At 37.1% G+C, this 60,948-nt stretch overlaps 2 protein-coding genes across 2 annotated transcripts; one reads left to right on the top strand and one right to left on the bottom strand.

Annotated features, from left to right (window-relative positions):
* Positions 1–378: 378 nt before the first annotated feature.
* LOC137710839 (respiratory burst oxidase homolog protein A-like) lies at positions 379–8,884 on the bottom strand. The gene is made up of 14 exons (XM_068449976.1): positions 7,881–8,884; positions 7,515–7,674; positions 7,242–7,290; positions 6,450–6,563; positions 4,545–4,967; positions 2,735–3,121; positions 2,536–2,631; positions 2,297–2,412; positions 2,001–2,168; positions 1,765–1,924; positions 1,422–1,619; positions 1,194–1,322; positions 731–809; positions 379–641 (listed from the first exon to the last, which is right to left on the bottom strand). The coding sequence occupies exons 1-14, from the start codon at positions 8,575–8,577 to the stop codon at positions 532–534; spliced, it is 2,886 nt and encodes a 961-aa protein (XP_068306077.1). The 5' UTR covers positions 8,578–8,884; the 3' UTR covers positions 379–531.
* Positions 8,885–16,390: 7,506 nt separating this feature from the next.
* Positions 16,391–17,011, top strand: LOC137710078 (uncharacterized). The gene has a single exon (XM_068449034.1). The coding sequence runs from the start codon at positions 16,391–16,393 to the stop codon at positions 17,009–17,011; it is 621 nt and encodes a 206-aa protein (XP_068305135.1).
* The last annotated feature ends 43,937 nt before the right edge of the window (positions 17,012–60,948 follow it).

Genomic DNA, 60,948 nt, shown 5'->3' with positions numbered 1-60,948 from the left:
CTAGCCACCTATGAATGTCTTCTTCCATTAACCCCTCATCCAAGTCAAATCATTAGCAATTTGGTCAACTTCTCCATTAGCTGTATCGCACTCTAGCTTTACTAGCTCCCCAATAATGACATTTTAGGTCAACTTCTACATCTCATCACCAATATCTTGCCGTGTGTACAACGCAGGCGCAAAGCAGCATCCAAATTTTTCATAGACCCCTCACTAACCAGAATATTTCTTCTAGTTGTGCTTCTTTACTTTAATTTATATGGCTAAATACTAAACAGAGATTATTTTGTATACATACATACATACATACATACATACATATATATATATATATATGCACTTCAATTGTCTTTCTTTTCTTTTTTTCTACCAAGACTGTACAAAATTCAGTTTCTTATTTTTATTGATCTAAGATTATTGCAAAATTTCTTACTCTGAAAGTGAACGAAGGTGTTAGGAAGGGATATGGATTTGAAAGGAGAAGCTAAAGGGCGTGGAAGTTTATATATAGAAGTATTGCCCAAGAGTGTTCTAAAAGTGTTCCTTGTGGAATTCGAATTTGGTTGAACCTTTTTGATTGAAATCATAGCAAAGCTGGCTGAGTTCTTTAGCCAAAACTGGTGCTCCACAATAGAATACCCCTGCTCAAATATTTCAACACGGTTAATTAGTAACAGTATTTGGAGAAAGCAAGCGAATTCTGCTCATAGGTTTAAGAATATTGACTTACCTATCCTTGCATTACAGTGTTTGGAGGAAGTTTTTGAGAAAACTTTCTTCCAATTAGGCCTTGCAAAATGGGTCCGCACCTAAGTATAAGAATGAAGAGTAGTAACTTAAGTTATTGTCACGATCAACAAGTCCGACCCAAGGAAGTGCTCGCCACCTCGAGGCTATACCCAAAAAGGAGTAATGATAAAGTGCCACGGATATAACTGGTATCTTATTTATGAAAGGAAGAGAGAAGCACAATGGACCATTTGTCCACTCAGTTTCGGTGGCTCAACAACATCCCGAGTGAATCATATGTAAAGAAAAAATTCCCAAGTTTATGTATTGGAAGAAAAAGAAAATGACAAATTAAGGCATTGGTTGCAGATTCAGTGCCACAAAAATTCTGTGGTGGAAAAACCAATGCTTGAAAGGTTAACATGCATGAGATGCTATAGAATAAAAGAGATAAAATATCTTACCCTAGTTCCAGACACAATGTCCACCCCATTCTTCGCATGGTTGAGAGCTTGAACCATGGTGATGAGTGTTGATCGAGCATCGCCTTCCTCATACACACTAGTCAAGTAGTTGTGCATCTCAATGACACCCTAAAAGTAAATAAAAAAGTCATGACAAAGTTATAAGTAACTTAACTATGGTCATCTATCTATATACGTAATCAATTCCACAGGAACATGTCTAATTACCCTTTGATCAAGCTCTGCAACTTCATTCATCACTCCTTTGAACCAATCAAACGACCCTTGCTCCCTCGTTACCCAATAAAAGTAGGCATTGGTGGTCTTCAGAGGCTTTTTCCGTTTCGGATCAACCTTGTTGGGATTGGGAGAACCTATACTTCCAGAACTTAGGTCTGATGTTCGACTGAAATCTGAAATGGAATCCTGAAAAGAAGAAAGCAGATTTGTGAGTCCTCATTGATGCAAAGGACTTGGTGACCAAGAAACACATATTTAGATGATAACATTGGGATAGTGAGGTAGCAGTCACAATAAACAGAATGGCTGCAGAAGTTATATATATACTTACTGCCTGCTCTTCCATCTTGACAATATTGTTGAGCAAATCTTTCAAAATACTGATGAATGGCGTTGCACCGATTCCAAGACCAACAAGCAGCAGGACATCATATTTCCGGTAGTCTTGTGCTGGGGCACCGTAAGGCCCATCTATTAAAAGCTTGGGCAAACTGGTGTCCAGAAAACTTGTGTTTAAATATCTTACTAAAATTGAGACCAAAATAATAATAATTTCATGATATACACCTTGTCTTGGTTGTTTCATCAGCCCTTAGAAGGCCACTCTTCCCAGCTAAGGGAGGCTCGCAAGCTTCTGAGAAGACCCTCTTAAGTTCTTGTGTCCAGTCACCAAGCTGACGAATGTGAACACTAAGGTAGTCATCATCTGGAGCAGATGTAATCGAAAATGGATGCCTGACATAAATATTTTAACAAATTAACACTCGGGATGAGCAAATCAGAAACAACATCCCTACACTAATTATAGGCAGGGGACTAAAATTGAGTGTTTTTCATAAATTGGTATCACCATAGTGACTTACCACTCAAACGGAGAAACTGCTGGGCACTGTACAAACATGTACTGACCACTCTTGTACTTAAATTGTTGTGGCTTAGACATTTGCAATGTGAGAACGTTTCCAGGATAAATAGCAACCTGCAAGTTCAGAATTAATATCTAATCAAATAACTCATAATTGCAACTTACTAGCAAGCAGCCTTCTATATATTCTAGTTTCCTAACAACAGAAGTTGTATTAATGCGCTAGTACATGTTCACCTTCAGAAGACGGACAGTATATGAGCCGGACCGAAAGATTCTCAAGATCCTTTCTCCAGCATATAGTAAAACAGGAACAGAAAGATACATCCAAGTCTGAAAGCATGAATATAACACTCTTTATTAAGAAACTTAAACATTATTAACAACCCAAATTAAAGATATATTTCTAATCAATACAGGGATATCAAATAATTACCGTCTTTAGGTACCATGTGTGCACGAGATAGAGGAAAACGCCATGGATAATGAGCAAGATATAGACAATAACAAACAAGTGATGTGAATACCAGAAGGCATTGAAGCCGGTGAGCCTATTGAAGGGCTTGGGAAGCTTAATGAGGCTCCGCCTGAACCACCGTGTAGCGAGTGTGAAAGCAATAATCATGCATATCACCATTATAATTCCAGTCACCCCCTCTGCCCCTTTAACCAAATCTAGGTAGGTGGGTTTATGCTTTCCAAAGTCATGATGCAAATATTTCTCGTAGTCTGATTCGGGAACCTTTATAAGCCTCGGAAAATCACAAGCAAGATGGTTCCCAGCATGGAGAATGACACCAACTACGATGGCTGCAGCAATTGTCTGCAAAGGTTCTCAAAGGAAAGCACATTTTAGCGGATGTCACATAGTATTATCCGTTTCATAAGGCGAGAATTGAGTTTAATCAGCCGGGGATTCAGTTAACAAGATTAATTAATAAATTCAGGACCTCTACAAATCAAGTAATCTGGCACTCTAGCATTGAACAATCTCACTTGGATGTGTCATGTGATGCTACTTCAAGACTCTTTGCCAAGCCTTTATACATAAAAAAAAGTTTCCAAGTCACAATGAGGCACATTGCATTTACGATTATATTGTAGAGAAAACAAAGTGCACAGAGGAAATTATCTATAATTACGTCAACCAGATGTAGTCAAGTGAGTTCCCCTCACCTAAACCCCAAACATAGAACCCAGAAGGATTCTCTCCGGATCCTTTTTGTGAGGATTCTAAAGATCCTTAAATCGTGTTCATTCATCGTATATTATGCGGTCAGTTTTCATCAAGTACTATTCATATTTAATTTAAAATAAAAATATTTAAAATGATTTCTGACCTTACAATGTACGATAAAAAAACACGATTTAAAAATCCTCACAAAGAGGATCCGGCCCGGAGAGGATCCTCATGCACATAGAACTATGTTAACCTACGAACAAATTCAAATTAATATTTCTACTATATTAGTTTTGGCACATCAACAGCAATTGGGACCTACCAGTGCTCATAGGACGGTGATACCTCTTTATATTTCTTTTTCGGTGACATGTGATTTGATACCTATTCCCTTTATTTTTATTAAAGGAAGATATCTACGAATCAAGTATAAATACAGCTGTAATACTTTAACCTTATTTTTCAAGAAAAGAAAAGAAAAAACTTTAACCTTATATATCCTAAACATGTGGGTTGCCTGGTTACTTTTCCCAAATTAAGTCAATGCGTTTCTGGTTCCCACTATATGGTTTTCTCCTTTCCTTTGCCCTAACAAAAGAACTATATAGAATGCTATTTATTTCGTCAACTTCTGCTGCCTATAGTCTCTAGATGAAACTAGTGCTTTCCAAGGGCTAACGTAAACCCTTGCGTTGGCACTAAATATTATAAAGTTTGCCCTAGACGCAGGGGGAAGATACACATAGACCGGCGGCTGTCCATGTGAGATCATGTCATCACTGGCTTACAAAATTCCGAACTTTCGTATAACTATACTAAAGAAATGGTTAACAAATGTGTTATTGGCCCCAAAATTCTAAATTTCCGTATAATTATACTAAAAAAATTTGCTAATTAATATTTTCTAAATGTGTCCAAAGATAAGTGGGACCAAGGTAGCTCATATTTTGGAAACTTTAACAAAAGTTTCCGGTACTGTTCATTTTAACAAAAAATCATATTTTTAAGCTATTTTCATAGTCTTCCTTAATATTTTCGTATAATGAGTGTGTCATGCACGTAGTACCTTGTGGAAGTTGATGTTGTCGTCAAAAGGCACAAAGAAGCCAAGCCTGGTGGACCTGAGCCAAGTGATGGTGTTTCTACAAACAGGCAGCAGCACAAGAGCCATGTTGAATTTCAAGGTCTCGCCAGCACCTTTGGCCGTGAGAACGCAATAACGCATTATCTGAAAGGCACTTTTCCTCTTGTACTGGATGAATTTCCATGTGAAGAGCGCAATCATAATGCTAACCCACAATGTCAAAACCCAGATTCTCTTCCAGTTTTCCTGCAAGTAATAGAGTAATTTGGTGCTCATTCTGCGTATTGGGCTCCTACTTCTCAGCCCTTGGAGGTTCTGGCTTAGGGCTTGGCTAGTGTAACTCAGTGCTTGGCTGTAGTTTAAGTACGTGTCTTTTTGTAGTAGAAGCGTCTCCAATTGCCACAACTGCATCAACATTTTATCGTCGTCCTCATCATCCACATTATTAACAACAAAATCTTCAGAGTTTTATTTATTTATTTTTTTCATAGACTAAAAAAAAAGTTTGAATCCAAAACGCAGCTCAAGAGTAAAATCATATTCAACTACACCAGTAACACCCACTCTGGACAAACTCGTCAGAGAATGAAGATGACTACCATGCAATGCAGGAAAGATTTCAAGAAATCTGCATGATGTCAACTAATAACCCTGCACGCGTGCCTCGTGTTTGAGTGAGAATTAAGCGTAGAAGTAGAAGGTCCACGTGGGAGAGTGAGGTGAGAATCTTGGGATCCTTTAATTCTGTCCATTTATTGCATATAGTGCGATTAAAAATCATTATAAAAATTTTATTTAAAATAAAATATAAATAGTATCTGACAAAAACTAACTGCACAATTCACGATAAATGGATATAATTAAAGGACCATCTGGATCCTCACAAAGATAATCTGAAGATGATCCTCACAAAACTATGTGTACGTCAGAATTAGCACTCGCCAAGTGTATGGTAGGTGAAGATAATTTTCCGTATGTACGATTAAATTACGATAGTACCCTCTCAAGATATGATGTGTAATAGTTAGTCACATCTCTTCCAATAGTTCGAACATCTCCACTAAGTTTGGTTTAATTAATATTTCTCTGCACTTAGATGTAAATAAAAATCAAACACTGTTTTTATATATAGATAGAAGAAAATTGTTTGAAACTGTCATGAAAGGCTTTTGAGAATGGAAAAGATGCAAGGGTGATGACCTATATAACTACCAGCTTAAGAAAAAATTTCACTAGCTTTTCCTTTGGAATAATTCATCCACTATTTTTCGACCTTATTGTTGCAACATTTTCCATAGAAAAAAGACCATGTCTCAAAACACTAAGTAGCAGGCACATAATTAAATTCAGGCAAGATAAGTAAGGAATGAGAAAAAAAGGAAATCTGATAATTAAGTCAACAGTAACGAAAAAAATGGTTCAACCATTCCAGATGGTTGTCGATAAGTTTGTCAACAAAACAAGGAAATCTGATAATTAAGTGGAATTCTGGTCGGTGAAATTTAAGCATGCATCTTGCCTTTAACTGTGTCAATATCAAACTGGTCAATGCCTTATTTGACATGTAAACCCAAGTAATTAGTTGGGAAAACTAATTTGCAAATTAAATTATAAAAGTCCATGCCTCAAGAATGTGTAGTTGGATTGCCCAAGACTATTTGACCAAAATTTCCTAGCAGTTCTAGCTGTCTTTATCATTAATAAATCATTTTTCATTAAAAGTAAAAGTCTACTACAAATAATGACGGACTCCAAGATTTGGATATTTAACCATCCATATGCTTATCTTATGGCCAGCTAGAAATATATAAAAAGGTGGTGTATATATAAATACATGTATACAAGAAAAAGAAAATCCAACTAGAAGTTGTGGCAATTGGGACCTACCTCGATGTAGCCAAGCCTTTCAGGATCCAACTCTTCCATGATCAGAGCTGCATATTCCTCTGCTTGTTCCTTCAATCTTGATAGCTTGTTTGCAGAAGCACTCAACATGATGATCTAAAACATTCGAGATCAAATAAATAAAATAATAATTCTTTTTTACAAGAAATAAAATAAGAATTTAATTATAATTTTTCCAGCAAACACTGAGTTTATAGTTCACATTAATTAAAACTATCCAAACAAAAAAGGAAATTTCCAAACAACGACCGGAATACTTACTACCATATATTGACTACAAAGCCCTCACCAACCCCACTGGAAACGATTGGACCATTCGGAAAAATTTGGTAAAACCCGAGAATTTGAGATGCCATATGTCCAACTAAAAATGAATAAAGATGCTTACGAACCAAGAAAAAAAGAGACGTTTTAATTAACTCCATTATTAAGTTTTTTTTTATTTTTTTAATTTAAGTGTGGTAGTTAGTTTTGGAATTTTTCATTGATTTATGGTCACCCAATCCTGCCTAACATGAATTATAATAAAGCAAATGACACCATGTAGGCCATGAAAATATGAAACCCGCCAAGAAGCTTGTGCATTACTTGTACGATTAGATTAGGGAGATCAAATTTCATGAACGATTGAGTTTGGTCGGCGCAGAGTTAGGCAAGTTCATGAACAGCATTTATATTATTAATTTAACGCGGCTGCTTAAGCATGTTCAAAGTTGATTAGAAAAAATATAATAAAATAAAAATAAAATCCTTTGATCAATATAATTAAAATACCTCTTTAACTTCTTCTTCGGTAATTCGACCATCATCATTCTTGTCCACCCTGTTGGAATATATAAATTATGAATTAAAATATTTCCATATAAGTTTAAATATTTCAAAAAAAGTGAAATACGACATGACGATTTGGCATTATTTGTCCACGTGTTTGCTTTATATGAATATACAATTAAGGTTGAGCAAACAATTAATGAGCAATGATTGTAATTAGATAATTGGTTTTTTTTTGGTCAAAGGTAATTAGATAATTTATTAATTACTGCGTACATGTCGAAGAAGATCTGAAGTCTCGAATCGAAACTTTGATCGGAAATTTGGGACCAAAACTCATAGAGCTCGTCCTTGCTGATTTTCTCAACCTTCATTCGTCGTCTACGACCCAACGCATCGAACAACTCCAACGCAAACTCCTTGGAATCTCTCATTCCTTCAAAAACAAAATCAAACAAAACAACAAACACACAAAAATCAATAGTGTATGAAAATAAACATAATAATATTGAGTCATTGACTGCAGCAAACTGCGCGAGCATTTTTTATCGTTTATCATTTGAAACCCGAAAAATCATTTTACAAAAATCTTTCTTGCATGCATAATGTGAAGATAAATTGTAGTTTTAGTAGTAGTAGTACCGATGCATTGACCGAAATCGGCGCGATGGAGGTGGCCATCCTTGGCGAGCTTGTTGAAATTGACCTCCACTTCGTTCCAAGCATCGACGCCATTGGTCTTCGTACTCTTGCAGTTACTAATGAACCTTAACCCCCGAAGCGCTTTCTGAGCGCTGGAGTGAGTGCGATCAAGCTGCGCTCGCTGCCGCCTGAGAGCTCGAGCTGCCAGCGCCGAGTCAAATGCACCGCCTCCGCCACCACCGACTGATGCATTCTGAGAAGTCGAAGCGGAGAGAACTCTCGAGCCGTGGCTTTGGTTCCACGAAAACCTCCTCAGCTCGGCTTTGAGCTCTTGAGAAAATTGCTTCGCTTTCGCTACGGCCTCGGCTTTGAGCTCCTGAGAGAACTGCCGTATCCGATTGTTGGACGAGCTTCGCCGTATCGTGGATGGCGACTGAGAAGCCGAAGCCAACGCCGACGTCGGAGTTTCATTTCCGGCGGTGGCGAGTTCGTCGATGTGAATGACGGTGGCCGGCTCGACGCTGCGGAGGACAATCGTGTTGTCATCTTGTAAGTCGAGAGTTACCTCGACGAACTCCTGATCCCCAGAGTTGGAGTCATCGGTCATTGCCGGAGATGATGATCCGGTGCTGACCGTCGATCTCATGGGGATGGAGTCCGAGGCCCATCGGCGCTCGTGCCTCGGAAGAGCCCTCATTGATGAATAAAACAGAATGATAATTAACAAACAGAAACAGTTGTATATAATTTTAAAATGAGGGGGGGAGGTGGTGGTGTTTATAAGAGTTGTAAAAATGCAGAGGTGAGGAGAGTGATGAGTGAGTTTTGTTTTCTTCTATTCTTTTTGTGAAAAGAGAGTGAATTGGTCGTGGAACGCGGTTTGTTCGGAATCTCAGGGAAAAGACATGTACGCGGAACGCAGCATTAGACAGAGAAAAAAGAGAGAAGCAGACAAAGCTTTGTAGCAGAGAAGCAAGAAAGCTAAAAGTACTCAATTATCTCACGGGGAGCATACAATAAAACCACCACAAGTATATTATACATGTACATATTTATGTGCTATATATGTACGTTTATTTATTTATTTTCTGTAAATTGATATTTGTTATGAAATTATATGCGGATGTGGTTACGGTTTGTTTGAATGTGTTACACGCAAGGATTCAAAAGGTGCTAGGCACTGGTTGGGCGACGGATATGTGTCTAGGCGGGAGTTTAGGCGGAGCCTAGGTGGGGGTTTAGGCAGTTTTTTTTTTTTAATTTTAATTGAATTTATTATATAACATATAAATAAACTGTCTACTTGTACTTAAAAAAATACATCATTGTATTAAAACGCTTGAATTGCAAAATAGAATGATATATTGATTATAAAATATTCGAACATATTGAAAATATGAGGAACAACATACAATGAGTGTTCATCCAAACATTCAAGAAATCTCGTACAATTTAATGAAAAAATAAAATGCAAGATGGAAGTTATCTTTCTTAAGTAAGAATTTCGACCTAGGTGGGTGGACAGGTCTAGGTGGGTGCCTAGGTAGGCTAGGTGCCCTTTCTTAATTTTAAATGCTTAGGGACTAATCATGTCGGTAACCAGCCGCCTAGCGCTAGGCTGAGATTTTTAGAACACTAGTTACATGCATTATTTGTAATGGTGACTTATTATTTGAATGTCAAGCTTTTATGCATTATCAATTGTGTTTTTATATCCCGCAAACTGAGAATTTAGCTTGAGTAGTTATTTTATTTTTATTCGTCATCTAACAGTGTTGAGAAATTTCGAAAAATAACTAAATTTTAAATCCCGTATAGAATGTTAACAATCATTTTAATTTTATGTAATTATAATCAATACTTGATGTAAAAGTATTAATATACCCTTAATATTAGGATTTCTGAAAACAACCAAAATACAACCTTTAAACTACCTTAAAATGAGGAAATAATCTCTATCACTTTTTTGTTTTCATTATTCTCTTCAACTTTTGAACTACTTTCTGCAACCTTCCGGATTTTTGCAAAACGATACAACAGCCTTATTGTCACCTTTGACTGCACTTTCATTCTTCAATCACATCAATTTTAAAATCTTATTGGAAGTACCGAGATACCTAACAATTTAATCTCGAAGACTTTGTTTTTTTTATTCTTTTTTGTTTCAATTCAGGCTTTCATTATGGTTTAAAGGTTGCAAACATCCAAATGTGTAGTTAAAGGTTGCAGACATCCGAATGGAATTTAAAGATTAAATACAATAACGAAAACAAAAAAGTGATAAAGATTAATTTCTTAAGCTGGTGCCAATTGCCAAAAATAATGTGGGAATTCAGATAACTCTCTTCATCTATATTCAAATATGCAGTGTTATAGGTTGTGTTTAGGTTATTGTGAGAAATCGTAATATTAAGGGTATATTAGTACTTTTACATCAAGTTTGGTTAGGCTTTTTAGCCAAAATGGTCCATGAGATTTGTACAATTCCTCACTTTGGTCTCTGAGATCTGAAATCAATAGAAGTGGTCCCTAGGATTGTCCACCATCAATCATTTTTGTCATTCTGTGAAAACTTATGTTAAATAAGGAACAAAATGAAAAAACTACCATTTAATAAACAATAGGCCAAAATGATTTGTTAAAAATGAGGGTATTTTTGTCACTTTATCCTTATTTAATGGATATTTTCCATGGAATGACCAAAATGATTGATGGTGAACAAACTCAGAGACCAATTTTATCGATTTCAAATCTCAGAGACCAAATTGAGGAGTTATGCAAATCTCAGGGACCATTTTGGCTAAAAAAACCTTTTGGTTATAATTATCATAAAATTAAAATGGTGACTATAAACCTATATAAGGTCTAAAATTTGATTATTTTTCCAAATATCCCAACAGTGTTGTCATATAGTGATATTCAAGTAGTCTCAACTCATTCATTTTTTTTTGTCACATTCTTTTATTTAATTGATCGAGCATGCTAATGATTTGAATTCTCAAGGTTCTAAAAGAGTCTAAGCGCTAGTCAGGTGGTGGGCTGGGACCTCGCGCCTAAGCGGTCTACGCGGGGCCTAGGTGGCCTAAGCTGATTTAAGTAAATTTATTATATATCATATAAAGAAAGTGTTTGCTTATATTTAAAAAAATACATAATTTCAATCGGATACATAAATTGCAAAATAAAATGACATATAGATTATGAAGTATTAGAACATAATGTAAACATGGGAAACAAGGATATAATATGTGTTCATTGAAGTATTTACAAGTCTCTTACAACTTAATAAAAAAAATTGCAATATAAAAGTTATCCATTTTCTATCTAATTGAGAGTTGCAACCTTGCAGATGCCTAGGCGGGTCTGGGCAGACTAGGCGAGCGCCTAAGCAAGTCTAGGCACCCTTTCTTAATTGGGACGATGTCCAGCAGCCTAGTGGCTAGGCAGCACGAGGCGAGGATTTTTAAAATAATAGAATTTTTAGTGATCTTGAAGATGTCATGTGAAAAGATCTTAATAGTGGTAACAATTTTTTTTAAAATTTAAATTACATTAATTGTGCTTGACTCATATATTAATTAAAAACGACTTTCAATAGTTTTGTCAAGCAAGACTACACACAAGCGCTCCTATTTTTTACTCCTCACAAGTGTATTTTGTTTTTAAATATAAAAAATTTGAGTGCAAATGACAATTCTCCTTCTTTATAAGCACTACAAATGTAAAAACGCCATGTGACCACTAGCAGAAAAAGCTTCTTTTTGTTGGGGTCAAGACAAGAAAATCCATGTAAAGAATTGGGTGAGGTGGAAATAAAATGGGTAAGGGAGAATGTCTTTATTATTTTGGTCAAAGATGAAAATGTAGCTTCAAAAATCCTTGAGCAGGTTCCCTGGGCAGTGATGAAAAAGGTGTTCTCTGTCGTGAAATGGCCTCCGGAGCTCGCTTTAGAGGAGATGGAGCTGGATGCTTTCCATTTTGGGTTCAAATAAGGGGAATTCCGCTGGGCTTAGCCTCTATCGAGAACGTGCAGCGTGTAACCAAAGAGGCTGGGAAATTTATAGCCATGGAGGATCCTGGACACGTTCGTGGATTTGTGCGAATCAGAATCTTAGTTGATACGGAGAAACCATTATTCAAGGGATGCTGGATTCGAAGGGATTCAAATAAGGAAACCTGGGTAGAATTTCGGTATGAACGGCTTCAAGATTTTTGCTACAGGTGTGGACGGATTGGGCATATCAATACTGAATGTTCCGTTGAGATGTCTGGAGATGGGGAGGTGGCGTATGGAGAGTGGATGAAGGCACCGCCGGTAAGGGAGGTGGCGACATCGACGAGAGTGGAGTATGTGGGCAGGGGGGAACGCCGGCAGGCCGGGGCGGTGCGCGGACCGGGCATCACGGCTGCACAGAATCAAGGTAGTTTACGGATGTCGAAGGCTCAAGGAATGGAGCGTAATCAAACCATGGAGGCAGGGGGAGCATCAAAGAGTCGGGGCACAGGTAAAAAAAAATGGCGTAGAAGAATGAAGGGGGAGGCAGAGGATACGTCTTCCTGCTCTGAAATGGAATGCATTAAAACAGTGGGTGAAGGAAGGTCGGGCGAGGTCCAGGGGGGCAATAACATTCTGTCCGCCCAAGATGATGAACCATTATGGGGTAGTAAAAGAAGTGGGGAAACACAGGATATGATGCTAACTCAAGCTCCACAGAAGAAATTCAAGGGCCCGGATACGTAAGAGAATTACCAAGGAAGGGTGGCAGAGACAGGGAGGAGGTTAAATTGCAAGGAAGGAGACCTATCGGTGGAACGAGCGGTCTATACGACGGGTGAAGATAAGGAAGAAATAAGTGAGAATCTTGGAGGACAGGAAGTACTGGAAGGGGGGTCGGATATTGCTAAAGGAAGGATGGTGACAAGGAAGGCGGGCAAGTTGGCTCGGGGCCGTGGCGGCTGGCCTTCAACAGCCGTAGGCCAGCCATGAGTTATATATTCTGGAACTGTCGTGGGCTAGGGTCGGACACGACAGTCAGGGCTCTCCATGGGCTTATTCGCAAAAAGAGACCCTCTATGATCTTCTTATCAGAGACTAAGATGAAAGATCATAGAATTCTAGGTGTGAGGAGGCGATTGGGTTACTTACATGGCTTTGATGTTTCGCTAATTGGAATTTCTGGAGGGTTGAGTTTATGGTGGGAGGACAATCTGGAGGTTAATATTATCTTTTCGTCCAAGCATGTTATTGATGCTGTGATGAGAATTAAAGGGCAAACGCAATGGAGTAGGATTACGGGTGTGTACGGAACGTCGTATAGAGTTGAGAAAAATCTGTTTTGGGAATGGATGGTTAACCACTTTACCCCCACAGACATACCTTGGATTTGTGGTGGGGATTTCAACGAATTCCTGTGGGATTATGAGAAGTCTGGAGGAGTTGAGGTCTTGTACAACAGACCAAGATTCTTAGAAGAGTTTCTGTCTTCCTCTCAGTTGATGGATTTGGGTTTCAATGGGCCAACATTCACGTGGAGAGGGCTGAGAAAAGGGGATTGGGTGGAAGAGCGATTAGACAGGGTCATGGCGAATGAAAAGTGGCAGCAACTCTGGCCGAACTCCCATGTTATGCATGAAACGGTTTTAGCCTCGGATCACTGCCCAATTGTTCTTAGTTCTATATCTGATGGGTAGAAAGGAAGGAAGATGTTCAGGTTTGAGGCGTTTTGGGTCTCGGAGGAAGAGTGCAAGAATTTGGTGGAAATGTGCTGGGACTGGCGGCATCATGGTAGCCCTGTGAATAGGTGGGTGAGATCTTTAAACGAATGTCGTTATCGCTTGAGCAGGTGGAATCGTACCAAATTTAAGGGGCGGGGTAGCAGGATCCATGATCTCCTTTCCCAGTTAGACTCACTCCAGCGAGACTGGGGTCCAAACTATGATGAGATAAGGGAGATATCTCGGCAGATTGATGAGTTAAGACTCCAAGATGAGAGTTATTGGTGTCAGCGATCGAGGGTAAAATGGTTGAGGGAGGGGGATGCAAACACTCAGTTTTTTCACTCTTCAACCCTTCAGAGGCGTAGGAGAAATAAGATTGTGAAGCTTAGGGCTGAGAATGGGAACTGGGTGGAAAACCCGTCTCAGGTGCGCCATTTAGTGGATAATCATTTCTCTTCAGTTTTTAGCTCAGCAGGGGCTCGTAACTGGGGGTCGCTGCTAGATTGCATTAATCCCTCGGTCTCGACAGAAATGAATGAGGCGCTAACTGCACCGGTAACGGAGGAGGAGATAAAGGAGGCTGCTGGGAATATGGGAGGTCTTAAGGCTCCTGGCCCCGATGGTTTTCAGGGGATCTTCTATCAGACATACTGGGAGATTGTGAAGGAAGATGTTTCGGCTCTGGTCAGAGAGTTGCTTCAGGACGTTGCGGGTTCGAGATTGATAAATCAGACTAATATAGTACTGATTCCCAAAGTCCCTAATCCGGAATTTGTGTCGCAGTTCAGGCCTATCAGCCTGTGTAACTATTCGTACAAAATACTGTCAAAGATTCTTGCTAACCGGTTGAAGGTATTATTGCCTAAAATCATATCTCCATCTCAGAATGCTTTTGTGGAGGGTAGACAAATTCAGGATTGCATTGGCATAGTCCATGAGATGTTTCATTATCTGAAGGGAAGGAAAGGAAAGCCAGGAACAGATTTGAAATGGGGATTAAACTGGATATGCAGAAGGCGTATGATAGGGTTGAATGGGACTTTTTGGATGCGGTAATGGAAAGAATGGGGTTTAGCAGTAGTTGGAGATCGTTAATTAATGGATGTATTTCGTCTGTGAAGTTCGCTGTTCTCCTAAATGGGCAGGCTGGAGAGTCTTTTGCTCCCTCGCGGGGTCTCCGTCATGGGGATCCTCTTTCTCCTTATTTATTTATCTTGGTGGGGGATGTTCTTTCCAAACTGATTCAAGGTGCGGTGGACCAAGGTAGGTTGGAGGGTGTTAAGATGGGTGGATCCGGACCCGTGATTTCTCACCTCTTCTTTGCGGATGATACCCTTCTGTTTTTGCAGGCAGATGTGAAAAACTGCAGGAATTTGAAACATATGCTGGACAATTTTTGTGTGGCGTCTGGGCAGAAGGATAATCTGGAGAAATCCAGTGTTTTCTTTGGGGCAAATGTTCCGAAAGTGAACGCAGATTAGATGGGGAATGCCCTTGGTATGGCGGTGGTTAGCAATCCGGGGACCTATTTGGGGGTCCCTGCTATTTGGGGCCGGTCGAAAAAGCGTGGTCTTGCTTATGTGAAAGGAAGAGTAATGGAAAAGCTACAAGGGTGGAAACAAAGTACTCTATCCCGTGCCGGTAAAGAGGTTTTAATTAAGGCGGTTATCTAAGCTATCCCGGCGTATCCAATGTGCATTTTTAAATTCCCCGCCGCCGTTTGTCAGGAATTGGATGCGTTGGTGACTGGATTTTGGTGGGGTTACAAGGAGGGAGCCCAAAAGATTCATTGGGTTTCAAAGGAGGTTTTAGGTTTGCCAAAAGACTTAGGTGGTTTAGGTTTTAGAAACTTTATGGAATTTAATGATGCTCTGCTCGCTAAACAGTGCTGGCGTTTAATCACGGAACCGGACTCGCTGTGGGCTAGGGTGATTAAAGCCCGGTATTTTCCCCATTGCTCGATATGGGATGCGAAGAAAGGTGGTCGGGCTTCTTGGGCATGGAGCAGCCTCATCTGTGGCAGGGACGTGATCAAGGAGGGTTCCCATTGGCAGATTTTGGGCGGTCAGGAGGTGCGGGTGTGGCAGGATAGGTGGCTTCCATCCTTGCCCCTTGGACATCCGGTGCCGGTTGGCCAGGTTGCGGTTACTCCCAGTTTAAGGGTCAGTGCGCTTATCTGTTCGGAGTCGGGGCGGTGGAATCTTAGCTTTTTACAGCCTTTCATATCGGGGGAGGCTTTGCAGGCTATTGAGGAGATGCCTCTGGGGGATCTAAGTCGTAATGATAGGCTTATCTGGGATTTGAGTAAGAACGGTACTTATTCGGTCAAGTCGGGTTATAGATGGCTGCAAGGTAGATCACTGGCCAGGAGGGACAAGCATCGGCCTTCTGTTCGTGGGGTGCCTAAGGCGTTTTGGAAGGGGATTTGGAAGCTGGAGGTGCCCCCCAAGTTGCGACACTTCCTGTGGCTTACGATGCATAATTGTCTTCCTACTCGGGAAGCCCTGTACCGACGTCGGTCCTCTCTGACCTCTACTTGTCCTATTTGTTGCTGCCATGATGAAACCATTGAGCACATTTTCCTTTCTTGCTCTTGGGTTGAGCCAATTTGGTTTGGTGGGGCTTTGGGGTATAAATTGGATCGTCTTTCTCTTCCGTCTTGGCTGGAATGGATTTAGAAGGTATTCTCTCCGAATTTATGCAACTCTGGAGATACAATGTGGAGACAATCTTATATTGTTTTTACCTGTTGGTGTATTTGGAAAGCTCGTTGTGATCTTGTTTTCAAAGGGATGTCTGTTAACCCTTTAAAAGTCTTGGCGGATGTTTCTGCGGCTATGAGCTCGTTTTTTGGTGCTAAGGCAATGGCTGGGGTGAGGGGAGGGGGTGACGGGAGGAGGGGTACCCAGGTGGCGCGGTGGTGTTCTCCGGCCTCTCCTTTTGTGAAGATTAATGTGGATGCTAGTTGGTCCAAGGCCTCAAAGATGGGATTTGTTGGATTGATTGCGCGGGACATGGAGAGAAAATTCGTGGCTGCAGCGCGATATGCTATATCTGCTCCTTCTGCTGCTGCAGCGGAGGCTTATGCGTTGTTGCACGGGTGCCAGCTCGGTGAAGAATTGGGTGTAAGGTATGTAATTCTTGAGTCGGACTCCCTTGAAGCGATTAATTGTTTATCTAGCTCGCTGTCTAGGGGTAGTTGGGAGGCATTCCTGGTGCTGGCTCGGGTTAAACAGCTGGGGGGGAAGTTCCTTGTTTGCCGATGGTCTTGGGTGCCCCGTTCTGCTAATGGCGTGGCTCACAAGATTGCATCGGGTGGTTTTACGGAGATGAGTGATGTCGTTTGGGTCGTTAGGCCCCCATCTTCGTTGGTCTTTGTATTGAATAATGACGGGCTACCTTGTCCTCATTAATTTGCTTTGGTGGTGCCGGGGGTGACGCCTCTACTTGGTGGAGGGGTCTTTGTGGTTTACCCCTTGTCACTGCTTGTTAATTGTTTGTATGGTTGCCTCTCTGTAGGCCTTTTATGTTATGATATGGTATCTGGTGTTCAAAAAAAAAAAAAAAAAAGACAAGAAAATCCATGTTTGTGGGTTTCTTCCTTTCTATTCTCTTCACTCTGCTTTTTTAGGTGGCCACTTAAGAACAAGAGAAGAATTCCATGGTGTTTTTTAATTTATGATTTTATTTAATGAGGAAATGATTCACAAATTGCAGGCAAGAAACTGGTGGGGATACTAGAATTAATTTTTATTTTTATTTCTTTGGGGGTGAGTTCGTTCTGAATCTTTCACATTTTGTGTGTTGGTGGAGTTGAGAAAATGCAATAGTAACAAGTGTTTCTATTACAGTCATTACTTGCGAGCTTCTAAGGGCTGAGGTAGGTGGATTTGTATACCGATGCTAATAGATCTAGAGAATGCTTTCGATTTTCAACACATCCAAATCTAACCTTACATTTGTTACTGCTATTAGATACTGGGTACTTGTAGCTAGTATCGAAGGGCTTACTTACGTCGCAGTAAAAGGAACAAACAAAGGAAAAAGAATGTGATGGTATTATATTAAATAATAAGTGCTTAAACAATGATATCCTCTTTTCTGTACCTGAGTAGGTAAAAGAAACCAAAAGATTAGAAAATAAAAAATTAAAATTGACTAAGATGTTAGATTCCAACAACGAAGTATTGCGTGTGATATACATAGCCTTATTGTGAAAAAACTTAGATTAGATTTTTCTTTTGTACACATTAGATCTTAAGAATACGACCTTGCACCAACCCTAATGTTGTTTTACCTTAATTGGCTGAAAACTAATTACGCAACTTATAATCTCAATTCACCTGGAAAAGCATCTTTCTCTATTTAGCATTCATCATGAGTTACACTTCTGTTAAGAATGGATCCCAAATTAAAGGAAAGAAGGGTCTTGCATAGGCTTTATAAGTAAAGTTAGGCTACTTTCATATTGCCAACTGATTTTATGGTAGAACTCCAACTTTCTTCAAACTCATGCCTCAACACTTTTCTTTATCAATCAGAGCCTGTCTCAAACCTAGCTACCACACATTTAATTAGGATATATGTTAAGGATCCAAATATGAACAATTCTTAGATAATTGAACTGAACATTTAATTAGGATATGTTGCAAGATGTAACCTACAAAAACACATTCATTGGAACGAGGTTCCAATTTGTTAGTAGTATAAGTCCCTATGTGTGGGTAATACGGACAACTAAACGTACGGAGAAAGGACAAATTTGGGTGACGACCAAAAAGACGAAAATAAGGACTAGACCAACCAATGATAGAAGACGGAAGAAGGTTAATGATAAAGTTGGCACGGAGAGCAGCTTCAACCCAAAAAGAGGACAGGGCATGACCAGTGTTTAAGAGGAGGCGAATGACAGTAGATATATTATGATGTTTGTGTCCAGCAATACCATTTTGTTCGGATACGTGTGGACAAGAGACACGATGAACAAGCCCAATTTTATGGAAAAAGGTTTTAAAGGAATTATTTATGTATTCCGCACCACCATCGGTTTGAATGAATTCAATGGAGGAATTAATATAGGCTGATTTTAAGAATGATTTATGTGTTACGTACCACCATCAGTTTTTCACCATATTGTATAAAGATTCAAAGTGCATAAAAACCTCGAATTTAGTATGCATAGGGAAACCCAAGAATAACAACAATAATCATCCGTGAACAAGACACAATATCGAAAACTAGAGAGAGGGGGTAAAAGACATCTAAATATCTGAATGAATTAAAGAAAAAAGTAACGGACCAATAATTATATCAGAATTAAAAGATAGTTTGTGCAACTGAGAAAGTGCACAAGGCTTACAAAACGCCTTATTTAATTAAGACATAAACCTAAAGACAATTTAGATAAAACTTTGAAAGTTGGATGACCAAGATGGGAGTGCCACAAGGAAGACGAGACGACATGGAAGGTAGACGAACATGACAAAGACATAGGATAGAGATGACCTTTACAACACCCTTGAAACAACAGAGAACCAATGAAAAGTCAGAAATAACTTGACCAAAATGATGAATAGTATGAACAATGAAATTATCTTTAATAAATTGAAAAGCAAAGAAAACATTTTTCTTTAGAGAATGAACATGTAAGCCATTATTTAAGTTGAACTAACGAGACCCCAAGGTAGGATGAAGAGAACTAGTGTGAGTGATAGAAAGAGCATCCTCATTACCAACGAGGACAAAATCCTTACCAGTATATGGAGAGGAGTCTTGGAGGGCAGCCCCGTTATTAGCCATGTGGTAAGTAGCTTACGTATCAAAGTACTAGGTGAGATCATTGGCAACATCATGAGGAATATCATGATAGCTTGCAAAAGAAGGTGTAGGGCGATGAGGACAAGCAAAGATGTGATGGTTGAAAGAGTTGCCAAAACTACACAAACAACAAAGAGGATCACCAAGAATACCTTGTTGGTTATTGGTGTTGAAGGCCCAATTGTTGGATTGCTAATTGCTACGACCAACACCACCACCACCACCACTACTACTACAATATTAGCTTTAGGTGGCGGATGATGGTGGTAGATATTAGAAAAATCCTATTAGATAAATTATATCCAACTCATCATTTAATTAGTGACGGATATTAGAAAAATCTTGTCGGTTATATCCGACATAAAGTCCTGGCGAAAATTTAGTAGCGGATTCTGGCTTAACGATGGCGGTTATAACCAACAGAAATTGACTATTTTATTATTTTACTTTCTGGCGGTTATTATTTTAGTATTCTGGCGGTTATAACCGACAGAAATGAAAATTTTATTATTTTAAAATGTTATATTGATTATAAATAAATAAATAAATGCATAATTAAAATTTTTTTTTTCACTCATGACCCTAAAGTCTAATGAACCCAATTCCCATGAGCCATAAATTTTCTGAGAGAATAATAACAACAGATTACAATCTAAAGCTCTATCATTTTTGTAATAAGGATTATGCTCCTTCACAGGCAAGCAACAAGATACAAAGAAATTCAAACAATTTTTTTCAATGCGTCACAAAGCACATTGTCTGGCACATAAACACACATGAACATCTAGCGTACTCTATCATGTTTGATTTTGTTATTTTAAAATGTTATATTGATTAAAAATAAATAAATAAACACATGTTTTAAATATTTTTTTTTTCACTCATGGCTCGGCTGGATATAACCGACACGAACAAAGCAAAATTTTGGACAGCCGCCAGAATAATCTTTGAATGTTTTTTTTTAGTGATTTTTTACACATGCTATCTTGGAGTATATACAAACATATTTGACAGTTAGATCGTTGAAACTAATTTCGTAGAATGCATATCCTATCAAATTGATAGATTTAACAAACACTTAAGAGTTAATGTTATACTTCCATTAAGTATAAAATAAGATTTATCCACTAGTGTAAATATTTTAAATTGAAGATCGAATTCATTCATTGCATTCTTATAAGATCGAGGAGTGTAGCTGCAAAAAATCATCAAAATCGGAGCTAAAATAATTGTTAAATTGTGATTTTTCGTTTATAACCATCGAAAACTTTTGTTCCGTTACCTAATCTCTGAATGTTTGTTTTTGCGATTTTTTACGTATGCGATCTTGGAGTGTGTACAAATAAGTTTGATGGTTGAATTGTTGAAAAACATTTCGTAGAAAGCGTATTGCATCAAAATGGTAGATTAAACCAACACTTAGAGTTAATGTTATACTTCCCCATCAAGTTTAAGATAAGATTTTGTGGTATCCACTAATCTAAATATTTTAAATTGAAGATCGAATTCATTCAGTGAATTCTTATAGGGTCGAGGAGTGTAGCTGTAAAAAATCATCAAAATCGAAACTAAAATAACCGTTAAATTGTGATTTTTCGTTTATAACTGTCGAAAACTTTTGTTCCGTTACGTAATCTCTGAATGTTTATTTTTTACGATTTTTTAAGTATGCAATCTCGAAGTGTGTACAAATAAGTTTGACGATTGGATCATTGAAAAGAGTTTCATAGAATGCATATTGCGTCAAAACGGTAGATTAAACAAACACTTAGAGTTAATATTACACTTCTATTAAGTATAAAATAAGATTTTGTGATATCTACTAGTGTAAATATTTTAAATTAAAGATCAAATTTATTCATTACATTCTTATAAGGTCGAGGAGTGTAGCTGTAAAAAATCATCAAAATCGGAGCTAAAATAACCGTTAAATTGTGATTTTTCGTTTATCACCGTCGAAATTTTTTGTTCCGTTACGTAATCTCTGAATGTTTGTTTTTTAGGATTTTTTAATTATGCAATCTCGGAGTGTGTAAAGATAAGTTTGACAGTTGGATCGTTGAAAAAAGTTTCGTAGAATGCATATTGCGTCAAAACGGTAGATTAAACGAACACTTAGAGTTAATAATATACTTCTATTAAGTATAAAATAAGATTTTGTAGTATCTAACAGTGTAAATATTTTAAATTAAAGATCAAATTTATTCATTACATTCATATAAGGTCGAGGAGTGTAGCTGTAAAAAATCATCAAAATCAGAGCTAAAGTAACCGTTAAATTGTGATTTTTCGTTTATAACTGTCGAAATTTTTTGTTCCGTTATGTAATCTCTGAATGTTTGTTTTTATGATCTTTTATGTATGCAATCTCGGAGTGTGTACAAATAAGTTTGATGGTTGGATCGTTGAAAAAAGTTTCATAGAATGCATATTGCGTCAAAACGGCAGATTAAACAAACACTTAAAGTTATTATTATACTTCTATTAAGTATTGGTTAGACAATATTTAGTTTGTGTGATGACATTTTCATTGTAAAATTATCTTTTTGTTTCTTTATCGCATATTTTGCATGGGTTATTATCTATTAAATCAAACAATTATTTATTTAATTTTTAAAAACATATTCTATTTAAATAAATATTATTTATTTATTTATTAAACCAAACAATTATTATTTTATTTTTTAAAATCGTAACAAAATTTTGGGAGGAATTTAAAATTTTAGGAGGGAATTTAAAATTTTGGGAGGGAATTTTGGGGGTATTTTTTAGGCCATTTTTTTTCTGTCGATTATAACTGATAGCAATGAAAATTTTCTATCGTTTAAAAAAAAAAAATGTTTCTATTTGTCTTAACCGACAAGAATGAAAATTTTCCAATATAAAACCTATGAAGTAGCAGAAAAAAGAAATGGAAGCTGAGCCGTCCAGAAGAAGACTGAGAGCCCTAAACCGTCTCTCCGATTGCACCAACACCATTTCCTCCACCATCGCCTTAGCCACTGCCGCCTCTTCGCATCCTTGTCCTCCTACACCGTCAAGCTCAAACGCCAGAATCCCAAGCTCGCCTCCATCACCGATAACCTCATCTCCGCTTTAGACCCTAAGCCTTCGGTAGTTCCGCCTCCGATACCCTCCACTCATCCTCGCCCTCATCTCGTCTTATCCTCCGCTTCTGGTAATTTCTCTACTCCGTTTTTTATTTCTCCGTTTCTTGCTTTGGGTTCGGGTGTTATTTCTGCTTTGTTCTGGTTTTAATTTCAATTTAGGAATCTAGGGTTTTCGGATTTTTCTAAAAGAACATGATGTCGCTTGGAATTTGTCCGTTTCGATCCTCAATCGTACCTTAAATCTATTGATATTAGTTGAAATGTGTTACTTTGTGTTTTCATTTGAATGCTTTGTTTGTATACTTGAATTGAATTTGATGCTATGCTTTAATAGTGGGAACTTTAATGAATTACTGTTCAATTTCATCAGATGGTCAATTCATGGTGGTCACGGAACCTGTAGATTTTGTGCATATATATAGCACAAAGGCAGATTACAAAGTGTGGCGAGATATTGATTTCTTTGGGGAGATATTCGATGTATCAATGAGTCCCAATGACAAGTCTCTGTATATAGAACTCTGGGACCGAATCATCTGGAGAGAAAAACCTGCAAGATGAGGAAGTAATCTTAACTCTTGGTTTCGCCTGTTTTAGGGTTGATTTTTGTTTCTGTTTTCCTTTGTTTTTGTCCATTGTATGAAAGGTTTTGTTTCCTAGTGGAAGATGTGGGTTTTCTCTTTTGTTTTTCTCAGATGGATTGTTGTGTTTTGTGTTTGGGAAAAAGGTTGGTGGAGTTGGGTTTTGGATCTTTTGAATTTAAGCTTCAAATTCCATCGTGCATGGGGGTTGAAGCATGTTTTTCTGGTTGTATATTAGCTGCAGATTCTGATTTCGAGCAGAAGGGGAGAAGAATGCTCAACGAGAGGAAGGGAGAATGCTCTCTTGTCCTTTTTATTTTTTTTATTATTAATATATTTGTTGTCAGATTTATCCGACAGAAAATGCTTTACTTATTCATTATTAATATTTCCCATCGATTATAGCCGACACAATTTCTGTCAGTTATTTGTATTTTTTGTCAGTTTTATCCGACAGAAAATGTTCTTTTTTATTCATTATTAATATATTTTCTGTCGGTTATATCTGACACAAGTTCTGTCAATTTTAGAGTATTTTCTGTTGGAAAATTGATTTCCTGATGCTGGCAAATCTGTCGCTTATTATATCCGCCACTGCATCCATTTTCTGTCGGATTTTGCATAATATTCGACAATAATATATGTTTCTTGTCGGTTTTTGGACCGCCAGCAATAGATAATTTTGTAGTAATGCACAAAAACTACTGCAACCCCATATGCCGCTAGACCTCTAATTGTAGTCACCACGTGGCCTATTATAGACCCCACGAGGGCTGGAATTGCAGTTGTGGCAGGTTTGGGCCGTGAGCTTAGCAAGCTGCTGTTGCGGCATGCCTTGCTGTGGTATTAGGATGGGATAAGGCGGCTGGGCCACGTGCTGCATAATAGTGACAAAGGCGGGAGCACCAAGGACACTAGCAAAAAGTGCATGGCTTGGCCATATTCTCAAGGTGAGTTTGCGTCTCAAAGCTGAGAAGACATGGACGAAGATAAGGAAATTCTAGCAAAGGAGAAAAAAATGAGAACATCAGTGACAAACATCAAATAATCAGGATCAAGACCCTTAAGCATAGAGGTCACCAAATCATTATTAGAAACGGGTTGATTATAGAATTGACAATAAATTTAGCATGTTGAAGGTAGTCAGAGATGAAGCTAAAGACTTTTATGAAAAGTAGTAATTGAAACTAGAGATTGGTGGCATTGGCTAAAAAAGCCTGATAAAAGTGCACATGGTGACACTTCCATATTTTTTTAGAAGAATTTGCTAATAGTAAGACAAAATTAGTCCAAAGAAGGTGGAAGTCAAATAATGACAACTAATTGATTCGTTTGAAACCACGTAGCGAAAGTCGAATCCAGTTAAGTAAGCTTCTTGTCAGCAATAGGAGGGGTGGCGGCAGGACCAAAATAGAGTTATCCATATAGCCAAATAAATTGTAATCCAGAAGAAACAACTACATCTGACTAAACCAGAGAAGGTAATGGGAATCGGTGTATTTCAAAAAGTGAGCAACATCAGGACCCGAGAGAGGGACCTGAGGTGGAGAAGGAAGAAGAAGCTTGAAAGACCATGAAAGATAACGAATGGGAAGGGGTCACAACAAGTTTATGAAAAAAATGAGGGATGGGTACGACAGGTTTTGAGAAAGGAGAAGGACAACAATTTTTGGGGAAAAAATGGAGAAATTTAGGCTTCGGTTTGACCAGGAAAGGGAAAACCTAAACAAGTGATATCATGTAGTGTTGATGCACAAAATCGGTGAAGACTTTGGTACAACAGAAAGTGTGAAGTTTATGACCTTCGCTAGATTGCTCTGGTCATTAGTGTGGATAAGTATGTAAATGAATAGAGACAGGGAAGCAAATAACACAAGATGTACATGGTTCAGCCAGATTGGCTATATCCACGGAGTAGAGGAGTTCTCATTAGTTGTGAAGGGTTTACACAAATACATAGGTTTAAGCTCTCTTTTAGTGAGTTCTAGTGAATAATTTAGTACAAATGACATTAGGGGTTATTGTGGGAGAATGATCCCCTTTTATAGAAGAGAGTTTCTAGCTTTGTTCTGACATCGACATATGTCGTGATGTGATTGGCCTCTGATATCAACACGTGTTGCGCTGTGATTGGCCTCTGATACCGACATGTGTCGCGTTGTGATTGGCCTCATGGTTGGAGGAAAAGTCTTGTGGGTCCTTGACGGTATACTGTTGACTAGTGTTTAGTAGTTTCGGAATTGGTTAAGTATGGTACAAACAGTGCTCCCCTAAGTTCCCGAGTGAGGGAAGCTCCTTAGTTGGGGACTTGCAAGATCCAAGCCATTGAGTAATCACGAAACTTCCAACTACCGAAGTGTGGTGTCGCCTTCACTTACCTTCTCTGTCTTGTAAGTAGATGTGGCATCTTCTCTTGGAAGTACTTTTCCTTTATCCAGGAGTGGTATCTTTAGTTGGCGTTGACGTACAAGGTAATGTATGTATTTCATTTGAAGCTTATTTGTAGTTTCGGGTTTGGTCAAGTGCGATACAAACCATATAGTAGGAGTCCCCAAAGTCTTTAAGCGAGGAGATCTGCCGAATGAGGTAACAGACAAGGTAAGCAATCAGAGTTCCAAGCAATCAGTCTCAGATCGGTAGGTTGATCTTGGGTTCCGGCTGATTGTGCTCATTCTCCTTGTATCTCATTCAGCAACAAGGATAAAGACAAGAAACAGGGAAAATAGATGATATGAGGTACTCTTGTTTTTGGAGAAGACGGATGAATCGGCCCGTGCTTTGTTGTACTTGACTTTCCACAGGTGTATTCTTGAACTGGGCTGGAGGGTTTTCTGGTTTCCTCCAAAGGAGCGAGCCGACTCCAAAATTTAAGGGTCAAAACAAGTCCGTCAAACCTGGAGTATGTTCGATCCTGATGATATGTGATACTTTTGCTGTTTGACAAAGTAGTAAATGTGGTATGGCGAAGCTTTGTTCTTCGACAACGGTGTTAACAAAAGGCTATTGAGGCTTCTTGATCTCTTCAATTAGAGCAATGATGCCGAGCTTGGATTTTTTATTTTGTTGAAGTTTGCATGTTGAAACTTCGTGGGTGGGTCCTGTAGGTTGAAGTAGTGCTCCCTTAATTTCTTGAGTGAGGAAAACTTCTCGTTTGGGGACTTGAAAAATCCAAGGCACTGAGTAGTCGCGAAATTTCTGAGTACCAAGGTGTAGTGGTATATGGTAGGAGTCTCCCAAGTCTCCGGTCAAGGGAGGTGTCTTGGTAGTAGGCAATTTTCCAAACAAAACTTCACCATTTTCCTTTCTAAGTGGTTGCCCAAAACTCGTCCTTCATATATATTTGGTAGGAAAGTTGTTAGGCCCAAAGAAAGGGAGGCCTAGGCTTATTTCTTTCTTTCTTTCTTTCCTTTTTTTTTTTTTTTTTTTTTTTGGGTGAAGCTTTGTAGGTGAAGTTTTGGTGTTGAAGCTTTTGTGTTGAAGCTTTGTAGGTGAAACTTTTGTATTGAAGCTTTGTAGGTGAAGCTCTTGTATTGAAGCTTTTGTGTTGAAGCTTTGTTGGGCACCGCAAATTGATTTTGCTTCACACTATCTTGATCAATAGTGTGTGAAGCTTTTGAGAATTGTAGTTGCTCTCCATTGATGAAGCTTTGTTTGATGTTGAAGCTTTGTTGTTGAAACTTTGTTTGATGTTAAAGCTTTGTTGTTGAGAGTTGAACCTTTGTAGGTGAAGCTTTTGTGTTGAAGCTTTGTAGTTGAGAGTTGAGTCTTTGTAGGTGAAGTTTTGGTGTTGAAGCTTTTGTGTTGAAGCTTTGTAGTGGAGAGTTGAACCTTTGTAGGTAAAACTTTTGTATTGAAGCTTTGTAGGTGAAGCTTTTGTATTGAAGCTTTATAGGTGAAGCTTTTGTGTTGAAACTTTGTAGGTGAAGCTTTTGTGTTGAAGTTTTGTTGGGCACCATAAATTGATTTTGCTTCACACTATCTTGATCAAGAGTGTGTGAAGCTTTTGAGAATTGTAGTTACTCTCCATTGATGAAGCTTTGTTTGATGTTGAAGCTTTGTAGGTGAAGCTTTTGTGTTAGTCACCATAAATTGATTTTGCTTCACATTATCTTGATCAAGAGTGTGTGAGACTTTTGGCATTTGTTGTTGCCTTTCATTTGTTGAAGCTTTTGTTGGCACTATAAATTGAGTGTGTGAGGCTTTTGGCATTTGTTGAAGCTTTTGTTGGCACCATAAATTGATTTTGCTTTACACTATCTTGATCAAGAGTGTGTGAAACTTTTGAGAATTGTTGTTGTCTTCCATTGATGAAGTTGTTGCGTTCCATAAATTTATTTTGCTTCACACTATCTTGATCAAGAGTGTGTGAGGCTTTTGACATTTGTTGTTGCCCTCCATTTGTTGAAGCTTTTGTGTTAAAACTTTGTGGGTGAAGCTTTGAGGTTGAAGCTTTGTTGGGCACCATGAATTGATTTTGCTTCACACTATCTTGATCAAGAGTGTGTGAAGCTTTTGAGAATTATAATTACCCTCAATTTGTTGAAGTTGTTGAATTTCCCAATTTCCTTTTTTTTTTTTTTTTTTTTTTTTTTTTTTTGGGGGGGGGGGGGGAATTAGAAATTTGAAAATGTGGGAGAGACAACATATACAAATTTTGCTTCCACACTGTTGAGTAAGAGATTGTAATGCAAGCCACACCTTATAGTAGTCAAAGGTTTGGATGAACCATAAATTGAATTTGCTTCGAACAATCTTGATCAAGAGTGTGTGAAGCTTTCTATGAGTTGTAGTGTTTGCATTGTTATAGAGGAGAAATGCCTGAAGCAGATGTAAGAGGGCTGAAGAGCTTGATCTTCGTATACCATGCACTGAAGCCATTGTTGGCTTGCAATAAGACTTTGTTGGTGATTATAACTCTTGTTAGGCATAAATGCTCCCCTAGTTGAGTTGTAAAGCTTAAGGGTTTTTGATTATTTATGAATGCTAGGAGTTCACATGTACAAGTTGTACCACTCGTCTTCTGGTTGGTGGAATAAATGGTAAGTTGCTTTCATCACTTGGTTAGTGGTACGAATGTGAGTTCCTTTATCACCTTTCATCACATTTCATCACCTGGTTGGTGGCACGAAGATGAGTTCCTTCTTCACTTGGTTGGTGGCATGAGTGGCAAGTTGCCAAATGATATTAGAGTACGGATTGTACATTTCATCACCTGGTTGGTGGCACGAAGGAGAGTACGAGTTGTACATTTCATCACCTGTTTGGTGGCATGAAAATAAGTTCCTTCTTCACCTGGTTGGTGGCATGAGTGGCAAGTTGCCAAATGACATTAGACTACAGGTTGTACATTTCATCACCTCGTTGGTGGCATGAAGATGAGTTCTTTCTTCACATTTCATCACTTGGTTGGTGAGAATAAGGGCGAGGTGTCGAGGCACATTGTAGCAAGTGTCGAATGACACAAAGTATGTTGAACCCTTTCAAAGCACAGTTGGCTTATGTATGGATGTGTTGGAATGTATGATGTTTATGTATGAATGTGTTGGAATGTATGATGTTTATGTTGATTGACATGAGTGATGCTTATGAATGTTTTGCTATACATGAAGGGATCCATGCTTTCGATAGATGAACCATGTTGGTTGTAACACTTAGTATCACATACTTTGTGTCAAAGTACGCATGTTGAAGCTCTGAGTTGGAGTATAAGGGTAGGTCAACATAGACCAAGTGTTCTAGTGCTAGGAATGCAAAAAACTCAGAAGAAATTGTCTGAATTCCCTCTTCTTTAAATATTTGCCGAATGGCTTGTGTGACAAAAGATCTCAAGTGGTTGAGAGTCAAAACATTTGTAATGTGTATGCCTTCTTATAATAGCATTTCCTTCAGTACCCTGTCCTCCACTTTGAAAAAGTGAGGCTTGGCCCCATAGTCATAATAGTCAACGGTACGTTCACCCCTGGTTGTCTTGAAACGAACTTTTATCCCTCTTTTTGTAATAGGCTTGCTGAGAGTAAAAATTCTTCCTCTTACCAAGAGACAAATACGTTTGGTGACTTAGCGAGTAGCTAAATGAGGCAGAAGATGATGCAATGGGTGTCTAAATGGCCAAGATCTCCTCACTTGGTAGAACTTGACTTCCACTTCCCACTTGTTGATAGGGGTTAACCATATGGGGGTTCCCTTGGTATGTCCTTGCTTCGGCGGAGGCGTGGTTGTAAGCCTGTGCCATCACCCCAGAGTAAGTCTTCCAAGTGTTGGCATTGATCATGTACTTGAAAAAACAATCATGTAGGCCTACTGTGAAGGCTTTGAGGGCGGTATTGTCATCTGCCTCAGCGCAGCGAGAATACTTATGGCTGAAGCAGCCGGCATACTTTCGTAGTGGCTCGTCTGACTTCTGGCGAATAGTGTACAAGTCATTTGCGGAATGTAAGCGATATGTCTGGAAGATGTGTTGAGAGACAAACAGTTTCCTTAGTTCCTTAAATGAGTCTACTGTCTCAGGTGGAAGACGGCAATACCAATTCAGAGCTCCGCCAGAAAAGGTAGAGGGGAAGAGAAGACATCGATCTTCGTCGGTGTGCATCCGGTATGCCATGGTGGACTCAAAGAAGTTAAGGTGTTCAATCGAGTCCTCCCTTCCAGTGTAGAGCTGTAAGCCAAGCTTCTGCTTTGTCTTTGCTTAAAGAAGGGTGTCGAGGATCCTCCTTGTAAGAGGGCCAGGCCTAGGTTGGTTCTAGTCAGGTATTTCGGCCTGACGTTCGGCCTTCAACTTGTTTACTTCCTCAAGGAGTTGTAGGACAAAGGGGTCCTAAGTGGAGTCAGGTACTGCTGGATCATTTTTCCGTAAGTCTCCATCTCCTCTTGGAAGTAGAAAAGCTTGATCAAGGGCATGAGATTTTTCTTTGGACTCATCGTACTGACTTCCAGGGCGAGCCTGTCGAAACACCCCCGAGTCCCCCGTACCTTCATATTTCTCTAGGATATGTCACTCATTCCTTAGATTGGCAGTTGGCTTGGGGCATGGGAGATGACTAAATCTTTTAGAAACTTTTGGGTCATTGACCTTCGAGCTTATGTGGATGGGGTTCTTTCAACATTGCCTCAGGAAGTCCTGACAGTCGCGATAAACGGCTTTTGATCCTTCTACTCCTTCTGCAAGAAGGTGCCTTCCTCTACTTTTCCTGTTTCGGGTCGAAGCAGCTGGGTCGAGAGAGGTCTCATGTTGATCAACACCTTAACGAGTAACTCACTCCCCATTAGGGATATCCATGTTGAAGGCAGGTGATCCCCCGTGTTGGGGGGCACCCAGGTGGTGGTTGACTTCCTCAGGGACGATGAGTTCGTGTGTTTGAGTATGCCTAGCTTCATGGAGCATCCCGAAGAGCTTTTCATACTGTTCCTGGAGGATCTCATTCTTTATCGCTATCTTGTTGTTCTGAGCCTCTAGCTCATCGACTTTAGCCTGCAGAGCAAACTTCTTTCGTTGCTTCGCACTAAGTGCGAGAGGGTGTCATTCTGCGTGCTGTGGCTCCCTTCACTCCCCATGTTGGAGAGCGGTGCCTAGTCAAAAGAAAGTGTACGAATGGTGGAAACCAGCTTGACAAAGCTGGAGAGAGTAGGAATAAGCGGGATTCCCACATACGCCGCCAAATGTTGATGCACAAAATCGGCGAGGACTTTAGTACAACAGAAAGTGTGAAGTTTGTGACATTCGCTAGATTGCTCTGGTCATTAGTGTGGATAAGTATGTAAATTAATAGAGACAGGGAAGCAAATAATACAAGATGTACGTGGTTCACCGAGATTGGCTACGTCCACGGAGTAGAGGAGTTCTCATTAGTTGTGAAGGGTTTACACAAATACATAGGTTTAAGCTCTCTTTTAGTGAGTTCTAGTGAATAGTTTAGTACAAATGACATTAGGGGTTATTGTGGGAGAATGATCCCCTTTTATAGAAGAGAGTTTCTAGCTTGTTCTGACATCGACACGTGTCATGAAGTGATTGGCCTCTGATATCGACACGTGTTGTGCTGTTATTGGCCTCTGATACTGACATGTGTCGCGTTGTGATTAGCCTCATGGTTGGAGGAAAAGTCTTGTGGGTCCTTGACGGTATACTGTTGACCGATGCTTAGTAGTTTCGGGATTGGTCAAGTATGGTACAAATATGTACTAGTCACCTAAACATGTAGAATTGTAATTGTATCGATTTTACTTGATAACATAAGGTAAAAATATATACTAGTCAAGTGACTTATTGTACAAGTAAACCTAAGATCTCAGGGATTTACATAACCTGGCCTAATAGAATCCTAACCAAATTCTCCTACACTAACAGAAACTTGGGTTAGATACACATCATGCACCAAGAGTACTTCTTCAGGGCATCTCTAATAAAAGATGCAAATGCCTTAACATGTGTATTTTGCTTTTCTGCTTCTAGAGGTTTTCTTGAGATTTGTGTGCTGCATAAAGCTAACCTGCTCGAAGACCTTGTAGTGTGCGCCAAGTTTTTCGAGAACGTTGAAGAGGTGGTTCACCTGGGTTTCTTTGCAAATCATCTTGCCGAAGAGAAAAGAGTCTCCCTCTTTGCCACCATGCAGAAGACTTTGATCTTAGCTACTGAGACGATGCATCTTGACTATGATGTAGTTCATGCTGTGAAAGAGACTGAGGCAGTGATGGAATCTAAAGCTCGCTCTGCTTAAAAAATGTTGAAGAGTTGAAGTCTAAGCTTGCCTATTTAATGGGGTCCAATGTCTTTGCCCCCAACTTTCTGCGCAATTGGAAGACGTTCGCCCTAAATCTTAACTGCCTTAAGAAGTCTTTCGCAGACAAGAAAGACAAATGGCCATATGAACTTCTTGATGTTCTATGAGCATATTACAGAACTAAACAACAAGCTACCGACGAAACTCCTTTCTCTATGGCATTCAATTATGAGGCGTTAGTCATTCTCAACGTCGTTGTGCCAACAACATTGTACGACCAAATCCAGAGCAGAGCAAGAAAGAAGCTATCACAAACTTTGGACTTGGCAGAGGAAGAACGTGATAATTTGTCACCCGAATCGCAGCTTACCGTCATCAGCTCCTCTCCAGATACAACAAGAGTGTGAAGATCCAACAGTTCCACCCGGAAGACCAAATCCTAAGAAAGAACCCTTCATCATTACCCACAGGGAAGGCTCCAAATAGACGAATCCGCTTTCCGTCATCACCACCTGAACCGTATCCCGGCCTACCAAAGTTTAAGTCTCTAGCAGATTGATGAGCAAGACCTCGCAAGCCGAAAAATTATTTAAGTTGTTTTGTAGTTCCTATCTTTCAACAGATCTTCAAATACTTATTATATTTTCAATGAAGATTTGAGGGGTTATCTACAACTTGGCCCAACTGTATGCTCATAACAGCTTCCATGATCTCTAGTGAGAGAAGATAAACTAATTTTCTGACACCACTTTGGTGTATGTTCTCCCCTAGGGAGAAGGTAAACTGCCCGAATATCTAGGCGTGGATAAGTCTAGCTACCTTGTGTAACTAGGTGCATAATGACATGCATCGGTTATTCTTTGAATTAGCCACAATAGTCTTGTTCAAGACATAGCTAACTGAAGGATTATAGGCCCTTAGCCTAATCCGTCGGAACTCGAGGTCTCTTTGCTGGAAGAGGCGTAAATGCAGTGCATTCCTTGAACCTCTATCCATGAAGATCCATACTACTGCATGCCTTCAGGTGACTACCCTTTGTGTTCTTATGGAACTTTATCATTGTCGACATGCTATTTTCAATCTCAGTATTTTCGTATCACTCGGTGCTACATACTATATCTTGCAATTCATTAAAAATTCATAATCTAGATGTATCTACATTTGATAACTCTAAAAATATACTCCTCAAATTTTAATGGAGTATGTGACACATCTACATATTTTAATATTAAAGTCCTTTGTTCATTGTGACTTTCATTAGGAGTACTATCAAGTATTACTGACAAAAAAACACTTTTCACTTTTGATGCCAAAGTCAACTCGGATTGAGTTTTCACTAAGTCGCATAAGCATCGGAAAACATTTAACTTATCTACAAAAGGTCTAATCATGCATACAAAGACATTTCATAACAATAATTATTCTGGAACTGCATCCCTTCCGTATCCATATATACTGAGCCTGCTGAGCAGGCGATCCAGATTGTTGAAATTTGATCCAACGACTACAATTATTATAACTTTTAGAGGGCCCCCTGCTTATAACCGTTGGATCAAATTTCAATTACCCGGATCTCCTGCTCAGCAGGCTCAGTTTTATTGGATCCAGAGGGTATCCGGTTCCAATTATTCTAACTATATATAACTTGTTTCTAGTGTAGAGTATTTTTCTTAATTATTAGCTCTTGCAATTCTTTATCAATTGTTTGATTTTTATTTAGTGTGATAAATTCAGTTCTGTTTTGTTGTTGAATAAGGTTCTCATCAAGATATTTTCAATTTCTGATTCCTTTACCTCACTTGACGATTGACTTCAGAAATGCATTACTTTAAACAAATAACAACAAACACAAAATGATTTATCTAACTTCACATTTACATCTATTTAATTTGTCTCTCCACCATTGACCAAAACAAAAAACAAAAAATTCTCTCCAAGTTTTTGGATGGGACTAATCCACGTATAAGGGACCGTGTGTTGGTTTGATATGCACTGGAAAGGTACAGTATTTGGCTTGTACCATGTTGGTTATCTCATAATACTGCATACCTTAAGTAAAAATTTTAAGTTTTTGAAGTATCTACCTAGTAGTTACCTATATATAACTTTTCTGCAATAAATTGAGACTTTATAATCAGACAATAATTTGGGTGAGTTAGGTCCAATTCATAATAAAATAAATTAAAGATTTAGCTAGAACATCCAAATGATGCTCCCAGGTTTGAATATCTTCAATGGACAAATTAATTACGTACATAATTTTGCAGTCCATGTTGACCACTGTAGTTTCTCCTGTTGCATATGAATGTCACAAAAGGCCAGATTTATTTAAGATTGCCGTTGCTGAGGAATTTAGGATGATGATGACAGCACACTTGAAATTCTTTACAGCTAATCCCATATATGTTTCGACAGAATTTGTGGTGGGAATAGGACTCTGAATTGATCAAGTGCATGCGCAAAAAGATAAATAGGTATTCCACGAAAGAGACCATGCACCGTTCTTATTAAAAACTGGCAACAAAGAAAAAATCAAAGAGAGAAAAAAAACTATCATAATTAATCTAATGTCAAAAATTATATTGTTGATTAAAAGAAAGTCTTACTTAATTAAGGGCCTATTTTCCTAAATCACCATGATAGTTCAGACGACTTTTAGTTATGCTGGTAATTAAAATACCTAAGTTTTCGGTTTGGTCAAAGAAAATACAAAAATAATATGCATGTAATGTAAATGAGATGAAAACTTGGCAAGAATTTGGTCGTAATGAATAGGTGGGTTTCTAGAACATCTTTACGTACAATATCCGCAAGACTAAACCCTAAAGGCGATTGAGACTACATTAAGAGTTAATTGCTCAACAACTCTTGATATCAAAATTTTTCAGCTTCTAAAAAAATATATCAGAATTTTTAAACTTCTAAAAAAATATATCAGAATTTTTAATTACGTGGTCATAAAAATTGACAAGTTTGATTCATTCACGTCAACTGTAAATTGAGACATGTAAAGTGTCAATTCTATTGTTACACCAAATAATACTCTTCGCCTAACATAACGTGGTCATACTAGTAATGCATCAAGTTGAAAAATGACTAATAATGAAATAGAATACTTTATTTTGATTTAGGAAAGCACTGAAGTCCTAGTGATGGTGAAAACTAAAATACCATTTCAAAAGAAAATTTAAGCAATGTCTAAGACTTCTTGGTCGCAAGAAATGAAATTTTTAGAGCATGATGGAACAACTACTATTGATAGTCCTTACAAAATGAACAGTCATTGGCGGTCTATGTGAACCCTCTAGTCACTATCTCACCAGTTACAGCTTGTCTTTTTTCATTTTGGGGGTTGGTAGGGTTACAAACTTAGAAGATGCTCATCATCTTGACCAGGCTTATTAGTTTGCTTGATGCCATACGTAAATAGACCACATCTCCATTACCTCCACTAAAAGTGAAGTCCCTTTCTTAATTTCTTTTTAGCTGCTTTCTACTGGTAAATGGGATGCCTCAGCAGGTATAGACTTTCCAAAAGCACTAGTCTGTTGTCAAGTCCACCAATATCTTGTATGTCGCTGTTCATTGCACCACGCAATATATATAATAAGGAAACAATAAACATTGTTCATTGTACCACACAAGTCTAATTTGCATCGGAAGATTCAGAACCTTTATAATAATCATATTGTTCGATAAAAATTGGATGTGGTTTCAATGCTACATACTACTTAGTGTTATGGGTGTTTTAGTTATTAGATTATATTTCACACCTATTAGATATTATTATTTCACTTTTAACCATTCATTTTTTGTACCACTCAATATACTAAGTACTATGAAGAAAAATCGTATACTTTTGATGTAGCTAAAAAATTTGGATTATTTGAGATTTAATAAAATTAAAATGAAGAAGCGATGTTCAACGAATAAAAGTGATTATAGAATTGAAAATTCAAGGGTGAGTATTATTTGTTATTGCAATACTCCAAAAGATAATGTTCTGAACATTTCGAGTAGCTCGACAGACAAAAAAGAAGAATGAATATCTTTTAAGAAGTTCTGCCTTATTATTCTCACGACTTGTTTTCCAAAAGTTTAAGTTCTAGTTCTGTATTACAAGTCTTGAAACAATTTCGGCATAAACCTTTATATTGTGTTATTTTTATATTTTAGGAAGATTTTAGGATTTTACTATTTCCTATTTGGACTCCTAGGGGTTTAAGGGTTACTATACATTATAAATAGACCATCTTAGCCAATGAAGAAACCAGAAATCTTTCATAGGAGGACCTTTAAGCCAAATAAAAGAAATTAGAAGAAGAAAAATAGCAATATAATTAATTGGAGAACAATTAAAGTTGTTTTTTGTTTTATGTTTTTTTTTTTTTTTTTTTTTTTTGTCATGAAAATTTTTAATCAATCAAGACTGATGAAGCTTCAAATAGTTATGAAAAATTTAGTATTCTGATGATTATATATATATATATATATATATATACATATATCATAAAAACAAAGTTTGTTTACGAGTTTTGATAAAAAAAAAAAAAAAATTATTAACATGTTAGATTCGAACAAATTAAAATTGAAGGTCATAGCTAGCTCAAAACTATTACTATGAGATTTTTCTTTCAACATAATTGGAACTACCTCTAAATTGTACAGATCTTGTTTTATACGAACAGACAAAAAAAAAAAAAAAAAAAGGAATTGGTTTTTAAAAAGGGAAATGTTATTGGCACTTCAAAAATCTCATTCTAGACTCCTCACACATGTATTTTTCTTTCCAAATATAGAAAGTTTGGAGTGTAGAATGAGATTTTTGGAGTGCCAATAACAATTCCCTTTAAAAATTCAAAAAGTCGTTGGCATCAACAAGCTTATATGGTAAAACAGAAGGCTGGTTATAAGGCTTACATGACATCCATGTTGCTCCGCTATTGATCTTGGCTTTAGAGTTTTCTCTATTTTCTTGTGGATTCCACATTGCTGATGGACTTCAGCTTATGTTCTAGGATTTGAGGATGATCGATCCTACCTATCCTGTTTCTCGTTGCGTTAGTTTTGTAAAGTTAATCAGAAACTCATATATCATATACAATGTACACGACCCTACAATTGTTAAACATATATCTATCAAAGGCTAATTTGAATGCATGGTATTGATCTCACTACTCTCTTTATTCTTGACCGACAAACTTTAGATTTTGTTTTTTTTTTTTTTTTTTTAAGTCGTTGGAAGTTAAGCTAAACTAATCTTAACTTGCCATTACTGATATAGGAAGTTTAGATAGTTGAAAACCGTAACCGTAGCCTTTCTGATTGCTGGTAAAATTGATGACTTGTATATATTGGTTTTTGTTGTCAATTGATGACTCCAATCGTACGTGAGACGTTCCTTATAAAAAAGCGTTGGGCTGGCCATCGTTTTTGGGCCAAACGTAAGGTTTAGGTTGGCAGTCGGCACCCATTGTAGAATGCCAACAGACGAGTGAGTTTGATCCTCTTTCCAAATAGCGAAAAGGCCTAAATACTAGACTTGGCTTCGTCTAACTTTACATTCTAGTAATATTCATGTCTATGTAAAAGTAAGAGATCTCAAGTTTGGCTTCAATAAATGACAAATTCAATATCTTATATGTATGAACAATACGAATATAAACATTATGGCTGAGGAGAGTCCAAATCAAACGAAATATGCATTGCACTGATGTTAAAAGTTATGTGATGATGATAGGAGTTACCTTGCGTTACTTCCAACTCCTTATCGAAAAGATTGTTGAGCCATTACTCCATTAAACTTGAGTTTTGGGCTTTTAACCTTGAGCAGCCGTTTGGCCCCTTGATCATGTTTTGATCTTTTCAAGAGGAAATATATTTCTCGGAATTGTACTCATAAATATTTTTTTAATTGGGAATTATTCTTTAAATCATGCAATAAGCTTAAAAGTAGAAATTGATATTGAAAACACCAATTTGGTCACTAAAGCAAATGATTTGTAACTCAATTGGTTAAAAGTATTCATCTATAACTTGAAGTTCTATGTTTAAATTTCTCTTTCTGTAAGTTAAATGAATTTAATATAAATTATTCTATCATTTGTAATAAAAAAATAAAAAAAATAGCTCTTCTAAATAAGTGAATGTTTGTTGGGAGATATTACTTCACAAAAAGATATGAGAGGAAAGATAAAAATATTGATGGCCTCCTTCTACTTGCATCAACAATAGGATTATAGGATGCTAGCCAAGTATTCTCACCGTCTAAGCCATTAGAGGAGTTTATTTTAGAGAGTTTTAACGAAAAGCCCGTGATACTGTTTATTTTAACGAAAAACCACATTTTTACATTAAAAAGTCAAACCTGGTACTATTCACTTCACCTTTTATTTTGTCCTTATCGTTAAAACTCAAAGTTTTCAAACTATTTTCATTAGTTTTCCTTTTATTTTATTGAGAGATGCAATTTGAAATGTATAACTCGTATTTACATTCATATTTATTTTTTAGAATTGTTATTGGCACTAAAAAAAATCTCATTTCGTACTCCAAACTTTCTATAATTAGAAAGAAAAATATACTTGTGAGAAGAGTAGAATAAGGTTTGTGGAATGTTAATAGCAGTTCCTTCATTTTTTTATAGATATATATGTAATTTTTTCAGGAAAACTAACGAAAATGATTTGAAAACTTTGAATGTTAACAAAAAACCATACACCAACTTTATTTAATAGTTAGGACAAAGTCTAACACTAAACTAGTACAATTAAAATGGTCCAAACAATGAGTTTCCGATTTTGCCCCTAAAGGCAAGTCTTTTGTCCGTCTAATCTTCCGGATGTCCCTGCTATGCTGTCTCCCCCTTCTCTCCATGACAGAACGACGACGATCTCCTCACGAAGAAGATGAGGAGAGGAGAGGAGAGATCGTTGTGTTTTTGACGAACATTCGGGTACCGCCGCCACTGCTACCTCAGACCCGCCCCGACCCAAAATTCCGACCGACAAAAAGCTTAGGACCTTATAGGTCAACTGACCTCAATTCAATCTTCCAATCTTTGGGTCCGCTGCTACCACAGAGGTGCATCAGCGTATGCAACAACGGCGCAGGAGTTCCTGTTGAGATTCACCAGTAGGAGAGGGTCTACGTCCCGGAGTTGATCTTCGGACACCTCCTGACCAGTAACAATTGGGATTTGGTCTTCTATTTAGGGGCTGGTGCGTATAAATTTTTGTGTATTTTGGTTTGCCCCTTGGACTTGCAAAACTCTCTGAAATTAGCTGCTGCCCCTCTGAACACTCTTCCATTTGCTGATGTGCCCTTCACCTTCTTTCCAAAATTGTGATGATGTTCAGGACCAAAGGGATTGAGTAAGAAGGTGGACTTTAAAGCTGCATTGTTTGATCTAATACAAGAAAAAAAACCAAGACCAACAAAATTGCAATCTCAGCCAGTCTCATTAAAATCGAGACAGACCTAGAAGAGAACAAGGGGGACCGAAATATATGCAGGAAAATCCGACAAAAAACACATACAAAAAGGACCTTTGAGAGGGGGAGATAGAGAGGCAACAGGAGTTTGGGGATTTGATATTTTTAATGATCCAAACGTCTATTTTGTAAGTCTCAATTCATAGATCATTCTTACAAAATTCAATTTAATCCGAAATTATTTGCCTATTTAATTATCAAGATCAAATTTCATTGTTTCTTATATAACAAAGTATTCGTTCATTTCTTTGAACCCAATTAGATGTCTTAAATATTTCCGATTTGGCTAATATTTTGCAAAGATGATTTATGAGATACAACTTAAAAAATAGACGATTTGGATCGTTAAAGTTTAATATGATGTGAACCCCACAACCAATACCCATTTTTATAAATAAAAATAAATTAAAAAAAAAAAAAAAAGGATTCCTTCCTTAAAGGCTTTAGATATATCTCGGTGTAAAGTTGAGAAAAATTTGTATACATTCAGTTGTTTATTACATCCAATATATGTCTCTCTTGCATATATTTGTATACACCTCTTGAGCCTGCAAGTGTACTTGTGTAAGATCAAGTCACATGCATAGGCATGCATGTGATGGATACCTGTTCTCTAGCATTGAAAATGAAAATATTTTTAATCTACCGATCCTTTAGCTCATAAAATATTTTTAATCTGCCAATGCTTTAGCTCATAAAATTATTGGTTTAGTTTCATAAATAACGTGTACTTATTGGTTTAGTTTCATAAATAGTATATAGAAAATAGTACAATTTTATAAATAGTGTCTAGTTATTGATCCAATTTCATAAACAGTGTACAATTAATAATTGGTAAAGTTTCATAAATAGTATCTCTTTATTGGTCCAGTTTCATAAATAGTATTCGCCTATTTGTTTAGTTTTAGAAATAGTGCCTTATTTTTTGTTTGGTTTCATAAATAATATCTACTTGTTGGTCCAGTTTCATAAATAGTGTTTACTATTGGTCCAGTTTCATAACTAGTGCCAAGTTCTTGGTCCAGTTCATAAGTAATGCTTAGTTCTTGGTTCAGTTTCATCAATAGTGTTTCTTTCTTAGTCTAGTTTCATAAATAGTTTACACCTATTGGTTTTGTTTTGAGAAATAGTGTCTCATTTTTTATTTGGTTTTATAAATATTGTCTACTTATTGGTCCAGTTTCATAAATAGTGTCTCCTTATTGGTCCAGTTTTATAAATAGTGCCTAGTTCTTGATCCACTTTCACAAATAGTGGCTTAATTCTTAGTTCAGTTTCATAAATAATGTCTTGTTCTTGGTTCACATTCATAAATAGTGTATAGCAACTGGTACAGTTTCATAAACAGTGTCTCTTTCTTGGTCTAGTTTCATAATAGTATCTCTTTCTTGGTCTAGTTTTATAAATAGCTTCCACCTATTGGTTTAGTTTTAGAAATATTGTCTCATTTTTTATTTGGTTTCATAAATAGTTTCCACCTATTTGGTTTAATTTTAGAAATAGTGTCTCATTCTTGATTTGGTTTCATAAATAGTGTCAATTTATTGGTTGAGTTTCATAAATAGTGTTTCCTTAATTTAAGGAGGATTAGAATGACATACTCTGATAAAAAAAAAAATACAATCAATAATAGTACCATTTGACAACTTGACAACATAAGCATAGTATACATATATCCCGGATTTTACTTAATTCATTCTTTTAAATATGGCTAAAATAAAAAAGACTTGTAATTGAATTGGTTAAAAGCATTCACATTTACTCTCGGAATCTCGACCTAGTCTCTCAGTATCTATAGTAGAAGAAAGAAAAAAAGATAAGGTAAAAGTTATAATTCATGCATGATTGTGTTTACTATTTACTATAATTATACAATAGATTTATGCCTTTGTGATTGTAAGGTGCCGTCAGCTTTGGCTCTTAGAAGATTTTCCAAGGCAGCGAATTCTTTAGATGACAGAAAACTTGAAGAGGTAACATGGACTCCATCCATGTTAATTTTCACAAACAGACCCTTTCATCTAGTTTCAACTGGTTTACCATTATGAGCTTTGTTTTGGACATTTTCGGAAGAGCATTTGTTGCTTGCAAGATTCTTCCCAAATGATCGAATTGGAGGCCAACCCACAACTGGAGCAGGAGCAATTCTGTTTTTATTATTTTTTTTGTTTTTGGAATATAAAAAGAGAAATAATTAGCACAAATGAATTTTCATTAATTAATTCATACAAAATCTTATACATAAATTCATGCAAAACATGAGGAGAAAATATTGTAAATGTTTGCAGGGCACAAATAAGAATTAAATCATTACAGAAATGTGATACAACTTGTAAATTTGCATATAACAAATTTTATAATTGCAATAAAAGACATTAAGAACTAAAGAATAATGTAATACTGTGAGATATATATAATATTTATGCATTGTTGAAGTAGATTTGGTAATTAAGAAACAATAACAGAGAAACCAAAATCATGCATGAAAATGGAAGAACAGATGGTATACTTGGACAGACCATAAAATCAAGGTATCATCAAATCTTGACAGATTATATTCAATCTTTCTGGTAGCCTCTACCGAAATTACGAATCAAACGTTGCCTACTGTCTTCCAAATCACAATGCATACAGAAAATACGAAATCATTAATCCAAAAGCCAACAATTAAAGATTTCAAATTTCAATCAATATCCATCTCAGAAAACAACAAAATATCCAATACCCAATTCTCATAATTCAAATTTTCACTGATATATTCAATCAAATAAGCTCAAAAACAACAAAAATCAGAAATTTATAAGAAAAAAGGCTCAGAGGAAACCATAGAACTGGTCAGATGGTTTCTTATTGCAAAAGAATAATCTAATTAGGAATCACCAGAAACTTTTATTCTCAGCTGCGTATTTGTTGAGAGACAACAATCTAATGATATCTCTCTACCTGTCCCTATTCCATGATATCCCTTACAGAGATGGTATGCGTATTCGGTGGTTTTGCGCGGGGCGATGAAAATGCTATTTGCTTAGCAACGCCTCACTTGTTCTTGCTAGGTTTTGTGCGTGGCTAGGTTTTCTTTCTGTTAGGGGCATTTTTGGAAACTTATTTTTGTTCGTGTTGGGCTTAATAACCCAGCTCATGTAGAATTTGGGGGCTCTGTCCTTATGGTATTTTTGAGATGCTTTTGGTTAAAGAAAACTATAGGGTGGCTTTTTGTTAAAATACTTTTGGTCCAAGCCTTTTTTATTAAAGCACCCAATTTTTTTCCAATGTAATAAATGTAAAGTTAGATTTTAAGTGATAGCTTTCTTATCTCATTTTCACTTGGCATGTCTCCTTTTGGTGTTAAAAAAAAAAAAAAAAAAACATATCCCCCTAAAATTGCCTATATGACACTTCAACAACAAATGAAGTGTATGTGTCTTACATCTTGATATATCTCTCCTGAGATTCTCTTAGAACTATTGATTGCAATAATAGGAAATAATTATGCATGGTAGCCATACACATCTGTTCAGCATTCATAGTCTATTAATTGGCAGCCCATGCATGTTGAAAGTTTAAAGCTTAATTAAGTTTGAAATATTGTCATAGGAATTTGTCAAAGTTATTTTGAAAGTTGTAAGGGTGTCCTAGAAAATTTGAGGTCTATTAATTTACAAATGGTTATAGATATTGTACTAGAAAGCCTTGAATGATAGATTTGATTAAATGAAAATTATATTTTCTTTGTGCAATTCAAGTGAGTGAGGTTTCCCCCTTCTAAAGAAAGCTTTTGGCTTGGTCATGTCAAGTGAATATACGATTAGTAATGTTGAGCGAGCTTCATTGCCCTTGGTTAAGTGAATTCCAAGTTACCTATCTCCCGCTTCCTCGAGACCGTTGATCTTTCTTGCATCAACATAACACACGTTACAACTTTTATGATCTTCATCCAAGTATGTTGTGACTTTTCCATTACTTCACTTCAAGTTAGAATTTTCCATAAGTTGAATCAAGGTACTCGACGAACAAATGAAGTATTAAACTACGAATAATACTTTATTAATTGAAAATAAATAAATATTGCAAGATTTTCAAGAAGGCTATATAACTTACAGAGACTACATCTTACTAGAGTTATTGAACAGAATTACAGAACACCATATTTCTAGAGAACTAACCGAAATTCTAATAATAAAAAAATCCAAATTCTTAACCTACAAGAAAACCCCAAAGATACAAATACCATAATACACTTATAAAATAATGGAAGTTTTCATCAATTTGCCCCCTAAACTTGTAAGACATTGCCAATTTACCCCCTAAACTTTGATATTTGCTGATTTCCCCCATGAACTCCCATAATTAGCCACATTCCACCCTACCATTTAAATTTTCATTATTCCATCCAATATTCCGTTTAATGTGTAACGTTTTAGCGTGAAGGGTAAACCATACGCGAACGCTGCATTTATATCACTATGGGAGCTTACCACATTGATATGACCACCTCCGTAGTCGTAAGGCTCGCCTCCAATCTCCTCCACTTGTTCGACCCCAAATACGAATGTTAATGGGTCTCGAACCTCGACTCTACCCATCTCTAAAACAAATACAAATCCTTCCTAAATTGAGCTATGGTAACATTTACGACGTCGTGGTCGTCAACTGAACATCCACCACCTCGTACCGCAGCTCCTCTGGCGGTGGAGATGTTAAGAGTTATTTAGTCATGTTTCATTAAGTTTAATTAAATAAAGATGAGGTGGAAACGTAAAGACCAAGTCAAGCTAGAGTCCTAGTATGTTGGGGATGTGGTTGAGTCTGTTCACCGCGTACAAAATTTCTTTCGTTGCTTAGGGTTGTTAACTCCACAAAATTTTCACAAGTCGTGTTATTAGTTATCGTGGAGCTTGCCTATTTCTTTTAAGTTGTAAACTTTTTTCATTCAGTTTAATGAGAATCTTCAGCATTCAATCAGTGCGCAATTCAATTGTTCAGAGCATTCGTTATGCTTAGGTTTTTCAGTTTCCAACATCTGGCTTCAGATCCACTCTTGGGGCCTGGAAAGACTCGAGAACAAAGTGAAAGAGTGTGTCTTGTAGCTTCAAGAAACAATGGTTACTGAGAAAGCCACATAGAGTTTTTCAACCCGAAATTCCACGGTTTAATGGTAACTACGACCATTGGAGCTTGTTGATGGAAAACTTCCTAAGACCAAAAAAGTATTGTCACCTTGTCGAATCAGGGACCGACACCGCATCAGATAGAGTCGTGTTGACTAAGCAACAACGGGAAAGGATTGATGAATAGAAGTTGAAGGACTTGAAGGTGAGAAATTATCCATTTGGCTCTCGATCGATCTATTTTGGACACCATACTCGAGAATGAGACCTCCCAACCCATATTAATATGAACAGTCAGAGATAGTGAAGCATCCACTGCTTCAAACTCTAACGAGAGACTTTGAAACACTCCAATGACGTGTTTACGTAAAGGGAATGCAGTAAGAGGAATGGGAATTGCATTCATTCCAAGTGATTCACATGTTTACTAACATTAGGGGAATGAAATTGTACGTGGGGCACACTAAAAATAGGGAATCAGATCCTTGATTTGCCTGGAGTCGGATTACCAACCAATAGGTGGTATTTGGATTCCGGAGGAAAGCCTCAACCCGGAATCAGTTTTTTCTACCCAATATACCCTTATCTCATTCCCTCATCTCCGGTAACACAACACATAGTGCCCAATATACCCTTATCTCCTTCTCCGTCTCCGGTAACACAGCACCCAACGCCTTCATGTTTCAGATTCCAGTCGAAACATCAACGTCAACACCCGTTAAACCATTGGATTAATTCTTATCACCCACCATCACAAGAATTTTTTAGTAAAGCCAAAGAGAAAGGAGTAATAGTTCAAAGGAAACTTTCCAATTTGTTTACAGATTCCCAGTAGGCATTTGGTAAATGGTTCAATTTTTGGGCACTATTCGCCCTTCTTCTCTGAGCTACTTTGCTACGTAAAAAACGCCAACTCTCACTCCATATTCCTCCAATCACAGCTCCGGCAAATGGGTATTCTCCCTTTAGATGAATTTTCAACTCTTACCTCCAATCTTGTAGGCTCCGCCATCCCTGATTTGTTATTTATCTTTCTCCGATTACAATATTTTGCATTTTTTATTTCTGGGTTTTGTGCATTCCATCAATATTTTAATACCATTTGAACCGTTGAATTGGTAATTGGTAAACAAACTTGTAAACAGTGCAACAATATTGAGTATGTCTACCCAAACTGGTAATCAGGACCAAAGGTATTTTAGTAAGCAAACTGGTTTTTATTCTGATTCATGTGAATTGGTAAATAGCAAATGTAGAATATGCATCATTTGCACTCCGATTCCATACAGTTTTAGTAAACAACTTCAACATGAATCTGATTCTGATTCCATCTTATTCAAATTCCTCCTCAATTCAATTCCTCTCAATTTGATTACGGATTAGTAAACGTGCCACAAATGAAATTAGGTGAGTCCATTATTGATTTCTTTACTGAAACCTTGGGAATAGCAAGCAAGATGAGCTCTAATGGTGGCACCATGGAAGAAGTTAAGGTCATGGACAAGATTTTGAGATTACTGACTCTAAAACTTGACCATATTGTCTGCTCAGTTGAGGAATCAAAGAATGTTGCTAAGTTTAAACTACAAAGCTTATGCTTAGGCAAAAGTCGTTAGCGAATCGAAGTGGAAACAAATAAGTTAGAAGTGTTTCAAGTAAGGAGCGTTTTCATCCCTTCTCACTTCCTATAAATAGAAATTTCCAGTTATGAAAATTTTGAAATCCTAACAGAAACAGTAAGATTCTAGAAATGGAAACTGAACCCAGAAAACCACGAACCCACCGAGTCCACCGACCCATTTCAACGTGATGTTTTCTAACGTGAATTTTGGACAACTCAAAAAGAGTTACCCTGTGCCACTACCACCATCTTGAAGCTCGTACTTACCTCTACAAAATCCACCCAAGGATCACCCCGTTTGACATATGGCGGTGAGAGGCCACGAAGCCAAAGAACACCAACGAGTTTCAGCGGCTCTTTTTATTATTCTGGCAAAACCAAAAAGTGGAGGCCAATGTAACCACATGGTCTTTGTAACATTTCATCCCAGGAATAAAATCCGACCAACCTCGACGACCACTATAGGCGATGAATCGACGCCCAAAAGTTTTAAGCACCTGCCAGCTTTGTTGGCAAAATTGACCGTCTTCCGTCCACTGTTGGACTTCATTGCAGGTACAAAAGTTGTTCCATTTGTTGAGCTTTACATGCTTGTAAAATTTGGTGTCATTTGGAGTTATTCAAAAATTCTGATTTCCGCTCATTGGAAACCACTGTGCTTGGCAGGGCATGGAAAATTCTAACATGTGGATTTTGGACAGCGAGACGTTCTTAACATCATGAGCCAATATCCAAGTTATTTTTTTTGAAATTCAATATGATGGTTCGATTATTCGATTTTTAGGATAACTGTACTGTTGTACGATTTTCGTAATTAACGACAATCCGACAGTTGAATCGTGTGAAATTGCAATAGAGTACTATTGATGCTTGGTGGAGCTTTGTTGGCTCATCACGATGGCATGTTGTTCCCTATTGATGTGCATCTCAATTTACATGCAAGTAGCATTGTGCCTCATTTTGTGTCAATCTTGATAATATTTGAATGTACATGTCTATATATTTGAAATGTTTTGTGTCAATTTACATGCAAGTAGCACTGTACCTCATTTTGCCTAGTTAACGATATGCTTTATGAAATGTATATGTATATGTATATGTATATGTATATGTATATATATTTGAAATGTTTGCAAACTGAAGGGGCTAGTAAAGGACCAATACCTTGTATACTTTCTTTCTCATTTCATGTGTGGATATTAAATCCCTGGTTTATTATTGTTCTTTTTTATTCCATGAGTGGTTCTGGAATCCTACATTCTTTTTCGGTAGGTTCCATGAGTGGTTTTGGAACGCTACATCTATTTGGTTCCATGAGTGGTTCTGGAACCCTACATTCTTTTGGATTATATGAGAGTTTCTAGAATCCTACTCTGGTTCCTTGAGAAGTTCAAGAACCACGTGCATAGTTTCTATCCAATTCCATGAGAGATTTTGGAACCCTACTTTGTGTATCCTTGTTGTCTGGTTCCATGAGAAGTTCTAAAACGCGGAACTTGATGATGTTGTCTAGCCGTATGATTTTATTATTATGAAATTGATGATTTGATGTCTATGTGGATTTAATCAAGATTATAAGTAATGATTATTTTGTACGTACAATGAATTGTGAAATGTGGTAAAAAAATCACATATGTTGTATTATTGTCACTCACACAAATTAATCATGCAACTTATTCGGATTTTACTTTGCCTTATGACCCATTCCCACGACATAGGGTTATTTTGCAGAGTAACAGGTAGAACTTATAAAGGATGTTTTCAAGGGTTGTAGTTGGCATGTGCAATGCACTTAAGAGTAGGGTTTGTTTGCTTTATTGTAATTTCGTTTCCACTAAATATCTGGTGTATAGTATGTATGAGTCTCAGCTAATTCTATGTATTACTGTACCCCTACTTTCAGTTGCCATGTGTAGATCTCTAGTGTTATCTAGATCAGGGCGCGACAGCCCGTGAGGAACAAACAGTGCTGAATCTTTCCACTTTCTCTGAGTCATCAAGCTATCGAGGAGGAGGAGGTCATAGAAGAGGTGGACCAGATCGAGGAAGAGGTGGTCGAGGTAATAGACGCGGTTGAATTCAAGAAACCAGAGGAAACCATTATGACAAGTCCAAGGTTAAGTGTTATAGATATGGAAACTTTGGTCACTAGAAGCATGAGTGCTACACAAAGCTATCAAAAGAGAAAGGAGAAAAATGCAACGTCGTTGAGAAAAAAAGGAGTAAAAAACACTTGTAATGGTCTTTCATGCACTAGCTAACAGAAATTGATCAAGAGACATGGTACGTGGACACTGGATTTAAGTTTTTCTTTGTTAATTTAGATGAAAGTTTTCCATTCAGTGGTGAGTTTTGGGGATAATCAACTGTGAATGTGATGGAAATGGGAGATACTCACATCAGGGCCAAAAATGAGGTTGCTGAAACTATTTCAATTTTTTTTTATGTTCCTGATTTGAAGAAAAATTTTATGGTCCAAAGAAAGGCTCCATTGTTGTAGTAAAGATGTCCTCCAACAAGTTGATTCCTTTGAAGATCAAAATTGTAAAGGCTTGCTTGCTTGCGAAGGAAGATAGGCATTGGAGATGGCATAACAAATATGGCTGTTTGAACTTCAATGGTTTGAGAACACTTCACCAAAAGGAGATGGTCACAAGCTTACCTGAAATAACTCCTCCATCAAAGGTGTGTGTAGTATATATCACTAGGAAGCATTTGATCATGAAGAAGTTTATGTGATGGTAGAGAAGCAAGATGCTGATGAAGAAGATTATGTGATGGTAGAGAAACCCTAAACTATTTTCAGTATAAATCAGTTTAAAGGAGGCTGTTAACAATTATTTATCATGTTTAATTAAGTTTTAATTAAATAAAGTTGATGTAGCAACGTAGAGACTAAGTCAAGCTATAGTCCTACTATGTAGGGGATGTGGTTGAGTCTGTTCACCACGTTCAAATTTGTTTTTGTTGCTTAGGGTTGTTAACTCCACAAAATATGCACAAGTCATGTTAGTCATTATCGTGGACCTTGCCTATTTCTATTTTATTTGTAAACTTGTTTCATTTAGTTTAATGAGAATCTTCAGCATTCAATAACTATGCAATTTAATTGTTCAAAGCATCCTTTACGTTTAGGTTTTTCAGTTTCTAACAGAAGAAAGTCCTAGTTTCTAGCCTGCGTCGAGCCCCCACGAAGCTCATCACAACAACAACTCACCTAGGTCCCTACACCGTAACATCAACTTTGATGTCAGCGAGGTGTTCAAATGGCAACCGAGATTGTACGACGTGTCATCGAGGGTGTTGTTCACTATCAAGGAGGAGGAATCCGGTGACAAGCTTGTTCTTCTCTCCATGCTGGATCCGGGGGCGAATGTAGCGTCACGTCATCGACCCAATCCATTGCTTACATTTTAACTTGGAATTAAATGTTGGGTTTGGAGATTGGAGGGAAAAACAGAAAGAAATGTTGGGTTTGAAAGGTCACAAGAAAAGATCTCGGGAGTATAAAACATTGGTAAAGAAAAGGAAGAAGATAGAAGGTTTGCTTTGTAAAGGTTGTTGGAGTCGTCCTTCCATCATTTTTGCGGAATTGTTTGGCTGGATTTTTGGCGTCTATTAGGCGAATGCTTTTCGGTGATGCATTGGCAGCGGTCTTAGGGAATTTAGGGTTCCTTGTTTCCTTTGCTATTTTTGAGCTCAAACCTTTATTATGGGTTTTGCTTTGAGGGTCCCTACTTTCTTTTAGGCTTTTCTTGTATTTGCACCTCCTTCTTTGTAAACTTTAGTGTGTTTTTGGTAATACATCTACCGCTTTTGCCAACAAAAAAAAAAAGATAGAAGATTTGGAGAAAATAACATTTTTTTTTTCCCTTTAAAGGTGATTATGTGTATAGCACATGACATACTTAATGGAAGAATAGATGAAAAATTCGAAAATCCAACAGCTGGGTGGAGATTTGACTAATTATGAGAGTTGAGGAAGAAAATTGGCAAATTTTGGGATGCAAATTAACGAATACCACATAATAATAAACTAAAAAAAATTAGGATTAAGTACCCAAAACCCCCAAACCTTTTAGTGTCATTTCACATTGGTCTCAACTTTTTTAAACATTCCAAACAAGTACCCTAGCTATTTGAAAATATTACATCCGTTAAGCCCCAGTTAAAAATCTGTTAAACTAACTAGCCTTACTTTGTCTCCAAAATCATTAGAAGGACATGGAAGTATAGCCTTCACCAACTAACGGTTATCACCATCTTAATGATGCCATCACCTCCAAACCTAACGCAAAACTACCAACTCCATCCTACAACTCAAGCCGTCAACATCGAGAAGAAGTTCATGAATGTTGCTAAAATGGTTATGGACTACCATGATACGGCCGCCACCATCTTCATCACCACAAAGAAGAATCGGAAGGTTTATGAGTCGAGAATCGACGAATGAGTAGAAACAAACTCTTTGGAATCCCATCCCTGAATTTTTAAACTTTGTTAAAAGATTGCCCTCCTGATGTAATTTCAATTTGAATCTCTTTGCGATTCAATTCAATACCTGTTTGATCATTGAGTTATATTATATAATCTATGTTTGAAATTTAGATTTTGAAGCAACTAATATTAATATTGTCTATTATATGCCCAACTGGTAGATTTTGAATATAATCTATGTTTGAAAATTAACTGGAGCTTAAGTAATTTTGGTACTTATTTGGAATGTTTAAAAAGATTGAGACTAATTTAAAATGACACTGAGTTTTAGGTAGTTAATCCAATAAATTAACTAATTAACTTTTTCCGATATGAAATCATGAACGTGGCACCGGGGGGGGGGGGGAGAGGAGCATGAAGGTGGCACGTTTTTGTTTTTTGTTTTTTTTTGTTTTTGTTTTTTTTTTTTTATTTAGGAAAACCTGGACAAGAAAACCTGAACATCCTCATCATCTGCCATAAGCAAATTATATTGTACCATCTGTCTTTGTAAATTGACTCTTTAGATTCCCTTCTGCACATCACTTTTCTTCAGTTGAATAATAATCTATTTCAATCTTTCTGAAAACATGGGCTTCATTAAAAAAACACAGAATAATTTTATTAGGCAAACTCCTAGAAGCACAATAATACTAGTAATACTACTCACACCACGTTTCCATTAGTTTATTAGTATTTAGATTTGCTTAGTTTACTAATCAAGATTAGGTCAAAGATTTACCAAATAAAGGTACCTAAAAGGATGCCAAGTGACAGGATTTCAACCAGTAAAACGCACGTGGTAGACTCCATTTATATTAGTATTGCATTTTTTCTAAAATTAGTAGTGACTAATATCTCAGCAGAGGCCCTACAGCCGGATATAGTCGGATTCTAAACACTGTTAACTTATGTGATCCGGTCCCCTATGCAGTTGAGTTGAAGTGCAAGCATGCATATCTCATGATCTGAGTCACTCGTCTGGCGGGTTCTCCCTTCACTTCCATCCAAACAACAATGTTAAACAAAATTGGAAGAAATCACTTGGGCACATCTAACTACTGATTATCTATGCTTGATGGGAAGTTTGGTCGGTTTTAGTAATCTGGATCAGTCTTAACCATATCATTCACTTCCTCTTCAAAGAAGTTATTCCCCTTCATTTGAAAATTATAATTTAACACCTTTATATATTTTAGATTTATAAAAACTTGTTGAAAAACCAACATACATAGGACAAACATGTTAACATAATCAACGCACATACAAAAAACACTAGACAACTACAATTACAAACTCATTAAAAATACAATACAATTCATCAATCACCTAGAAGAACTCGTATTAACAAAAAAAGATAACATTCATGAGATCTAAAACTAGAGTGAGCCCTAGGGCACATCTAACCGATTGTCTATGCTTGATAGGATCAATGTTTGGTCGGTTTTAGGAACCTTAATCAGTGTTTAGCCGGTTAATTCACTTCCTCTCCGAGAATTATTCATCTTCATTTGAAAAAATTCTAAATAAACACAAAATAATATATACACATACACACGCACAAATGTATCATGCAATAGGAGAGGAAACGCCCCCTCTCTCACTATTGGGATTTATTTTTTTAATTTATTTTTTATAGATTTCTAGTAATTTCTTTTGCGTTAATCACAAGTCCGTAAACAATTAATTCATCCATGAGACGGCTAATTGTTTTTTGAATAAGACTTAATTACCATTTTCACACGGGAAAGCTTGTGGGAAGATTGCTTTCATGCATAATCAGTGACGTGTGGTAGTCTAAAACGCGAGGTAGTGGCGTAGGAGGGTGATCATCACTCCGAGTTAAGGCCAATGCGAGTTTTAGTCGTGTAAAATTTTGGTTGGGTTTGCAGTTAACCCATATTTCTCTGGGCATGTAGAATATAGCTAAGCTACTATATATAGTCACATTGAAAAGTAAGTACCGAAAGCTTAAATAAGTTGAAAAGTATCCAACGGAAATCAAGTAAGATGGAGGTGGTTTAATGACTATAATTAGAGTCAGTCGGCTGCTAAGACTAATAGCTACAGAACACCAAAGCTGTCTTCTTACAGCCATTAGCTACTAGATGGAAAACACATGCCCATACATCCATCATCCTATAACAATATTAAGAATATAGAGAAAACATGTTGAATTCTGAAATAGAAAAGAACGAAATTACCCAAAAAAATGTAGAAGCCTTGAGTGGTGAATGATTCTTGGGATTTGTTGCGGACTAAGTCGGTCTCTTTAAGACGTTTCGCTGCTTTACCCAAAGTGTGCAAACAATTTACAAACATCACGTCGTTCCCAAGAAAAAACAGTCTAGAACCTTCTTCTTCTGATAGGTTCTTCTTTGCACAATGAAAGAACCTTCGAACTCACACCTTTTCTATATGTTGCTTTCAGAACTCAATTTAAAAAAAAGTAATAAGATGTTGTTTCTTTTTCTTCTGCATGTTTTCTTCTAAATAGGGAACATATATATATGCAAGACAATAAAATATACGTTGCAAATTTTGAGATTCAAGGGCTTGAAAATCTTAAGAATCAAAACTGAAGAAAACCAAAACGGTCAAATCAAAACTGTAAATATTCAAACGGAACAAAAAAAAAAAGTATAATAACATAATCTGACCTAATCTTCTCTGTTTAGAGAAGGGATCCCATCAATTAATGTGAGAAAGCTTTTTCACGTTTCGAAAGTAGTGGAGGAGATTACTGCTCATCAAAAAGTAAGATTAAAGACAATTTAGGTTATATATATATATATATATTTAATGATTGTAATAAACCCAAATATAAAATCCACAACGGACAAAAAACATAGCATTTAAAATATTTAAATAAAAACATATTTACTCCAACATAACATTTAAGAGCATTCCCACCGTTGGGTATTGCTCGGGGGACAGGGTCCAAAACAATGGCCCGAGGGCCGGTGGGAGGCCTTCAGCGTGGGGTAGCCCGATGGAAGGGGGAGGCCCGAGCAAAGGGTCCGTGAGGGATTGCCAGCCCTTGAGCCCGAGGTGGGGGTGACGCAAGGCTGATGCCAGGGTGGCGTCAGCGCATTATTTAATTTTTTTTGTGTCAGGCGCGTGCACCCCACCCGCGCGTGGTAGCGCGTCGCCGACACAAAAGTCAGAAAAAAAAGCAGCCGTCAGTTACCGTTGGGAAGCCACGTGGCTTCCCACGGTGCGTTAGATCATAACGGTCACTTAATGTGGACCGTTCGATCTCAACGGTAAAAAAAAAAAATTAAGTCAGCTTTAATATCCACCGTTCGATCTGAGATCAACGATGGATATTAAAATGCTTTATAAATTAAAAAATAAATGAAAAAATAGTTTTAAAAATCTGAAAAGTTACCGTTGTGACACGTGGCACAATCTGGAGTGTTGGAATTCAAATTTTTTTATATCCAACGGCAGAGATTAATTAATTGAATAAAAATTTAAAAAAAATTGTAAAAAATTCAAAAAAATTCAAAAAAATATTTGAAAAATCTGAAAAAAATTGTAAAAAAAATTATTTTTACTTTTCTATAAATACCTTCTCATTATCATCTACCTTACACAACAATTTCATATTTTCTCAACTACTTTCAATCACATTCCTTTCTTTGTCTCAAAGTTTGAATCCATTTTTTTTCAACAAAATGACCACTGGTGCAGGTACGAATTGGTCGCTTATTGAAGATGTTGCATTGTGTACTAGCTGGGTTGAAGTTACTCATAGTTCGCTTACGGGTAATGAGATGCAGTTGGGAGAAATGTGGAGTCTTATTCATACCAATTTTCTTGAGAAAATTGGTGGGCAAAGAACCAAAGAATCGATGTCCAGTCGTTGGAAATTACTTAACCAATCGTTTAGTACGTGGAGAGACGCTTTGGCACAAGCTAGTAGTAATATTCGAAGTGGGGAAAATTACTCGGATCAGGTAACAATATATTATTTATTTGATACCCAAATTTACATTATAATTATTTGTTTGTATTATTTATTTGTTATCTACATAATTTATTATTTATTGTTTGTATTATTTATTTGTTACGTACAAAATTTATTATTTATTGTTACTTATTTGTTACATTATTTCACGTCCAGTGCATACAATCAATGCTTCCAATCATCCCAGGGAAGTCACACATCTCCGCCTTCTTCAACAGCCGCTCCAAGTCCATGTGTGTAGGTTTGCGGAGGTACTCAGCGGTGTAGATAGATTCGATTGCTCCGCAAAACCTCATCAGGGACTCAAGAATGGTTGATTGCCCCATCCTCGTTATCTCATCCACTTGGTCTGCAGATGCTCCATATGCAAGCATTCGCAAGGCAGCAGTAATTTTTTGCTCAGGCAGTAGACCCATAGCACCAAAAGCATCTTTTTTTTGCACAAAATAAGAATCATGGTTGCAAACAGCAATCATGATTTTGTTGAACAAATGTCGTTCCATTCTAAAACGACGTCTAAAGTACGTATCAGGGAATGCACTATTAGGAACAAAATAATCATCCAAGAGTTCCATACCTCGTCGTTGCCTGCTTCTATCAAGGTTTCCGGAACGGCTGGGCCTGCAGATGTGAGCCGCAGCTTGGATGACTCGACGGGAATGTGAGGCTCTGCCCCTTCTTACTTCGTCATCTCTCATTTGACGCTCCTCATCCTCTTCCCTCTCATTTCTTACCCTCTGGTGATTGAAGATTGCTTCTGATTCGTTAAACAATTCTTCCTCTTCCTGATTGAATTCCCACATCATCCTTGAGGAAGAAAAAGAAGACATTGAAAGAAAGAAACAGAAACTATGAATAATGATACAGATTTTTGTGAATAAGGAAGCAGAAACTATGAATAATGATAGAGATCTTGAGAATTTTGGTGTGAGATTTGTGAGGATGGATGGTGGATTATATAGAGGATTCAGAAAGGATTAGGTTGTGCATAATGCCACGTGGCATGCCGTCATTCGTTACAAATCTGATGGAAATCTATCCTCAAAGATTGTGAACAGATTATGACACGTGGCATGCCGTCATTCGTTAAAAATCTGATGGAAATCTATCCTCAAAGATTGTGAACCGATTATGACACGTGACGCGACGTGATTGGTTAATAATCTTATCAGAAATCCATCACCAATAATTGTATTATTTTGTATTATTTAATAATACTTCGGATAATGACACGTGGCGCAACGAGAACGATTAAAAATCTTATCCGATATTACAACTAAAATTATTTTGTATTATTTTATAAATAAAAAAAATACTAATATTTTATTGCCTATTGCCAGGGCTATTGAAGTGTAACAGTGGAGATGCAAATTCTATTGCCAGGGCTACTTACTATTCATTAAGGGCAGTTACTGTTCATTAGGTGGATTGAATAGTGTATTGCCAGGGGGAGGGCTCCAACGCTGGAGTTGCTCTAACTGTGCATTGGAGTTTTGAGAGGAAATTTTCTATAATATCATTTTCACACCTTATAACATCAAATCCCTCTTACAAAATGATTGGAGAGATGAACCATGGAGAGCAAAATTGAGCTTAGGGCTCATTTACGTAACCGTTTGGAATCGGAGAAAAAATGAAACGAAATTCATATAAGTTGTTTACTAATTCATCTGAATCGGAATATAAATCAATATGATTACTAAAATGCCCTTATTCTTTTTGTTTTATTTCTTTCCCATATTCTTTTAATAACATTTTCACAAAATGTCATTATTGTAAACCTTCAAGTGTCAAACTTGCCTAGCAGAAAATAAGAACTCCTCCCTCCCCTTTTCCCCCTCGCTTTCATCTTTCCCACTCACCCTACCCCATAATCACCACCCCTCCTCCCTGCCAAGTATTTCAATTTCAAGCTTTTATGGGTTTTGAGTGATTTCTTCAACGAAGATGTGGGTTTATTATTTGGGGTTTGGTTGATAAATTCTTGAATCCGATTTGGGGGATATGTGGTTGGGTTTTGTGAGGCAGTGGCTGGGGAGTAAGGCATGGCTACACGGGGAGGTGGAAGGTGTGGCGCAAAGATGAAAGTGAAGCGTAGGGAGCGATGGGTTTGTTGAGTTGAATAGCAGCCAAGCCCCAAATTGAAAGAGATGATACCATGAGAGTGAAGAGAGAGAAAGAATGGAGGATTGGGAGAAGCAGGTGTCGGGGTTGAGCTTGACGATGGAGAAGGTGGCGGAGGCCAAGCAGTTCATAGAGAACCACTACAGAGCTCAGATGAATAGCATTCAGAATGGAATGAGAGGTAATCTGCAATCTATAATTTTCATTGCTTCTGGATTTTCTTACTTAGGCTCTGTTTGGATTACTGAATAATGTAGTTTAGGTAGTAATTCGAGCTTTGAATCGTGAAACTATTCGGTGTTTGAATTGGGTGTTGGCATTTCATGAATTGGTTTCGATTTCTGCTGTTTGGTTGCTGAGAAAATGTGGGAAGAACGAAATGTGTGGAGGATTTTGAGGTGGTGGAGCGAGAGGAGGTGGCGGAGGAGCAGAGGGCTGCTGGAGATCGAATGGCGGAGGACAATGAGAAGAGGGAAATGAGTACTGAAGATGCAGGGTATTTTGGGAAGGAAAATTTGATTCAGGATGGAGCCTTTTCCCTGGAATCCAAATACTACCTTCTTCTAGGTAATCCAATTCTGACAATATCAGGAATTGAATTCCTGATTTTACGTGGGGCCCACAGAACTGTTCATTCTGCTTAAGTTGGTAAACGGAGGAATAATCAGGAATAGGGAATGACTCCAATTCCGCCATATCCATTCCCTATACGTAAATACGCCCTTAGATCTTAGGATTGGACTTTGGGGTGGGTTATCCATTAAGTAATATTTTAATTTCGGATTTAATTTTTATTTTTTTAATTCAACATGCATAATTTTTATGTTGAAAATACGTCTTTTCTTTCTGTCAAAGTCTAAGAAGGTCTGAGGAAAAGATGAAGCCACACACCTTTTTTGTTGAATAGTCATCTCCTAAACTCAAACTTGTTGCAAACAAGTATATGACTATTATAAATATATGCATCAGCATATCAATTAAATCGATAAAATCATTCTTCCTTTCAATACAAAACATATTGAGAGAACCACAAAGAATTCGCCTGAAACTAAGTTTTCTAGTGCTGAAATCTTAGTTTAGATCGTTCAATCCTGGTGAAGCAAACGCCTACATAGCCACAAGCACAGAGTAGGGGTGAATTTCTGTTTCAAGGACATTGCGGTATTTAAGTCTCAATCTTGAGTTTATTTGTTTAATTATTTTTGTTTATTCGTACTCTATCAATATTCTCAATTGTATTTTATTGTTTATTAGCATATTCGAATTTATTTCAATATAGATATATTTATCATTGATTATTAATTATATCTAACATTTTGAACTTCTCTCTCTCAAAAAAAAAAAAAAAAAAAAAAAACATCGTGAACTTCAAACTTTCTATATTTAAAAAGAAAAATACTCATATGAGCAATTAAATTTTTGAAGTGGCAATAGTAGTTCCATGCTATATATTTGTATGGCATGTATAAACCTTTTCACTTATCACTTTCTTGTAGAGGTGGTAGCATTATGCATATTTCATCTCTAGCTAGTACAATAAGGTAATTAAGTGTGATCTAAGTAACAATACTTTTAATCTATAGCGTGTGGAGTTGCTCCAATGTGAATTTTTGCATGTCTATGGGGTCATTAATTTGTTAATTGGTGAAGAAGAAAATGTAGTAATGAACTATCATGTATTCTTCTCCATGGTGGAGGGAAAATATACATATAGGAAATTATATGTAGTGCTATAAAAGTAATACGAAAAAGAATAAGAAATCTACTTACAATACGACTACAAAAAGATTACTGAAGATATAAATTACGCTAATTACAGTGTAACTCCGAACAAAATTTACTCTTGCGAAAATGTATGTGCATGGTTATGGTTGTCACCGCATCAATTATAAGCACATACATAGTAATAAGATTGAGCCCAACTGGTCAAAAAATTTGTGACCAAAGATATATTCACATTGTAGACACAATAAAATATATCTCTAATTGCAGTAATAAAATTTTCTTATATTCATCTTCTTTTCAAGACTACGGCATATCCAATTAATTTTAATATTGATTACTATCAAACGAATGACTAGGTTTCAAGCTCATTGCTTGGAACAAAATAGGGGGCGCTTTTGTTGTCAATAGATGTGCAAGGATGTAAATATGGAATTGGACAATTGATGGGTTCTGCATTTCGTCCCACACATTTGTTGTCATCAGGCATTACAAATAGTCGACTGTAAGACTAAGAGTGTTGAGAGATGAATCCAACATATTGTGAATGTGCTTATAAATAATTAGTTAAGTTATTTTTATATTGTTAATTGATTTTATGGTGGAATTTCAAATTTTTCCATAGCATCAAAACAAGTTGTTCCATGTGTGAAGCACAATTGCCACACGTGTTTTATGTCACCCAATTTGTGTTATGAACGTGTTAGGCTTAAAATTTTGCCACACATGAGATGGTGTCTCAAAAGTATATGTAATTGAACTAGCTCTAAATTATCAAATAATTTTCCAATGAAACCTTATCTTTTTTTAAACTTTATGTCCGTCTTGGCATTGTCAAGATTCCACTACATGCTGGTAGCTGCTTAGGGCCAATCAGCGGGCCTTGTCTGATCTACACAAAGTGTTGCCTTGCCTTCCTCCCATGCGAGGTTCCTCTTGTATCCTCAGTGGATTATTGTCCAGTTTTGTTGGGTTTTGTAACCATGGGTCCTGAAGATGAAATCATCGATGGGCTCAACATCACTTTGGAAAATAGCCTCGTTTTGGATGAACGGTTAGATAACTCCATCCACCTTGCGGGACGACTTATCGCCGACCATGAACCCTCCCAAAGCGTCGTTAAAGAAATCCTCTGCTCGACCTAGAACAAGATAGGGGGATCCGGATTATTAGGGCAAAGGAGAACGTCTATGCCATCACGGTGGATAAGGAAGAGATGGCCAAAAGACTCATGGAGGGTAACCCCTGGTTCATCAAAGACTACACATTTACAGTGAAATTCTGGCCATCCTTTCACTCCCTTAACGATATCGAGGCCGATACTCATGAAGGTGGCACGTTTTTGTTTTTTGTTTTTTTTTTTTGTTTTGTTTTTTTAATTTTTTTTTTTTTGGGAAAACTTGGACAAGAAAACATGAACATCCTCATCATCTGCCATAAGCAAATTATATTGTACCATCTGTCTTTGTAAATTGACTCTTTAGATTCCCTTCTGCGCATCATTTTTCTTCAGTTGAATAATAATCTATTTCAATCTTTCTGAAAACAAGGGCTTCATTAAAAAAACACACAGAATAATTTTATTAGGCAAACTCCTAGAAGCACAATAACACTAGTAATACTACTCGCACCATGTTTCCATTAGTTTATTAGTATTTAGATTTGCTTAGCTTACTAATCAAGATTAGGTCAAAGATTTACCACATAAAGGTATCTAAAGGATGCCAAGTGACAGGATTTCAACCAGTAAAACGCACGTGGTAGACTCCATTTATATTAGTCTTGCATTTTTTCTAAAATTAGTAGTGACTAATATCTCAGCAGAGGCCCTACAGCCGGATATAGTCGGATTCTAAACACTGTTATGTGATCCGGTCCCCTATGCAGTTGAGTTGAAGTGCAAGCATGCATATCTCATGATCTGAGTCACAAGTCTGGCGGGTTCTCCCTTCACTTCCTTCCAAACAACAATGTTAAACAAAATTGGAAGAAATCACTTGGGCACATCTAACTACTGATTATCTATGCTTGATGGGAAGTTTGGTCGGTTTTAGTAATCTCGATCAGTCTTAACCATATCATTCACTTCCTCTTCAAAGAAGTTATTCCCTTCATTTGAAAATTATAATTTAACACCTTTATATATTTTAGATTTATAAAAACTTATTGAAAAACCAACATACATAGGACAAACATGTTAACGTAATCAACGCACATACAAAAAACACTAGACTACTACAATTACAAACTCATTAAAAATACAATACAATTCATCAATCACTTAGAAGAACTCGTATTAACAAAAAAAGATAACACTCATGAGATCTAAAACTAGAGTGAGCCCTTGGGCACATCTAACCGATTGTCTATGCTTGATAGGATCAATGTTTGGTCGGTTTTAGGAACCTTAATCAGTGTTTAGCCGGTTAATTCACTTCCTCTCCGAGAATTAATCTTCATTTGAAAAAATTCTAAATAAACACAAAATAATATATACACATACACACGCACAAATGTATCATGCAATAGGAGAGGAAACGCCCCCTCTCTCACTTTTGGGATTTATTTTTTTAATTTATTTTTTATAGATTTCTAGTAATTTCTTTTG

Source organism: Pyrus communis, chromosome 12, assembly GCF_963583255.1.
Source record: "Pyrus communis chromosome 12, drPyrComm1.1, whole genome shotgun sequence".
NCBI lineage: Eukaryota > Viridiplantae > Streptophyta > Magnoliopsida > Rosales > Rosaceae > Pyrus > Pyrus communis.
Note: the sequence above shows the minus strand (reverse complement) of the source record. Positions and strands in the feature narration are given on the sequence as shown.

What these genes read in the sequence shown, in the direction of transcription:
- LOC137710839 (XM_068449976.1), bottom strand. Translation starts at nt 8,577, where the DNA reads ATGAGGGCTCTTCCGAGGCACGAGCGCCGATGGGCCTCGGACTCCATC. An exon ending in CGATTTCGGTCAATGCATCG is followed by an intron (nt 7,675 to 7,880) that starts GTACTACTACTA and finishes TTGTTTTTGAAG; the next exon opens with GAATGAGAGATTCCAAGGAG. An exon ending in TTGCAGAGCTTGATCAAAGG is followed by an intron (nt 1,323 to 1,421) that starts GTAATTAGACAT and finishes ATTTACTTTTAG; the next exon opens with GGTGTCATTGAGATGCACAA.
- LOC137710078 (XM_068449034.1), top strand. Translation starts at nt 16,391, where the DNA reads ATGTCTGTTAACCCTTTAAAAGTCTTGGCGGATGTTTCTGCGGCTATG.